Source organism: Lissotriton vulgaris, chromosome 6, assembly GCF_964263255.1.
Source record: "Lissotriton vulgaris chromosome 6, aLisVul1.2, whole genome shotgun sequence".
Lineage (NCBI taxonomy): Eukaryota > Metazoa > Chordata > Amphibia > Caudata > Salamandridae > Lissotriton > Lissotriton vulgaris.
Window position 1 is genome coordinate 1494841622 of NC_141694.1, and position 72089 is coordinate 1494913710.

The following is a 72089-nucleotide window of genomic DNA, read 5'->3' on the forward strand; positions in this document are numbered from 1 at the left end:
TATCTGAGGGCACTGCCAAGCCAGATGAAAGAACCCAGTCCCCGCACACCACAACGCTCACAGTTATCAGAGTCAAGCAAACCATAGCTGAAGAGGCGTAGAGAGGAGTAGTAAACTCTGTTTAAAAATTTGAAATGTGCCAATTTATGACAATCATTTATGGAGATCTTGCGAGTGACTTCACAACAATAGGACCATGCGCCATCCGAGTTCGGAATGCCTATGTCCTTCTGCCAGGCCTGTTCCACCTTACTGTGAGCGGAGGACTTATTCTTGGTATTCTTGGTGGAGGCACGAGGTTCTCCAGGCACTGTAGAACCTCGTGCCTCCAGATATTTCAACAACCTACTACTGAGAGGACGCACAATCATTTTTTTGTTAAACCTGATCCCTTGTATGGGACCCTTAATTGCTTTGGATCATTGACCACAGATCCTATGATAAATTGCTCTTGAGTGGTTAGAGTGTATGAGTATGTGTGTATTTGTGGATGTGAGTTTGTTCTAAGTGTATGAATGTGGGACCCTATTTACATGTTCTGTTTGCACTAATGAAATTATGTCAGGTTATTGTTTTGCTAAATCTGACAAAGTATTGGTAACCCGTTTAGCGCGGCGCAAAATCCGCCACGCTGCGGGCGTTCTATTGTGCGGGCGGGGCCGCGTTGGCCAACGGATGTGCGCAGCACTACCGAGGTAGTGCTTGCGATGGGCGTTGGCTGACGGCAGCAATGAAAGGGTTAATACCAAGAATAATAAAAAAATATATATATTTTGTCTTATATTAAAAAATCTTCTCTATTTTTTAGGGGGAATTTGTTCTTGTTAGCTTAGCGATGTTCTAACCTTTCAGTGACTTTTTCGAGCACTTCCTATATTATCTTTAGACAGGTTGGGTTCTTTTGAATTTTATTGGTTCTTGTTCCCCTGACTTGCCTATTATTCGCTTTCACGGGCCCCATTTGTTTTAGCGCGAACTTAGGACTCCAACTGGTTGTTCAAGCCTTTTAAGCGAAGGCACTATTGTTTAATTCCAGGAGCTACAGAATTCATGTGGAATGCTCAAGCAGAATATTTACAGATATTTACAGTTGAGGGATTTTCTTCAGCATCTGCCTAATACCAAGGCCATCCTTGTGCATAATCTGTTACTTGATATCTATTGGAACATGTCCAAGTGGGTCTAAATAAGGGCTCTTTAATCAAATCTCCTTGAGTCATAGGGAATGTGAACATCATTTTGATCATCTGACCAGTAAATAGTCCAGAAATCTGGGCTTGGCCGTCTCCTCCGAGGACATTATGGTTAGCAATCAGCTAGTTGAATCCATTCTTAAAGTTTCTTGTCTTAAAGACCAATCCTCTAAAGTCAAGTACAACCTGCATGGCCCGCTTGCTGCCAACATCAGAAGCCACGGACTCAACATTGTCTCCTATGCCAATGACACCCAGCTGATTCTCTCCCTCACAGATGAACCCACAGCCGTCTATAGCACCTTCCACAATGGGATGAAGGCAGTTGCCACCTGGATGAAGGACAACTGCCTCAAACTTATCTCAGACAAAGTCCTCATCCTGGGCTCCACCTAGGACAACTCCTGTTGGCCCACATTGCTCAGAACCTCCCACACCCACGGATCACACAAAAAGCCTTGGCATCATCCTGGATTCCTCGCTCTCAATGAACCGCCAAATCAATACCGTTTTGTCCTACTGCTTCCACACACTCTGCCTGCTTCGTAAGATCTTCAAGTAAATCCCCACTGAGTTCAGGAAAATGGCCACCCATGTGCTCGTCAGCAGCAGACTCGACTTAGGCAATGCACTGTTCGCCAGCACCACCCAGAACCTCCAAAAGAAACTGCAGCACATCCAGATCACCCCCGCCAGAGTCATCATGAACATCCCACGCTGCAGTACATCACTGGCCTCCTGAGAGACCTTTACTGGCTACCTATTAACAAAGGAATTACCTTCAAGCTCCTCACACAGATCTACAAGGCCCTCCACAACGCCGGACCTGCATACCTCAGCCAACACATCTCCTTCTACACTCTCACCAACTGACCCTGGCCACCATCCACGGATACACAAGATCACGGCTGGAGGAAGATCCTTCTCCTACCTCACTGCGAAGACCTGGAACTCCCTGCCTCTGCACCTCAAGCAATCACTTTCGCTGCCCAATTTAAGAAGGACCTGAAGACCTGGCTCTTCGACTGAACCGCAGATCCACCTCCTCCCCTCTCAGCACCTTGAGACCCTTATGGACGAGTAGTTGTGCTATAAGAAACCTGATTGATTGTATTATACACCACACAATCTATTCATAGGAGGCCTTAGACAGAATTCTAACTGCTTTTGTTGTCAAGGCCCAGAGGCTAATACAATGCATGTTTTTGCTACATATTTAAGTATGATACCCTTTTGGTTTGAAACCTTTGGTCAACTTAATAATCTAATACAGAAAATATTATTTTTGATTCTAAGACAATGTTTTTGGCTATTCACCTATGCTACCATCTCTTTTGATTGGGGTCTTTTTTTGTTGCTATTATGATTGCAAGACATGATATACCATGTGCATGGTTACAGAGTGAACCTCCTGACCATAAAGCATGTTGGCAGGAATTTCTCTTCTTATGTGGATACAAATATTCAAATGCTTTTCCGGAGCAGCCCCGGGTTAAGGGAGGGTGTTTGGAGCTTCTGTCCCCTCCCATCTCTGCGAAGGGACCATCACTCATTCAATTTCCTCCCACCCCCCTGGAAAAATCCTTGGAAATTATGAGAGCCCTCAAATCAGGCTCACCAACTGACCCGTGCCGAGCCAAAATATTGGCTTCCATAGCGGGGACTATTAAACCAGCGGTGATTCTGATCCTCAATGCTTCACTGCAGAACGAGCACGTTCCAGATAGATGGAAGAATACAAAAATTCTCCCCCTATTAAAAAATCCTTTATCTGATCTCGTGATAGCCTCAAACTACAGGCCTATATCTTTGCTCCCCTTTTTTTCCAAAGTATTGGATAATATGTGAACCACTTCACCACTGAAGACGTGGAAGCTAATCAGGTGGTGCACCAGAACCAGTCTGGCTTCAGAGCAAACTTTAGCACTGAAACAGCGCTACTGGAAGTCTCTGAGGTTATTAAAGGGACTTTAGACAAGGGAGGTAAGGCCATGTAGACATTATTGGACTTATCTATGGCCTTTGATACCGTGCCCCATTACCGGTTTCTGCTGAGAGTTCAGGAGTGCAGCCTTGGTGGCACGGTACTCAAGTGGCTTTCCTCCTTTCTGAATGATCGTCAGCAAACGATCTGGTCCCCGCCCTGTGCTTCCCCCGTTCCCCCATGAAGGTTGGGGGCCCTGCAGGACTCAATTTTGAGCCTGACACTCTTTAATCTTTACATGGTCCCCCTTGCGCATTTGTCAGAGGCCCATGGAGCAACAATAGTATCATACACGGACGATATACAGTTACTCTTTACCTGTGAGAAGGGCACTGATTTTAGAGGGGATGTGATTAACACCTGCCTATCAGAGGAGATAATTTTCTTTGGCCTCCCGCCCTGCGATGTATGGGGTGAAGCTGGAGGATACCTTATCTATGAGGGCCCAGATTCCAGCAGTAGCTGGGTCCTGTTTCCGCCTGCTAAAAATGCGAAAACAGTTTCTGCCCCTACTTTCAGTTGCACACAGGAAAACGGTGGTCCAGGCTTTGATACTATCAAGGCTGGACTATGTGAACGGTATGTACCTGGGACTACCAGAATATTTATTGACACTCCTCCAGGTGGTCCAGAACGCGGCGGCTAGGGCGATACTTATGCTAGGCCTTAGAAAGCGGGTGTCCTCCCACCTGAAATCCCTTCATTGGTTACCATTCCGCAAGAGGATCTGTTTGAAAGCGTTGGTTTTGGCCTTCAAAGCTCTCCATGGTATGGGTGCCTTTTACATCAGGAAAAGAGTCCAGTATTACATTCCGCACCAAACTTTGAGGTCTTCATCGCAGCAGCAGGCGCTCACCCCCAAGATTTCCCACACCCGTATTGGCGGACGCTTCTTTCAGGTGCAAGCCGCTCGGCTCTGGAACGGCCTGCCACTGGCACTGAGACAGGATCAGGATTTGCAGATTTTTAGGAAGCAACTGAAAACATGGTTATTCCAGCAATAGTCTATGAGCCAAGCCTATGGTCAGTTATACTGTAAGTGTCTTGAGGTCTTACAGCGCTGGGACACTCTATTTAAGTAGCTGTGCGCTCTATAAGTACCAAGTCTCATTTCATTTCATTCATAGCCCCAGATGATGTAAGTTAATGAAAATATGGGCACCAGTTAGGAAATGGATTCACACAGAGATAAAAAAAAGAGGCTGAGCTAGGCCCCACGTTTGCTTTTTTGTGCCTCTCTAGAGAGATTCGATCTACCTATCCTAACTTCCTACTCTAGAACCTGGCATTTCCAAGAATTGGATGAGGTAGGCTCACTCATGTGATTTGGCAAGCTTCATCATAGGCCACCTCATCCCACTCTGGTAAGCTGGTACTACCAGGGCGGACTCAACCTCAAGGGGGACTTTCTTGAGGCAGTTCTTATAAACTATTATGTCTGGATAAATAACTGGGATCCAGTAAATTAAGCTAAATATACCTCAGATTAAACCACACATAATCCTGTATTAGGTGGTACTCTGGCTATATATATAAATACTGAAAAGTATATTCAGTTCAATGCAAACCAATACCACCCACCCTCAGCTGGGTAATGTAATAGAGTAATATTTCCTCAGCACTTCCTGTTGTGTTTCCTGTCTTGTTTACTGGGATCAGATAATGGCAAAGTTTTTACTGCCCACTGGCTTCTTCAACAATGTAGAAGAGTCTCTCTTCCAGCTGGGCTTGGAGGGAACTCCTCCGTGGAAGCCCTCCCTTTTATGCTGTTTCGCTTACTAGCGCATTGCTGCCTGGTAGGAATTTGTACTCATCCCTCTCTGGCTATTATCGTTGAGAGTCACTTTTGGCCAGATACTGTAGCTCTCAGCCTCTTGTTATGAAGCTTAAAGAATCTTCCTGTCTCCATGGTTCTGGTGCCTTCTTCCTTTCCCCAATCAGGTGGAGTTTTACATTTGCGCATGCACGTTGGTTCTTTCCTAGTGTCTGGAGGCCTGCTCATGTGTGTTAGCTTTTTGTCTGTTCATGCAGGTTCAGGGAGCTGTCAGGCGTTGAGGACGCTGTTATCAAGCCCTAGTTTTGGCTGCAAGTTGCTCCCTTCGGGTTCTTTTTTTTCGGTGATCCTGTTCCTGCTGTGTGTGGATATCTCGGAAGATGAGCATGGGGCAACACTCCCATAAGAAGAGGCAACTTTCTCCTCCCCCTTGTTCGACCTCTAGCAGATGCTCTTCACCTTCTTCTCCCTACAAAAATAGTAAGTCTTCCCCCGAGGATGACATGATTGGAAAGCTAATTTTAGAAACCCTGGTTTCTCTGAAGAAAAAGAAAAAAATATGGCTGACAACACAGGTCATGAGATTATTCAGGTCTCTCTAACTCAGATTTATCGGATGTTTCCTCTTCTCCATCACAAGATCACAAAGTGAAATATATTTCTGAAGATATTTTGCCTGAATTATTGAGCCACATTAAAGATAATTTAAGGTTTCCAACTAAAGACACAAGGCTAAGACAGTTAAAAAAACTAGTTAGTGCTGGAGTTCCTGTTCATCAGAAACGTATGGGTGTCATTCTCAACGAGTTAAGAGATACAGACAAAATTAATATTCCAAGTTCTTATCTAAACTCTATCCACTGGAATGAATGGATAAGAAACTGCCAGACTGCATCCATGTGGATTCTTTTGTTGTAAGCCTTGTAGGCAAGTCTTCAATTGCAGAGGAGAACATTTTAAAAGAACTTGCAGGTAAGAAGGTGGATGCACCATTGAAAAGGTTTATGCAGGATCTCATCTGGCTCTTTGCTCTAATATGTATGGGGTTATACAGGCTAGTCCCTTCTGTCGGTTTCAAATAGCTTTTTAAAGCTATGCTGGATGGTTCTCAATGCCCAGATCTCATAGAGCATATGGAGAAACAATGGAGTTTCTCTCTGCGATCCCTTTTGATGTGGGATAGAAGAGAATAGAAGAGGAGGTGCTGAATCTTTTGAACTCCTCTCTAGCATCAGGAGAGGTTCCTACTGCCTTTAAGGAAGCAAGGTTGATCCCTTTGCTAAAAAAGCCTGGGGCAGATGTGAAATGCCTAAAAAACTTTAGGCCTATTTCCCAGATCCCTTTCCTGGCCAAGGTGTTGGAACAGCATGTTTTGGCCGCCCTCTCTGACCATCTAGAAGGGAACAGCCTGTTGGAACCAAACCAATCAGGGTTCCGTGCAAATCACAGCACGGAACTGGTCATGCTGTCCATCATAGATGAGCTCCGAAATAGGGCAGACAAGAGGATACCCGGCGCCCTGGTGCTGTTAGACCTCTCCGCGGCGTTTGACACCGTTTGTCACAAACAACTTCTGTCGCGGATGAGAGACTTCGGCATCCAGGGCACAGCCCACGCCTGGTTTGCTTCTTTTCTACAAGGGAGGACACAAAGAGTTCAGTTGGGAGAATTGCTCTCCACTGCAACACCAATTTCTTGTGGAGTGCCACAGGGGTCGGCCTTGTCGCCCCTGCTATTCAACATATACCTCCAACCATTGATTGCACTCCTGAATCAAATGGATTGTCAGGTATATAACTATGCTGATGACACCCAAATCATTATCCAAATGGATAATGCACCTGGGGCATCAGCAAATCTGCAAACCATCTTGAAGCATACAGCTAATTGGATGTCGCTGAACTACCTAAAAATTAATCCAGACAAGACGGAAGTTCTACCTGTTACCATCGCTGGCAATCCATGGCATGATGGATTCTGGCCGAGGGAACTTGGACCGCCCCCGGAGCCGGCAGTGGCTGTAAAAAGTCTTGGCATTTATGTGGATGACAAGCTTTCCATGCGGAAACAAGTTACCACGGTGGTAGGAACTTGTGTTGGCATGCTTCGTCAACTTAGGAAGATCGCGCCATTATTGTCCCATTCCACCCTGAGAAGGGCGGTTTCCGCTATGATCCTTGCAAGACTGGATTACGGCAACTCGCTCTATCTGGGCTTACCCCAAAAACTCCTAGACAAACTTCAGATGGTGATGAATGATGCCGCTAGGCTCATTCACAAGAAACCCAGGAGCACGCATGTGTCCCCACTTATGCGTGAGCTACATTGGCTCCCAATAAGGCAGAGGGTGCTCTTTAAAGGGTTATGCATTGCACATAAATCCTTTTACGGTAAGGCACCAAGATACATTAAGACCCGCCTGACCCCATATAAACCTGCCAGGGTGCTAAGATCTGCTGAGGCAACCCTTCTCATGCAACCTCGTTTCAGATTGGCGACAGTGGGCGGTCGTGCCATCTCTAACACCCTCCCAGAGGCCTGGAATAGTCTACCGGTGGACTTGCGCAAAGAATCTAATTTGCTGACCTTTCGGAAGAGGTTGAAGACTGTTCTTTTCCAGAAGGCCTGGGGAGGGATATAAATTCTTGGTAGTGTTTTCTTTTGGTTTCCTGCGGTGCCTACTGGACAAGCGCTTAGAGACCCCTGGGTTATATAGCGCTATACAAATCGAAATAAATAAATAAATAAATAAATGTGGTCTGATCTTCTGCACTAGCATGTGGAGCAGTAGCATGAAGGAATATTTTTCTAAAATATTGGAATACAGATTCCAGGGCAGAAGAAACAGGATCTCTCCAATCCAAATCAGCGTTTTCTGACTATGTCAGATTCCAAGAAACAAATGGATCCAAGTTTGAGGTTGGTGGCAGGATCCATTATTTCCTGGACAAATGGCAGACAATAACATCTGACAAGTGGATCATAAGAGCCTACTAGATAGAATTCTCCTCTCCCCGATGCACTCAGGGACCATTCATACTCTCGTACCAAGATCACAAGAAAACTTAAAGGCACTGAAGTAGGGAATACAATCACTGATTCAAAAGAAAGCCATTTTTCCTGTTCCGGAGGAGAAGGAAGGGGAAAGGACTTACTTGATTGTTTTTCTTGTACCAAAGCATAAAGGTGGCTTTTGGATTGTGATATATTTAAAGAACGTGAATAAATTAGTGAAGAAGATCTCTTTCAAAATTCAGACTCTCCAAAGGATAATTTATTTGATCTAGCCTAATTCCTTCATGGCCACATTGGATTTGATGGATGTTTACCTACATGTTCTAATGTTCAACCATCATCATAGGTTCCGGAAGATTTCTGCCCTGGGAGAACACTGGCAGTACTGAGTCCTTCCGTTCGGTCTACGGTCATCTCCAAAGGTTTTTACCAAGGTGGTAGCTTCATTGGTCAAACTTCTTCATCTTCAGGAGCTCCTAATCTCTCGATACTTGGACGATTGGTTGATCCATGCTCCCTCTGTTCAAGTATTGAGCCATAATTTATCAACAACCATTGCTGCACTAAATCAACATGGTTTTCTACATATTCTAATGAAGTGTCCACTAAAACCCTGACCTTGTGGTCATTGGAGCTAGCTTCAACGCTCAGCAGAGCAAAGTCTCCCTTTCTGTGGAGAGAATTGTTTGTCCTCAGAGCCTGCTGAAATCCTTACTAATGAGCAAGGAACCAACATTGTTCATAAGGATAGAATTCCAGGAGCATATGGCTGCGTCAATGCTCACTGTTCATAGGACAAAGTTATATTTGAGACTGCGGTTATGTCACATGCACAAGCATGGAGCCTTATCAACAAGCAGTACAAAAAGGGGTGGTGATGGACGGAGCATCTGAACCAATCAATACTCACACCCAGTCAACAGACCTGGGTTTAATCCACCACCGTTCTTTAGCCCACTCTGCCACCCCAGTTCAGACATGGCAATATGCAAATCAGTCTGACCCTGTGCCCCATGGGAACAGTCCAGCCCGAACTGCCAAGCCATGCCTTCCCTGGACCGGAAACAAGCTTCCGAGGACCGGTTTCTGGCATTACAGCCATCTTCAGCCAGGCTTGCTTGAATCCAGTGGCAAAGTGAGCAAGGGACTCACGTCTGAGCATACCCTGCCCACTTATGGCGAACAAAGCGATACAAAAGGGGGTGGTGATGGACCGAGCATCTGAACCAATCAAACACTCACACCCAGTCAACAGATCTGGGTTTAATCCATCACCGTTCAGACATTAGGATGGCATTACAATGGTGGTGGGACATGAACAACCTGTCCAAAGAAGTAATGATGGATCCATATCTAGATTCTACTCTATGAGGTTCCGTGACGATTGTAAGTGGTGTCTTCGACTCGCAAGAATATGGTCGAGTCTGGTATCTATGAACCGCAAATGACGAGTTTAGTAAGTGTGCGCAGTTTCGCTGTGCTAACCTAAACCGTTCGTTTGTTATGTGGGTTTTTCATCTGTACCCACGGGTTCCATCTTAGATACGGCATCCATTTTGTCTCTTGCCCTCAAGTAGCCAGCGAACGGACGCTGTCCGCTTCGCGACCCTGGGACTCCCAAGATATTTGCGGAAGACACATGTCCTTTGTAAGTGTCTTTATGATGAGGGGGATGATACTGTAAGGCAGATGGCCCCGCTCGAGGCTCGTCTTGTCGTGCCGGTTTATTGTCTCAGCCGTGCATCTCATTAGGCACGTCCCTTTGATGCCTGTATCTCGTGTTTCCCGATACCTCCCCTTTTACACCCTTTCCGATCTCCCCACTGTCTCCGTCTTCCTCTGCACCTGTTTTTGTTCCTATTTCGATCTGTTTTACTGCCGATTGGAATGCACTAATGTTGGGAAGATGGGTTTTTACAGTTGGGAGCCGCCAAATGTTTCCGCACTTATGTTCCGGACCTTATGTGTATCAAAGTGACCAAAGCGACCCCTCTGGGGGATAATTATGGGAACCGGGTTGTAAACTTTTGTGTACCATGTTGTCCTATGGGTAAATTCTGTATAAAAGGAGCGATCCACAGAACCAATTTGAAGCAGTCTCCCCAAGTTGCACGTGTTGTACTTGTCGTGACTTCTGTGTTCCCTGCAGTAAATAAACCTTGAATCTTTGACGCCGAAGGAAGTGTCCCGTGTCTCTGTCACTCGTACGCCGGAGCAGGTTACCCACGAAGGTTTCAGGTGTTGTGCCCTGGCACCGCTGGGTCTTAAAGAACCCAGTCCTTCAGTTGGCGCCCAACGTGGGGCTGCATCAGTGGTACCGGTCCAAGCCCGACGATCGTGAGGAACTTCGTGTGAAATCTCCGAGGGAAGGTGCACTCCGCTTCATCGATCCTGTTGTCGAAACAAGTGGCCCGAAGACTTTTCCCGCGAAGATTCCCGCCTCCTGACAGCTGCGACGGACTGCTGCCCTGACTGTAGACCTGTTTTGGCGCCTGGCGTAGACCTTGGTATAGCGAGACGATTGACGGGCCTTCCTGGTGACGCCATCGATCTTTGAGTTAAGTATTTGTGGGTCGCTCCCAGAGTCCTTAGTTGTTGACACTTTAGCGAGTGTTTTTGTTGTTGACGCTGTGTGAGTGTTTTTGTCGGTGACACTTTGCTAGCGTACTTTGTTGTATTATTTGACAACTGCAGACGCCAAAAACCGAGGGTATTAGCTCTTTGCTGGGACTTGGTAAATCCCGTAACCCTTGAAGTTTGTGAAACTCGGCTAGTGTGCAAGATGCCTGGTCGTAGTACTTTGTTCAGTTGTTTCAGACCTTGTGGTGTGGATTCCCGACTGGAGGACTCGTGTCCGATACCTCCGGTTGGAACTCCGACTTATGAACTGTACAGTAAACATGGGCTAGGCCCGATTACCTTTAATGATTATTGGATTCGCTACACAAAGAAGGACGGTGTCCTTAGTTGGCCACCTCATGGTAGCTTTGAGACCCCGATCTTAGATAACCTAGAGGCTAAATTGTTCGAGAAAAAGTCAAGGCCGGCCATGTTTGATGCCTTTCGGTTGTGGCGTAAAGAAGCCCGACAGAAAGAAATCAGACAGACTAAACGAAATCAGAGAGATAATGTTGCTACTATTGTAAAGAAAGCAGAGCAGTTCCAGCATGATAAGGAGGTTAAGGAAAAGGAAGTGTTTGACAGATTACAGCGTATGACTATAGATAAGTGCTATCCTGCTTTGCCTACGGAGTCGGAAAAGAAGGATGAGTCAGTTGAGGATCCTTTAATGTCCTATCTAATGAAGTCGCCACCTCCGTATGTACAGGGTACCACAGCTCCTGTGATTCCCCCTGTACCTGTTCCTGCACCTATTCTTCCTCTGCCTGTTCCTCAACCTGCACCCGTTCTTCCGACTGTTCCTGCTCCTTTGGCTGTTGCTATTCCTACTGCTCCTCCGCTTCCACATACTCCTGCTCACGCTACTGCTCCTGCTCTGTTAACCCCTGCTGTTGTTTATGTCTCTACTCCTTCACTTGTTAGTCCTGTGTCCTATACTTCTCCCTCTACTCGTAGTCGTAATTCTCCTCTTGCGGCTAGTTTCTTCCATTCGCTCGGACCTGTTCTTGGGTCCGCTGGTTCCGATGGTCCTCAGAGACGTAGCCAGCTTCCTGGTAACAGGGAACGTGCTTCGCTATATAATATGGCGATGAGTTGGATGATGCACCCCCTTAGAAATCCACCACGTGTCGTACTCGATACGTTTTGTCAATTTAATATACCAACCCAAAGATTCGTGTTCGAAGAGATGTGTAAGGTCCTTCGTGATCAGATATCGGCCGACGCACCTGACGAGGTGCTGACCGCTTTGTCTGATCTACAGCTTCAGTTTTCGGCTGGACTGATAGTGGATACCAATGTTCGACGTGCTGTTGAACGGTTGCTATCTTTTCGTCCCGCTCCTATACCTCAAGCCTTGTTTGTTGAGGATATCGAAAGGCAGCCAGATGAGTCTGGTCAGTTTCCTATGCGAGAAGTTCCACCAGTATGGATGCCTGGTAATGCTGGGGCAAACCCCCCGATTTTGCCTTTCTTCCAGAGAGTGTGGATACATCTCCCATGGAAACGCTCAGAAGTGTTACAGGTGAAGCAATCCTTGCCTGACCCTCGCAAAAATCCTGCAGGGTACTATAAAGAATTATCGCAGCTCGTAGACGCTACGATAATGAATCTTGCCGATATTGATATTCTGTTTGGCAATGTCGTACCGCAACCGGTATGGGCTAAGATTCGTCAGGAGAATCATCCAAATGAATTAGGTGGTGCTTGGGCTGCCATAGTAGCGGCGGATGCCCGACAGACTGGTGGTGCTAAACCCGACCAGCTGGTTGCTGATCTTCCTCAAAGAATAATAACGTTAATGAAAACTCTTATGCCAGCTATGAGGGTAAATTGGGACAAATTGTCAGCTTGCAAGCAGAAGAAGGATGAGAGTGTCTCCGACTTCTTTACGAGGTTCGAGGAGGCATTCATTGATCATAGTGGTCAGGATATGAGCACTGAGGGTGGTCAAAGGTTGTTCGTGGATAAATTTGTTTCGAACTTATTGCCCGATTTGGGCAATAAATTAAAGAATTCAGAAAGTGCGTGGGCCGTTTCTACTTCAGCTCAGATATTGGCTACGGCACAATATTATGAGAATAGAGAGAAAGAAGAAAACGACCGTGCTGATAAAAAGACGAAAGAGCTTAAAACTAAAGTGTTGCTTCAGCAAGCGTATCCTCCACGTTCGAATCAGAACGCTTCGCAACAAAATAGATCGCAGCCGCAATCGAACAGATCCCAATCTCGTAATGACTCCTCTTCCCAAAGATCCTCGTTAGGGTACAATCAATGTGCTTATTGTAGACAAGAGGGTCACATTAAATTCAATTGTCCTGTTCTAAATGAACGTAATAGTGGTAACTCATCTAGAGGAGGTCGTGGTGGTTCACAGCAGGCGCCACGTGGTAGAGGTCGTGGAGCTCAGAATGATCGTTCAGATAACTCATCAAATTCCGATAATTGTTTTGATCAACGTGGATCGTCGCAAGGACGATCTGCGCAGTACAATGTGGACGATTATTACGTCGATCAGGGGACTGACGACAGTAATTACTAGGACAGCCATAGACAAGGAGAGGGAGTGGTATCAGTTCCGGTTGATCAGAGAGGGCCTTACGTCGCAGTTGCTACATTGGGCGTCGTTGAGCCTTTTCTGTTGGACACTGGTGCAGCGAAAAGTTCCATTAAGCATTCGAAACTCCCTGGCGCACCTTTGTCTGGCTTAACAAATGTTTCCGTTGGATTTTCTGGCGCCCCCGTTAGCAATCCAGTTTCGTGCCCTTTGCCCCTTACAATTGGGCCTCGTGAGCTAGAAGCTCCGTTGATTTTGACTACGGGTTGTGGTGAAAATCTTTTGGGCCTGGATTTGCTTAAACGTTTGTATGCGACTTTGTATTGTTCCCCTGCGGGTGTAAAGCTTACGTTGGGAGAGAGGGTTGTCTCTCCTATGTACTTGTCTCTCGATAAGCTTCCACCGGAATTGAGTTCTCTTCCTGCATCTTTGTGGGCAACAGGTCCCAATGATGTGGGCCTACTTGATATCTCACCTTATGTCGTTCAGTTGAAATCTAATGTGCGATTGCCACGTATTCCCCAGTATCGTATCTCCCTTGATGGTGAACGAGCATTGTTAGCGATCATCTATGATTTGATCGAGAAAGATGTTATTGAGGAAACACGGGGAAACGTGTGCAATAGCCCTGTACTGCCCATTCTGAAACGTACAGATCCTTCGAAACCACCTGTTTATCGTTTCGTTATCGATTTACGGGAGGTGAATACAATTGTGATTCCTCAGTTCCCCGTTGTGCCTGACATCACGGCGCTACTGACTCTGATTCCAGCTTCTGCATCGTGGTTTTCGGTGATTGATTTGAAGAATGCGTTCTTCAGCATCCCGATTGCAGAAGAGAGCAGAGACCTTTTCGGTTTCTCTCTTGATGGACGCAGCTTCCGGTTTAAACGCGCTCCTCAGGGCTACTGTGAAAGTCCATCGATTTACAGCCAAGCCTTGAAGGGTCAACTGGATGCGTTTAGGTTGCCGGCTGGTGCGGCTTTAATCCAATACGTCGATGACCTATTGGTAGCTGCAGATACTCAGGACATTTGCAAAATTGCTACGGTGTCATTGCTGCAACATCTCTGCGAGTTAAATCACAAGGTGTCACCTTCTAAACTCCAATATTGTTGTCAAGAAGTAACCTATCTAGGTCACTTATTGTCAAAAGAGGGAAGGCGGTTGACCCCAGAGAGAATTGCAGCAATTGCGCGAATAGCTGTGCCAACAACCCAAAGAGATGTGCGTGCCTTTTTAGGTATCACGTCGTACTGCAGGCAATGGATTCCAAATTTTTCATTGCTAGCGAAACCATTGGTGGCTCTTACGTGCAAGGATGTTTCGACTCCTTTACCATGGACGGAAGAATGTCAGAAAAGTTTTTCTGAATTACGTGATTCCTTGTGTTCGGCTCCTGTGTTAGGTACTCCTGACTATAGCAAGCCGTTTACATTATATGTTCACGAGAGGGAAGGTTGTGCGTTGAGTGTTTTAACACAACCTTTTGGTGGTAAGCAACGTCCATGTGCATATTTTTCCTCGACCTTGGACCCAGTAGCTAGAGCATTGCCGAGTTGCTTGAGAGCAACAGCGGCAGCTGCGGTCTCTATCCGACAATCAGCAGGATTGGTCATGGATAATATGCTTACGGTGATGGTTCCGCATGCAGTTGACACTCTTTTGAATCGTACGAAAACTCAGCACTTGACGAGTGCGAGGTTGTCTGGGTACGAGTTGACGCTGTTGGCAAGCCACATCCAAATAAAACGTTGTAATGTTCTGAACACGGCAACTTTGTTACCCATTAGCTCAGAGTCAGATGAAATAATAGAACACGATTGCTATTTGAGGACAGAGGAGGAAACGAAAGGTCGAGTGGACCTTAAAAACACCCCATTGGAAGACCCAGATGGTACACTGTATGTGGATGGTTCATGTTTCAAGTTGCCGAATGGCGATGTGACTACTGCTTATGCTGTTGTAACGTTGAATACTGTTGTTGAGACGGCGAGGTTAAATCAGAATTCTGCTCAAGCTGCAGAGCTGATCGCTCTCACTAGAGCGTGTGTGTTAGCAAAAGGGAAACGTGTGAATGTGTTTACCGATAGCCAATATGCCTTTGGCGTTGCACATAGTTTTGGACGGTTGTGGAGAGAGAGAGGTTTTCTAACATCGCATGGTACGAAGATTCAGCATGGCCAGCTTGTGAATGATCTTTTGGATGCACTTACGTTGCCTAAGCAAGTGGCGATTGTTAAATGTAGTGCGCATCATAAGGTGACGGATGATGTTGGTCGTGGTAATGCGTTTGCGGATGAGACTGCTAAGGAGACTGCCCGGAACCTTAGCACTCGAATGTATGTGACGAGTTCGGTTAGGTGGCCTACAGAATCGAGTATGTGTGAAGACACTATCGAGAGTGTGAAAGCAATTCAGAACGAGGCCACCGAGACTGAAAAGGCGAAGTGGAAAGAAAGTACGGGAAAGTTGGATGCGAATGGTTGTTGGATTGACTTATCGGATCAGAAAAGATGGATGTTGCCTGATGCGTATGTGCTGGCTGTTGTGACAATGGCGCATGGGTTAGCACATATTAGCGCGAAAGGTATTTGCAAGTTGCTGTCTCCTGTGTGGAAGAATGATGGTATTACGAAATGTGCTGAACGCTTGGTTAAGAACTGTATGGTGTGTATGATGTACAATCCTGGCAAGGGAACCCCAACTCCTCCTGGCAGTTTTGCTCCCCCTTCATGCCCCTTTGAGGTGATCCAGTTGGACTTCATCCATATGGAGCGATGCAATAACCTGAAATACGTTTTAGTTGTGGTTTGCGCATTCTCCCGATGGATCGAGGCTTATCCTCTCAAAGACAATACTGCTTTGTCTACTGCGAAAATCCTACTGAAGGAATACTTTCCTCGGTACGGAATGCCTAGAGTCGTGTGGTCAGATAACGGAAGTGAGTTTGTGGGGAGTGTGATGAAGAGTGTATGCAAGGGCCTTGGAATTAATCAGAAATTCCATAGCGCCAACCATCCCCAGTCAGCTGGTTTGGTTGAAGGGTATAACGGCACCCTTAAACTAAAGCTAGCTAAGATTCAGGCTACGACTGGTCTCTCGTGGCCTGACGCTTTACCCTTAGCATTACTGTCAACTAGGGCGACTGTACACTCCCGAGTAGGGCTTAGCCCCTACGAAATAGTGTTCGGTCGTCCTGCGAATGTTTGGGGGGTTCCTAGGCCAGGTATTTTCTGTGATCTTGAGTATCCAATGTTGATCGATTATCTTCATGACTTGACTGCTAAACTGAGGTTAATTCACCAACAGGTTCACGAAGCATTGCCGACGCAGACGGAGGGTCCAGGTCACCAGCTCCAGCCCGGAGATTGGGTGGTGACGCGCAACTTCTCGCGCAAGAACAATTTGGATCCCAGGTTCGCTGGACCCTACCAGGTCCTCCTTGCCACGAGAACTGCAGTTCGTCTAGAGGGCCGGAAGAATTGGGTGCATGCCACCCATACTAAGAAAGTCCCTATCCCGTTGCCAGCAGACTCGTGGGTGAGGAGAGGCATTGCATCAACTGAAACCGAAGGATTGCCGGCTTTTGTACCTTTCAGCGACGCACAACCTGTCGGAGAATCCTCAGTGCAGCAGAAAGACACTGTTGAACATTTGTCAGCAAAAGACTCAAGACTAGAACATTCAGCTGATCAACAGGACGTTGTCCCTTCAACGGATCCTTTGTTTGACGAACAGACACGTCCTGGGAAAACCCGATACTTTTTGCGATCTAGCACCAGAGACTAATAAAAGATCCTGTTCGGTCCCTTGACAATTGCATTATCCCGTTTTCCACGATCAGTTCGAACATTTGTATCATTGTAATTATTTTGTATATATTCATTGAGTTTCGTTCCTTACACTTTTTGCTTCCACAGCTGAGAAACATTGTTTTCGCATATATACACTTGTGAAATAAAGGCCGTAGGGCCGCGCGCGTACTTCCTTCTGGTTAGTAGGTCTTGACGCTAGGTTAAAGACCGTCGGTTCCCGGGAACTCCTAGGGATTGACTGCTGCTACACAGAACGAAGTGCGTCAAGAAACGTTGCGGACGGTCATAGGGAATGGCATTCTCGAAGCTGATGAACTTGGAAGTAGCTCAGGCTCATAGATTCAAGCTGCAGCAACTCAGTCGTACAAAATGTTTTTTGTTCCAAATATTCGTGTTGTTTTTGACTGTTTCTGCATTATTGGCGGGTGGGGTGTATTACACGATGTCTTACTTCTTACCATCTGCTACACCTACTCCTACCCCTGATCCTAAACTTACCTCCACTGCATCTCCTCATTCTTTTCATATCTTACCTGAACACGAGCAGGCTAGACGTGCAGAATTCCGCAATAATTCCTTTATTCAGCTCCTCCATCAGCATCAGTTAGTGGTTAACACTACTAATTGTTGGGTGTGTGGGTTGATGCCACTTACTACGGATAAGGGAATTCCATATCTGGTGTTACCGTATAGTTCCCAAGGGTCTGCTCGAGCATTTCAAACAATGTTTCGAAGCGCACTGGGTTTCCACCCCATTCGAGAACCTCGTTCCCCCTACTCTGGTCCTACCTCGTATCAAAAACCTTTGTCTATAGCAGTAGAGGATTTAGATAGCGATATCTATGATCCCTCGCTTATTCCCGAAGAAGAGGTACAAGCCTAAAGGGTCCTAAGTAGAGGTGAATATAGTGTGTTCACTAGTGAAAAACAGCTTAAAAGCTCGCCTCCGATATGGGTCGTACCCCACATTGGTAATTTTTGTCTCATAGGTCGCGCCGAAGATCGAAAGCCCGACTTGGAGAGAGTGCTTGCACTGAAAATTACATTCTGCCGATGGTCTCGTCCCCTGTGTTCCTGGCCGCCAAGGGTACATACTTTATCTGTCATGATCGTGCATATGCATGGTTGCCCTCTGACTTCATGGGCTCATGCTTCATCGCAAACTTGTTGCCTCCGACGTTCACTGTAGATGCAGATTATCACAAGACTAGAGTTGTGAGAGGCGTAATTAGCGAAGAAGATACTGCCGGTCAAGAGGCAGGAGACTTTTTCAAGGGTTTCCTCCCGTTTTGGGGACCTATGGTAAATAGTAGGAACCTGAGACAGTTGACTCGAGTGGTAGAATCGACAGCTAATATTACTGCCAGTGCCCTTGGTAATATCACCACTGAACTTCAGGCGGATAGACTTATGACGTTACAAAACCGTATGGTTTTAGACGTGATCTTAGCAGATCGAGGTGGGGTATGTAAGGTGATCCATTCGAGCTGCTGTATTTTCATTCCTGATAATGCTCCGACTGTTTATCAAGCCATCTCGAAGTTGCATAAGATCTCCGAATCCATACACGTGGATGTAGGGGATTGGACGCTACTTGGATGGTTTTGGGGCCTGATGTCGACTTGGGGTTGGAAGATTCTGATGATCATCGGAGTCGTTGTGGTGTTCCTGTTCACGTGTTGCCTTTGTGTGCAGTGCGGTCCTGCCTTATGTGGCCTCTGTGCTACAACGTGTATGAGACAGCCACCTGTTACCAAGGGGACTCGGTTGGACAGAGCTATGCTACAGCAACATCTGGATGGTCTGATGAATATCGAGTATGATTCCGACTAGTGCTTGCCTACATGAGGGCAAAAGGAGCGTCTGAGGTTCCGTGACGATTGTAAGTGGTGTCTTCGACTCGCACGAATATGGTCGAGTCTGGTATCTATGAACCGCAAATGACGAGTTTAGTAAGTGTGCGCAGTTTCGCTGTGCTAACCTAAACCGTTCGTTTGTTATGTGGGTTTTTCATCTGTACCCACGGGTTCCATCTTAGATACGGCATCCATTTTGTCTCTTGCCCTCAAGTAGCCAGCGAACGGACGCTGTCCGCTTCGCGACCCTGGGACTCCCAAGATATTTGCGGAAGACACATGTCCTTTGTAAGTGTCTTTATGATGAGGGGGATGATACTGTAAGGCAGATGGCCCCGCTCGAGGCTCGTCTTGCCGTGCCGGTTTATTGTCTCAGCCGTGCATCTCATTAGGCACGTCCCTTTGATGCCTGTATCTCGTGTTTCCCGATACCTCCCCTTTTACACCCTTTCCGATCTCCCCACTGTCTCCGTCTTCCTCTGCACCTGTTTTTGTTCCTATTTCGATCTGTTTTACTGCCGATTGGAATGCACTAATGTTGGGAAGATGGGTTTTTACAGTTGGGAACCGCCAAATGTTTCCGCACTTATGTTCCGGACCTTATGTGTATCAAAGTGACCAAAGCGACCCCTCTGGGGGATAATTATGGGAACCGGGTTGTAAACTTTTGTGTACCATGTTGTCCTATGGGTAAATTCTGTATAAAAGGAGCGATCCACAGAACCAATTTGAAGCAGTCTCCCCAAGTTGCACGTGTTGTACTTGTCGTGACTTCTGTGTTCCCTGCAGTAAATAAACCTTGAATCTTTGACGCCGAAGGAAGTGTCCCGTGTCTCTGTCACTCGTACGCCGGAGCAGGTTACCCACGAAGGTTTCAGGTGTTGTGCCCTGGCACCGCTGGGTCTTAAAGAACCCAGTCCTTCATCTAGTTCTTACAAATAATTTTAAGCACCTTGGGTTGGGGTACTACGTTGGAGAAGCTATCAGTGCAAGCAAAGTGGTATTGGATGGAAGCCTTGAAATCCTTCAACTGGAGAGAACTGACAGTAGTTTTCAGAGCTCTTCAGCAGCTTAATCCCCAGTTGTGCCACTCCAATGTGTTTTTAAGGTCCGAAAATACGGGTATGGTATCCTAAACTGTCACCAAAGTAGTACTCATTCTCAGTCTTTGAACTTAGTGGCCTGCTCTCTTGCACAGTGAGCAGAGCCATCTACTCTCATTAACAACAGTTCATATCAAGGGTCTTGACCTCTCACAACCTAAGCTTGTTAAGTACAAACTTCAGAGATATCTGTAGGAGGTATGGGTCCCCCTACATGGATCTTGTTGGTTCCAGGACCATTGCTCTTCTCTCAAGGTTTTGCCCCAGGTGTCTGGGGCAAAGAACTTGGGGAGTGGATGCTCTAATCTGGAAGTGGCCTAGGATACTTCTGTTTCCCTTCCCTCCTTTCTCTTTGATACAAAAAACGTTGTGGGAGATTCACTAGGAGAGGGCCCACGTGGTGGTGGTTGCTCCATTTTGACCTAGAAGGGGCTTGGTTTCCTCTTCTGAAGGAGGTGACCCTTCAACCTCCTTGGATGTTTTCCTCTGACTTCCTCCACTCTGACATATTGCTGCCCTCTCTTTCCTCATAATCTCACCCTTTCAGTTTGGAGGTTAAAAGGATAAACTTTGAGGAGCAAGTTTGCCTCTTCCTACATTTGATGTGGTTCAGAAATCCAAATTACCTTCTACTCTTTTTGATTACTCTAAACATGGGAGACATTTTGATGCATGTATGTTGTTCTGCATGATAGCTCTCCTCCGGTTTCTGTTCTGTTCTGTAACCTTTATCTTTTAGTTTCTTTTACATGGCTTTGGAAAAACCTTTCTCTGTCTACAGTGGTATGCCCTGGGACACTCTTCGAGTAGCTGTGCCGTTATAAGTATCAATAACATAACACAACATATGCTACCAAGGCTTTTCATGACAGCAACAATTTAGTTAAAGGGGCCATTGGTGGGCACTGGACTGCACTGCACTGGTGGTAGGCACCTCGACACCTAGCCTACCATTTGCCGGTGGCCTCCAGTTCCTGCTTGTTCCAGACTGTCCACTGGGCTTTTCCTACCCAGGTTTTCCCACTCCTACCCAGGTTTTCCCACTCACAGTTCTGCCTGCTAACAGAAGCACTGCCCAACCCAGGGCCTACTTAATGCAGGCAGCAGTGCGACTAAAGACAAGTCCATCTGCGCCCGTCAGAGCCTGAACTGCACCCAGTGCTACTACCCCTGGCCCTCCACCCCGGAAGATACACTATGCCGAGCTCGACACCTTTGACCCCAAACGCCGCAACAAACACTGCCACTGCACTGACCCACACTCCACGGTAGCACCTTTCACCTGCACCCACTGGCACTTCCCCTCCCACAGCACACACACCAGCCCAACGACTATCCCCACCCGAACACACCACTGTAACAAAAACATCAACTCTCATGCTCCCTTCTCAACACACGGTCACTATTCAAGCATTACACTGAATTATGGGACCTCATCACCACCCGAGCACTCAACAACGTCTTTCTCACCGAGACCTGGCTCAATCCCACATCCATCCCAGACATTGTCACAGCGATCCCTGACGGATATAAAATCACTCACCAGTACCGCACCAACAAACCGGGAGGGGAGCCAGCCATCATTCACAAAGAGTCCATACAGTGCACTAACACCACCGACAACACCACCACCCCCATGAAACATCTCAACTTCAAGCTCCACACGGATGACAAGACAACCATCAGAGGTACCCTTGCATACTGACCCCAGGCATGGTCTCCAGCTTCTGCAACACCATTGCAGCCTTCATTACGCCCTAGCCTAAGGCTCCAAGGACTACATCTTCCTCTGCAACCTAAATTTACACATCGACAACCACAATAACAACAACACCACACACCTACTCACCAGTATGAGTAGCCTCAGAATGATCCAAATCATCCATGACCCTACACACACCACAGGACACACGCTGGACCCCATTTTCACCTCCAGCAGCCACATCAATTACATACACGCCACAAAAACACATGTACCGATCACTCCATCATCCATTACCGCATCTACAACCCCCCCACAACCACCCCCAAGATGACCAGCGCCCCCCACCAGAGGTGGAACAGAATCTCAGTGACCAGCCTGATGGACCCCCTGAACACCTCCAACCCCGCTACCGCAACCATCCTCGAACAGGGAGTGAAGAACTTCAACGTCTGGATCAAAAATTACGCTGACTGAAAGCTGATTCTGCTACATGTTATGGCTGGGGTGGGAGGGAACAGATACAAGCGCCACTTGCTTCTCTTGGGCTTAACATTGGCGAAACGTGACATTGCGCGTTCGTGGAAAGCGCCCCAGGCCCCCTCTCTGGCGGCATGGAAGCGGGGCATGGACTTTTGCATGGGGATGGAGCAGCCTGTGTTTGTGGCCAGGGGGTGCCCGCTCAAACATTATAGGGTGTGGAAACGGTGGGCAAATTACCGTGGTCTGGAGCTGGACCCACCTCCCGATGACACCACAGACCAGCCTCCAATGTAGCCGGACTACCTTGGCACCTATATCCCATTGTCAGTGGCAGTGCCACACTGTATACTGAAAGTGTATTACCCAGTAGAGCAGGCAGCAGCGGGCAAGGAGGGGAAGGGGGTTGCGGGTGGTGGGGGGATGGGGGGAGGGACCAGTTTATTGTATCCTTGATTTGTACTTCTTTTTCGTCTTTTATACTGTAATATGAGAAAATTACTGCATATATGTTCCAATTTCATGATGTTGGTGATTGACTCTGGGTGACAGAGCGTCACTGTATATATATGATTACTATGCACTCAATAAAAATCTGTTTTACAAAAAAAATTACGCTGACAGCATTGTCTCCATCAAGAGCAATATCCAGAGGAAATTCTCTAAAAAGGCTTGCTGGCACACCCAAGATCTCAGAATAGCGGTACAGGACCGCAAACAGCTGGAAAGGAGATGGCTTACCAGCACGGACACCTCTGACAGAGCAGCCTTCAAGACCTCCCTCAACTTCTACCACCGCCTGCTGAGGGCAACAAAGAAGACGGCCCTAACCGCACACATCGAAACCTGTGCCAAGAACACCACAGAAATTTTCAACATCGGTAAGGAATTCTCCAACCTGGCTGCCAGTAAAAACAACATAACACTCTCACAAGAGCTGTGCAACAAGCTTGCCGACTTCTTCAACAACAAGATTGCAAGCATATTCCGAAACTTTGACCCCAACCCACGCCTAGGGACTTCCTCAACAGATACTCCACCACCACAACCCACACAAACCAAAGACTGGCCACCTGAAACCTCCTGTCCACCCAGGAAACCATATCCACCATGAAACCCATCCACTCAGAAGCTCTCACTGACCCATGCCCACTCCACAACATTTCCCAATGCTTCGAAACATGCCAAAGTCAAACCACTACTCAAAAAACCCTCCACCGACGACAGCAAACTCAAAAGTTAATTGGCCAATCTCCTTGCTCCCATTCCCAGCGAAGGTACTGGAAGAGATCATCAACAAACAACTATGATACACCTGCAGCTGAACCTGCTACTCGACGCCTCCCAATCCGGCTTCCTCAGCAATCACAGCACCAAAACGTTCCTGATCACAGCCATTAACGACATCCAAACCTTCCTTGACTGAGAAGAAAGAGCAGCTCTGATCCTACCCAACCTCTTGACAGCCTTCGTCACCATATCCCACCTTACGCTGAATGAAAGACTCCACCACATCAGTAGCCAAGGGGACACACTCAGTTGGATCACCTTCTTCCTCACCAGAAGAACCCAGAGGATCCACCTCCCACCTTTAACTTCTGAACCTCTGCGGTGTCTCCCAGGGCTTATCCCTCAGGCCCAAGCTCTTCAATACATATATGACCCCCCTGGCCAATATCGTCAGGTCTCATGGTCTTAACATAATTTCCTACGGGGACGACACCCAACTCATCCTCTCACTCACGATGACCCCTTACCCACAGAACCAAATTCCAAAGATGCATTACAAGCGTTGCCTACTGGATATGGAACAGCTTCCTGCCGCTGAACACAGACAAGACTAAAGTACTGATCTTCAGAAACAGCAGCAACACATGGAACAACTCCTGGTGACCATAAGACCTAGAAGCCACACCTACTCCCTCTGACCACACCAGAAAGCTCGGAATCATCATTGACAACCAGCTCACCATGAAATCACAGTTCAACGCATCTCCTCTGCCTACTTCCCCACTGTGCACATGCTACATAAGATCTTCAAGTGGCTACCCGTACACATGAGACGCACTGTGACACAGGCCCTCATCACCAGCCAACTGGACTACGACAACACCCTCTATGTTGTAATTGCTACACATCTCCTACAGAGATTTTAGCCAATACAGAACACCATAGCCGGACTCATGCTCAGCCTTCCATGACAAGCCCATATCACACCCCATCTAAGGCAACTCCACTGGTTCCCCGTACAGAAGAGATGCCAATTCAAGCTGCTGCCCCACGCACACAAGGCTCTACCCAACCAAGAACTCTCCTCCATTACCCACTACCTAAACTTACAACAACCATCGAGAAGGAATATAGCATGTTACTACCCATGCTATAACATCGCGTTCCTTTACAATGCGGTTGTTACAACGACTGCTTTGTTAGAGCGCGATACCTTTACAACGCAAGTCATTAGATCGACTTGCTGTAGGGGGCGTGCTGGACTTAGGAATCGTATAATTTACTATTCAACTCCAGCCTGGGCAACAGTAGGGAAGGTGTTTTAATAGTGAATTATACTATTCCTTATGTTAGAGCGCCCACTACAGTCAATCAAATGACTTGCGTTGGAAAGACATTGCGTTCTAACAACGCGGTTGTTGTAACGACCGCGTTGTAAAGGAACTGTAATGTGAGGAGTGCGTTGAAAACGCTGTCTCCCATCCAGAAGACTACGTTTCGCCTCCATTTCTCTTGCAAATATTCCTCGCATCTACTGAAGCAGAAGTGAAGGACGATCCTTCTCTCACATCGCAGCAAAGACCTGGACCTTCCTCCCACACAACTCTGGACCATCACTTTACTTCTAGTATTCCAAAGAGCCCTCAAGACCTGGCTGTTTGAAATAGCCTCTGGGACCTGCAAGTGCCTGGATACCCTATGACTTTATATATCCTGATTGATTAATTGATTGGTGTCTAGGAAGTTTAAGAGATTATCGATTTCCAGGTGTGTTGCTCTTTTTTCAGTTCTTCCTTGGGATTTGTTTCTGGTACTAAAAGCCTTGCAATGGCCTCCCTTTGAAAATTTCTTTTAAAGTTCTATTTTTAGTTGCTATCACATCTTCTAAAAGGTTGGGGGAGCTGTCTGCTTTACTCTGCCATCCTCTTTTCTTAACATTCTTTGATAATGCGATGATGCTTAGACTTGATCTCGTATTTCTGTCTTAGATTAATTCTAGATTTCACCCCTCTCAAAAATGTATTCTCCCTGCTTTCTGTCCTGCACCGTCTTCTGAGGAAAATCAGATGCTAAACATTTTGCAGGTTAAGCGTGCTTTATCCATTTATCTAAACAGATACAGTGATTTTAGAAAGACCGACTCTTTGTTACTTTTGGCCTTCTTGGAGGAGTTAAGAAACTGTGAAAGTGCTGTCGACCACGCCCATGCGGGCAGGTAATTTATATTTGCATTGGCGCTGCTGTTCATCTGCAACGAACGCCACTGAAGAAGAGAGCGTAGGCTCTTGAAATGCGTTTGGCGTGTACTCCTGTTGAAGTGACTTTCTGTCCAGTTTGACTGCCGGAATACTGCCATTAAACAGTGTGAATATGGAATTTCCTGTGGCTTTCTTTAAAAGAGGATCCTGTTATTGATGGATATATATATATATATATATATATACATGTTTACATATTACCTACTGGCGGTCGCCAGTAGGTAGTTATAGTTAGGCCCTAGTTTCCATAGGAAATCCGCAACATTCTATTTGGAATAACTTTGGCGCCGGTCGATGAATATACGCGAAATTCTCCAAGAAAATGGCCTGCTCCGCTTCTTCCCTGAAGGTTTGGGGGTGATTTGTGAAGCGGGTCCTGAGAAAAAAGGGGTGTCCCAAAACGTGTTTTCCTCATGCAATTTTCCAAAGGGACCTTTAGCCAGGGCTACAGCCCGAACGGCTGAACAGAATTACTCCAAATTTGGCAAAAAGGTAGAGTTCGGTTCGCAGATTACCCTTGTTTTTAAATGGTGTAAATCCGTTCAGCAGTTCCTGAGAAAATCATAGATATATCTATAGATGAAGTACCGTACTCTGTACTGTACTCTGTACTGTACTCTGTACCTTCCCGAGCACGAGCTTCATGCTAATTGGCTGTCAACACTCCAAACCAGGAAGTGTTGGCAGCCATCTTGTGCCTTGGTAGAACCGAGGCACAAGAACGCAGTGAAACAAACATGCAAAACATGCAAAGGGGGCAGGGTAGAAACACCCTGACCCCCTAGGCCTGCTCAGGGGGTCCTACAAGGACCACACGGCCAAAAAAAAAATATATATTTTTTTTTAAATCGCAGGGTACGAAGTACAGTACTCTGTACGGTACTCTGTATTGTACTCTGTACCTTCCCGAGCGCATACTGGCGGTTCCTGGTGGGCTAGTTGGCCCCCAGGAACCACCAGTATGCAAGTGGAATTAGTTCCCTCTCTGCTAACGCGCCAGGGGGCTGCGTTGCAGAGAAGTGTAAAAAGGGGCATGGCCTCATTACACCTCTCTGCAATGCAGCCCCCTGGCGCATCCTGGAGGTTCCTGGTGGGCTAGTTGGCCCCCAGGGTCCCCCAGTATGCAAGGGGAATTAGTTCCCCCTCTGCAAACATGCCAGGGGGCTGCGTTGCAGAGTGGTGTAAAAAGGGCGTGGCCTCTTTACACCTCTCTGCAATGCAGCCCCCTGGCGCATACTGGAGGTTCCTGGTGAGCAAGTTGGCCCCCAGGGACACCGAGTATGCAAGGGGAATTAGTTCCCCCTCTGCAAACGCGCCAGGGGGCTGCGTTGCAGAGAGGTGTAAAAATGGGCGTGGCCTCATTACACCTCTCTGCAATGCAGCCCCCTGGTGCATACTGGAGGTTCCTGGTGGGCTAGTTGGCCCCCAGGGACCCCCAGTATGCAAGGGGATTTAGTTTCTCCTCCTATGAAAATGTGCCAGGGGTTACGTTGCAGAGAGGTATAAAAAGAGGCGTGGCCTCATTACACCCTTTCTGCAACGCAGCCCCCTGGCGCATACTGGAGGTTCCTGGTGGGCAAGTTGGCCCCCAGGGACCCCCAGTATGCAAGGGGATTTAGTTCCCCCTCTGCAAACGTGCCAGGGGGCTGCGTTGCAGAGAGGTGTAATGAGGCCATGCCCTTTTTTACACCTCTCTGCAACGCAGCCCCCTGGCACATTCTGGAGGTTCCTAGTGGGCAGGTTGTCCCCCAAGGACCCCCAGTATGCAAGGGGACTTAATCCCCCAATTTTGAATGTGCTGCGGGCGTGTTTGCACCGTGGTGAAGGTATGGGGCAGGGCTTGAGGTGATATGTGTGCAAACATGCCCTGTGGCGCGTTTTAAGTTGTAGAATTAATTCCTCTTCAATCCAGAGGTCCCCTAGGGGCCAACTAGTCCAACAGGTACCTCCAGTAAGCGCCACGGAGCTGCGTTGCTGAGTGTTGTAAAAAGGGGACGTGCCCTTTGAACACCTCTCTGCAACGCAGCTCCCTGGCGCATACTGGAGGTACCTGGTGGGCTAGTTGGCTAACAGAGGACCTCAGGATTGAAGAGGAATAATTCCCCAAACTAAAACGCACCACAGGGCGTGTTTGCAACATGTCACCTCAGGCCCCGCCATCTTCCTTCACTATTGAGCGAAATATTCCTCTAAAATCAGCCGAACTACGAATTCCGATTTACTCACCTGTCATCAGGAGAGACCTCAGTGCTGCATCTTTCAGCCCACTACTGATCCTGAAAAGTAATTCTAACCATCTTCATCATCATAAATTCTTTATTTTGGCTGTATTTGCCATAAAAGAGTACACAATAAAACATGATTTGAACGGAGATTATGAATAGAATTCATTTGAATGGACACATTAAATAACAAAATTCATGCAACGTAAAATACACGTATTGGCAGTAAAACAATCTTATGAGTATTTACAACTTAACAGTCATTTGCGGTTAAATGCTGTCGCTTGAACCACATTGCTAGCAGATACTTAGAAAGTGCAAATACAATGGGTCCAGAAGTATCAGATTTTGGAATTCTAAAAGCATTATTGCACTGCAAGAAACCCAAATTTTTACATAGCGGTACTAGCCAATGTCTCGTGGATTTGCTGTACGCTGGACAAAAAAAGAGGACATGTAGTTCATCCTCCACGTCACAGCTACATCCTGGGAGGACTCATTTGTGCAGGCTGACCATTTGCTTGTAAAAGCTCTTAAGAGTAAAGTACCATATCTCCATTGTAAAAAAAGTTTTCTGGCTAAAACTGGGTAAACAACATCCATAAAATTCTCAAAGGAGTAAAAAGCTTTTAGTGATAAAAAAGAATTAGTCAATGTGCCCGCATGGGAGTCGAGCAAGACACAGTTACGTTTTTTGTCCTTATAAATTCTAGTGAAGGATTTACGTGAAACCTCATGACAGCCCCTTTCCAGGTCGTGCCACAGGGCAGGTAATCCCAATCTCTCAAATTCATTTTTTATAAATGCCAACCAAGGAAATTTTACTGTGCTGTTATAGCTTAGTATTTGCTTAAGCTCTTGCCTATAATTCAAGAGATCTTGCGTTGTCCAGAGTCTATGCCAAAACCTAAAGGGTTTGAGTGCAAGCTCATCTTCTATGCTACTCAGCCCCAAGTCTAACCTAAGGGGGAGAAGCGGGGTGCTTTGCGGTAGTGTTAGTAGTTGTCTAATAAATTTACTTTCCGTTTTAGGGAATTCAGACCTACATAAGTTCCCCCATAACTCCCCCATATAAAACCGCAGCCCTCGCTTGAGTCTCTTTCAGGAGAGCTACCCGGAGTTGAGACAGCAATAGTATCATTGTCCTCCAGTATTCGTGAGCGGGGAGCTGGGGAAATATAGTCTTGTTCCTGGGAAGTGGGTGGGCTATGTATAATCACTGGGATAGCAATAGTATTAACTCGTCTATCAACCTCGGGTGTCCGAGCAGTTGCAAAATGCCCCATGGAGGATCACTTATCCATTGCTAGGTCTTGCGAAACCCGTCGCTCCATTAAAATTATCCCCTGATCAATAACAGAATTGTTAACTGCCCATTCGCAGTCTTACTCCTGCTTTCTCTTGCAGCCATACTAATAATATGAAGCTTCAGCCTTATCCTTAGGAGTATTACACAAATCCAAGCAGTAGCTGTGTGTTCTGATGCAAAGAAAAGAGGGATGGCCCGGTCCGGTCTCCTTCGGTCTCCTGCGCCCAGTGCGCGCCCACTCGCATTCCACGAGGCGGGAGGAGTAGTCAATTAAATACCGGCAGATAGAGGGCGGGATCCAGGCGGGAAGAGGACGCAGCTGTGTGAAAGCCAGACAGCTGGTCCTTGCAGTCCCGTGTCAGGCAGCACTCCCAAGTTCCAGAGTAGGTTAACTGCTACGAGCAGCACCCCTATATTATGACAACAGGCACCTCAGGCTAAGGTCGACGAGGGTATATGTGTCTGCAGAGTTGCTCCATACACCGGCTGGTGCCACATCCACTAGAACCGCAACGGTGCCAAGCCCACTTTAAGTTCAATGAGTGTCATGCAAAACACTTTAATCAACAACCAAACCGTTTAGAGAGGGTCCAAGGGATATTTAATTTAAAGACCCCTACCTGATTATTATCCCCAGCTACTTACATATGTATAACACAAAAAACAGGAGGGTCTACCAGCTTAGTTATGTGGCTGCACTGTCAATCTGAGTTAACAGAATCTCGGGGTGGATAAGTCACATCAAGACATCTTATTTTAAAACAAGGTGAACACTATATGTATAGGAAAGACCAACACGGTACAGATCATTCATACATGGTTGACAAATCCAAAACAATTAGCAAAGGGTTACCATCAAATTGACTCAATGATCAGTCCTATCATATGGTCAAACCCTGGTGCAAATCAGGCTAGTCCCCTGATCATTGGGACTTCAAGCGCCGCACCATTGGTTGCTGGTCAAGTATTTGGTCCACCCATAGAAACATAGAACAGTGCAAAAAAGGACAGTCAACAAATGTCTGTCTAATAACGGGCCCGTTATTAGACAGATATTTGTTGACTGTCCTTTTTTGCACTGTTCTATGTTTTTAATTAGGAGGTGTGGTTCGTCCGTAGAATAAAGTTAGAAATAGGAGGACACTCCATCCTATTTTAAAGTCACTATTTTTTCTGTTGCATGGTTTCTCACGTTACCATCAAAGATCAGCCATCATTGTTGGTCTGTTTGTATGGGTGGACCAAATCCTTGACCAGCAACCAATGGTGCGGCGCTTGAAGTCCCAATGATCAGGGGACTACCCTGATTTGCACCGGGGTTTGGCCATATGATAGGACTGATCATTGAGTCAATTTGATGGTAACCCTTTGCTAATTGTTTTGGATTTGTCAACCATGTATGAATGATCTGTACCGTGTTGGTCTTTCCTATACATATAGTGTTCACCTTGTTTTGAAATAAACTGTCTTGGTGTGACTTATCCACCCGAGATTCTGTTAACTCGGATTGACAGTGCAGCCACATAACTAAGCTGGTAGACCCCCCTGTTTTTTGTGAGTGTGGCTCACTGGTTAGAGGCGGCAGACCCAAGAGCAGAGGACGGCCCGGGACCAGGGTTCGATTCCCGGCGCGGCAGGTTTCTGGACCAGGGTCAGCGGACTCGATAATTCTCTCGCCTCGGTGCCCACTCTGATCAGCGATCACACTCGGCAACTCTGGGCATTAGCTTGCCTCATCTTCACTAACGGCCCCACCAGACCGCCGGGGATGCCTGGTCTCACCCTGGAGATACCCATTAAGGGACCATCTCTCAGGGAAGCCAGGAAGGGTTTCACAGCGGTCGAAGCGCCTTGGGACCCTCCAGGTAAGTAGTGCGCTATATAAATGCCTATACATTACATTACATTACATTATACATGCAAAACACTTTACCATCTTGACAGCTTTTATGTTATTCGCCGGATTTGATCAAGGTTTTTAACAGCAATTTTACCCTTAGAGCTGTAGGAGTACCTGCCGTGTTAACCACTTCTGTGGCTCCTATCGGTTGTACACCGCCGCGGCTCCTGCCGCATTACACCCTGCTACTGCACCTACCGTTTAGGTGCAGTCCCAGTCGCGGTGCAGAGGACTCAGTGGTGTTCCCCCCTGGCGAGGGGGAGGACTGGCTCCTGTCTGCGCCTCAACGGCCAATAAATCTGTGCTGTGGCTCAGCTGCTCCGGTTTCTTCCACGCTCTCTGCTGCTCCCAGCCCAGCCGCTCATAATCCTCTCAGCCCCGTTTCATTTCCTCTACTCTTTCCAATACGTGACCTTGTTGCCTTTGTTTGCGGCTCCGTCTCGACTCCCGGTTCGCGGGAGCACAGTTCTTAGCCCCCCGCCAAGTTACCGCTTGCCGGTTCACGGGAGCACAGCTTTCACAGTTCTCGGTCCCGCGGCTCAGCTGCTTGCAGCTGCTCTCCCGCTGCTCTCCTGCTCCCGCTCTCGCACTAGGTCACTCGCAAGACCTGGAATGCGGAACCACCATACTTAAAGTAACTTGAATTTCCTTCCATAGGCTAACATTGACTGGTTTCACTTGGAAATTCTCCTAAGTGTGGAGTTTTGGAACTTTAAAAAATTCCTCTAAAATCAGCCGAACTACGAATTCCGATTTACTCACCTGTTATCAGGAAAGACCTCAGTGTTGCATCTTTCAGCCCAATACTGATCCTGAAAAGTAATTCTAATCGTAGTTTCAGTAACTTGAATATCCTTCCATAGGCTAACATTGACTGGTTTCACTTGGAAATTCTTCTAAGTGTGGAGTTTTGGAACTTAAAAAAATACCTCAAAAATCAGCCGAACTACGAATTCCGATTTACTCACCTGCTATCTGGAGAGACCTCAGTGCTGCATCTTTCACCTCACTACTGTTCCTGAAAAGTAAATTTAACTGAACTTACCAGTAATGTGAATTTCTTTCCAAAGGATATCATTGCCTGCTATATAAAATATATTTCAATTAAAAATATATAAAATAAAAAAATATTACAATTTCAATATTTTTAAAAACATTTTTTTCAATTTATATTAAAAATATGCAATGTAATTAAAAACAATGTAGTAAATTAGTAAAAAAAATAACAATTAATACATTTAAAAATGATCATTTACAAAACCTTTGAAATTCACTGAAAAAACCATAGGTTTCAGCCACATATAGTTAGGAATTAGCATTTAAAAAACCTTAGAAATTCACTGAAAAAACCATAGGTTTCAGCCACGTTATAGTTGGGAATTAGCATTTAAAAAACCTTAGAAATTCACTGAAAAAACCATAGGTTTCACACGTTATAGTTAGCTGCACATTTCACTCATACAAAACCATTGAAATTCCCCAGTTATACTTAGTTCAGCTAACTATAACTCGCCTGCCCGCAATGCACTGCTGATGACGTCACATATTACATCACTCATGACATGGTCAGTGACATCACTCATGACATATATATATGCTACTTTAGGGGGAGGGGAAATGTAATAAAGTAAACTGAACTTTGTAACATCAGAGGTATCTGAAGAGGCAATCGCGGAAACGCGTAATGCCAGTGAATTCAAATAAATGGATTTGTGAAGACCTGCTGTGCCCCCTTATCTTTTTCGAAGGAGAGAGAAACGTTCGTATATATATATATATATATATATATATATATATATATATCCACGAAAACGCCGTCTCCAACTCTTCACAAGACAACAAGTCGAGGCCCAATTTGCATTTTAAGTGAATTTATTTAAGCAACAACACCCAACGCGTTTGCCAGCCTTCGCCGCTTGCTCACGAGTGACAGGTTGTGTTTAAACAATAAAGATATATACAAAAAGGAAACTTAGTCATGTGACTTAAGATAAACAGTGAAATCAGACTCTCAACATTTAACATTGCTTCATGTCAAATAATACACTGATACAATTATTCGCTTTCATTGCATCACAGTTACAGATATAACATGTGCATTCCAGTATTTAGATTTTCAGAAATAATTTAGCCATTTGTGAGAACAAACACGATATTTGCGCTGTGACTACTACTTGTCCCATAATGCATCTTATTGGGCAAGTAAAACATTCCCCACTCGTTTGAATTTTTTAAACTAAATGCCGATTTTCCGCACAATTGTCTGAATTGCTTAATTCAGTGAGGCGCCTCACGTCGCACAGTGTTATCGTGAGTTTAAATAAAAAACAACATCAGTTTATCTATTTAAGCAAACCTATAACGAAGTATAGGTAATCCAATTATTGTTGTCTAGCCCCTGTGGGCATTACTTGAAAATATGCTTAAGTCTTTTGCACATTTCATTAACATAGCTCTCAACAACCAATATTGAAGCATACTGCTTGAGCCCAAGTAGGCTAGTAACCTCCAATCGGTGTCTAATGCTTCTCACTTGAAACATCACAGTTCAGCTTTCATTCTACTTATTGCGCTCATGTTCACTCTACTCGTGGCTTTCAAACGTATTCACACACTCTGGGATGCAAAAGGGTCTTGAGTGATCTGGAAAATGAGAGAGTATACCCATTAAAATTCAGTGGTGACATTTTTACACATAATGTCATTATACTTCATCATTAAAACATTCATTTCCATGAATTCATTGTACTCAGCAAAATTCTTTGAAACTAGACCTACACTAGCACATTATTCTCCCAGATGAGATGCCAGCCCTTCATCAGCATTATGTCCTGATGGAAAGAGTGTTTGGAATTTGATTATGAACCTAGATTCTAATCTTCTCAGTTCTCTCACCCGGTCACCGCCTCTTTCTCTCTTAGGTATACAGTCTAATACCACAAACGATAATAGGTTCGTGTTTTGGTTGTGTTCATTATAGAAGTGGCGGGCAATTGGATACTGTTTGTCGTGGTGGTTGATGGCCCTCAGATGCTCAAGTACTCTTTTCTTTGCTTTGTGTATGGTACTCCCTATGTAACTCAAGTTACATGGGCATCTGAGGGCATACACTGCATATTCCGTCTCGCATGTCAGGTGTTTCAGAATTTTAAATGGACTGCTGCTGGCTGACAACTTCACTGATTTACAGTTGGTACTGTGTCTACAGGCTTTACATTTGCCACAGATATAAAATCCCTGTATAGGACTTGCTATTCTTGTTGATAATTTAGGTAAAGTTGCCGGGCTTACCATGTCTTTAATTGATCTCCCTTTCCTAAAGGTGATTTGAGGTGACTCACTTATTGCCTTTCCTATGTCTAGATCTGTTTGTAAAATACTCCAGTGTTTTTCAAGGCATTTCCTCATTCCATACGCTTTATTGCTATATGTGGTTACAAATCTAACTTTTTCGCTGACTTGTGCTTGCTCCTCAATTGTATCAATTTTTAGCAAATCCTCTCTTGTTCTCATTCTTACTTTGGTGAAGGCTGTTGATATGCATTGATCGCTATATCCCCTCTCTTTGAATCGTTTGGTCATAACTCTGCATTCATTTTCATACCCCTCCACTGTACTGCAGTTACGCTTTGCACGCAGTAGTTCTCCATACGGGATACTTTGGATTAAACTTTTGGGGTGGCAGCTCCAAGCATGTAACATGCTGTTTCCTGCAGTTACTTTGCGGTGCAGTGATGTCTTAATTTTACCGTTTTCTACTTTCATCATTACATCAAGAAATTCCATTTGGGTTGGATGTATTTGGTGTGTGAATTTTAGGTTCAGCTCATTTGTATTGAGACTCTCTACAAAGGTATCAGCTTCTTCTTTCGTACCTTCCCACACAGCAAACACATCATCAATAAATCTTGCCCATTTTTTTACATGTTTGCAGTATAGGTCTTGGGTTTGGACAACATGCTCCTCCCACCAACCTAGAAATAGGCACGCAAAACTTGTGGCAAAACAAATGCCCATCGACGTGCCCATTAGCTGTCTGTACACCTGGTTATCAAATAAAAAGTAGTTTTCAGTTAGACATCTAGAAATCATATCTATGAGTACCTCAGTGTGCATCAAATAAGAGATAGATCTCTCACCAAAATAGTGTCTGCAAGCTCTTAAACCCAATTCGTGAAGAACACTAGTATACAAACTAGTCACATCTAGACTTAGCATCAAATAATTGTCATTCCATTCAAGATTATTGATCATACGTAAAAAATCACCAGTATCCTTAATATAGGATGGTAGCGCTTTCACATACGGCTGCAAAAAATAATCAGCATACCTTGAAGTATTCTCCAGGCTAGACCCTCTGGACGACACTATAGGTCTTCCAGGTGGATTGTCCTTGTCCTTGTGGACTTTCGGTAATAGATATGGTACCGGCAATTTAGGAAACTTACAAAACAGGTAATCATACTCATTCTGTTCTAGCCAGCCCTTATCTCTCCATTCTTGTAGTTTTTCCTGATATTCTCGGTTCGATCTTTCAAAGCGTGATTTAGAGCTTATCTCATATTGACTAACATCACTAAGCTGCCTCAAGCCTTCTTTTACATATCTATCTCTCCCACACACCACCACATTACCTACCTTGTCAGATTTTTTAATCACTATTTTAGGGTCCTTTTGTAATGTCTGGATAGTGGAAATCTGTTGAGATGTTAAATTTCCTTTTGTGTTTGAGGGAGCGTCACATAATTTTTTTAAACCATTTTTTACTCCTCTTTCAAACACATCCAGTGCTTCATTCAGAATCTGTGGCAAAAATATAGATGTGGGTTTAAAATGACTTTTGCTGCTAAGGTCTGTAACAATATCGTCATTAAGCAAGTTCAAAATTGGATCTCTATTGAAATCGACTTGATTCCCAAGCTCATTCAACAAGTGTAATGTATTAATATCATTTATACACAGGTTACTGACCTCGTCTTCACATACAATGTCTTTCCCAGTGTTCACTTTCGTGGAAAACCATTTCTTTATCCTCAATTTCCTTGTGAAGTAAAAGAGATCAATTCTTGATTGTGTATAGTCATATTCATTTGTGGGTACAAATGTAAGTCCTCTTGCCAAATCGTCAATTTCATCATTTGTCAATGTCCGATCCGATAGATTCAAGACAGTCTTTTTCTTCATTTCTGTTTGCTCCATTCTTTGGTTCTTTTTTGCCACCGGGTGCGAGATCCTACCGGACTCCCCATTGTTCCTTTTGGCGTATCTTGCAGCCGTTCTACGCCTCTTCCTCCGCGTCCACGACCTCGTCCCCTTTGGTTGCTTGTTCCCAAATTCTCCTGTGTAGTTAGCCTTTCCTGGGCCATCATAGTAAATTCCATTAAAATTTTGTCTTTTACTGACAGGTTCTGGTTAGGGGCAGATTCACTCGTAGTAGCTCTAGGCTCTGGAGTTTTGTCCACACTGTTTGCTTCTTCCTCCGCACTAGAAGTTTTCGGTGCTGCTGCTGTTATATTTGCTCCTTGACCTCTTAAACAATCACATTTTTTGGCGAATGTTAGAATCTGCCCTTTTTCATAATCGACAAAGTCTCTCAAGAATTTCCGCTGTTTCTTTTCTTTTATATCTCTTTCGATTCGTTCCAGCTTGGCTTCGATTTTCGCCATCTCTCTGTCAAACTCTTCCGTTTCACAGAGTGTCTTTAATCTCGCTGTCACATCTTCGATAGCCTCAGTCAATTTTTCACAGTCACGGTTAGCATATTTTACCAGTAACTTCAGCATTACCATTGAGCAATGGTGATTGTTCTCAGCCCACTCCTCAATCAGGTCAGGGTCTGGGTCGCTGAACGTTGGGGTAATGAAGATCCGGAGTCCCCGAGGCACTCGTCCTGCCTCTATATACTTTTGCAGTGTAGTGGCTTCCCACCACTTATTTTGCTCCAATTTCAAATACTTCCATATAAGATCCCATTGAGCTTTTTTGGATGTGTTACTGCCCAACATGGGATCAACCGTGCTTCCATCATTTTGTGCTAGTGTGGTAGTTTCAAACATTTTATTTGCCGCTTCGCTACGTTTTTCATTCCTTGATGTCGCCATTGTATTGTAACGCACTTTGTGCATATTCACTTCTTTCTGCTGGCAGCCGGTTAATTTTTACTTTTTCCAGCTTGTCTCCATATGCCCATAAGTTGCTGTGCTTTTGTTCGTGCACGCTATGCGTGTAAATCTCACCGCTTCAGTATATTCATCCCTCACGTCGTTCCTTTTGTTCAGTAAGACGAACAGGGTGGGTTCACTGATTATTAGCTCACGAATCCTGCTCGGGCGGGCGCTGGCTTTTGTAATCCAAATACCACAGGTTTGACGAAAATTAGCCTGCGCCTCCTTTGATGGCGGGCCTCGATGGGGTTTCGTCTCACCCCAATCAATCCACGAAAACGCCGTCTCCAACTCTTCACAAGACAACAAGCAAATTGGGCCTCGACTTGTTGTCTTGTGAAGAGTTGGAGACGGCGTTTTCGTGGATTGATTGGGGTGAGACGAAACCCCGTCGAGGCCCGCCATCAAAGGAGGCGCAGGCTAATTTTCGTCAAACCTGTGGTATATATATATATATATATATACCACAGGTTTGACGAAAATAAAGAAATATATATATATATATATATATATATATATATATATATATATATATATATATATATATATATATATATATGCAGAGAACTCTTTCACTAACGAAAGAAAGAGAGGCCACACGGGGAAATGTCTTCGGAGGTCCTTTAATTAAAACAGCTTACAGGCACGATGCATTTCGGCTCCAACCGCCTTCCTCGGGTGCCGCTGTTGTTCCAGGATGTTGCCCCACCCATGTTTAAAACAGTCCTGCATCTCTCCTATTGGTGGGGGCACTCAGGGCTCTTGACCATGTGATTGTCCTGCCCGATGTGCCGATGTTAAAACTACATCTCCCAGAGTTCTTTGTGTCTGGGTGGAAGAAGCGCAGAGCTGGGTGAGTTGACAATAACCCCTGTTTACTGGTGCTGTGCAGGACAAACACGGGTGACTGTAGGGAAAAGTCCTGGTTGCCGTGAAACTTCAAAGCGCCTCCTCGAGTCCCCTGCCATTCCTCCTCGAAAAAATAGGTGTCACTGGGCTGCAGGTTCCAGTTACAGTGAACAGAACCCCTCGTGAAGTCACAAGCTGCGCCTGGCAGCAGCCCTCGTTCTTCCTACCCGTAGGAGGGTGTCTGGAGCAGTTCCAATAACTTGGAGAAAAAAGAAGCGCTGCACACGCAGATGCCAGTGATGCTCCAGCCAGCTTGCGGAATGGGGCCTCTTAACACGCTTCTGGCTAGCGTGAAACAGATGCAGAGAACTCTTTCACTAACGAAAGAAAGAGAGGCCACACGGGGAAATGTCTTCGGAGGTCCTTTAATTAAAACAGCTTACAGGCACGATGCATTTCGGCTCCAACCGCCTTCCTCGGGTGCCGCTGTTGTTCCAGGATGTTGCCCCACCCATGTTTAAAACAGTCCTGCATCTCTCCTATTGGTGGGGGCACTCAGGGCTCTTGACCATGTGATTGTCCTTCCCGATGTGCCGATGTTAAAACTACATCTCCCAGAGTTCTTTGTGTCTGGGTGGAAGAAGCGCAGAGCTGGGTGAGTTGACAATAACCCCTGTTTACTGGTGCTGTGCAGGACAAACACGGGTGACTGTAGGGAAAAGTCCTGGTTGCCGTGAAACTTCAAAGCGCCTCCTCGAGTCCCCTGCCATTCCTCCTCGAAAAAATAGGTGTCACTGGGCTGCAGGTTCCAGTTACAGTGAACAGAACCCCTCGTGAAGTCACAAGCTGCGCCTGGCAGCAGCCCTCGTTCTTCCTACCCGTAGGAGGGTGTCTGGAGCAGTTCCAATAACTTGGAGAAAAAAGAAGCGCTGCACACGCAGATGCCAGTGATGCCCCAGCCAGCTTGCGGAATGGGGCCTCTTAACACGCTTCTGGCTAGCGTGAAACAGATGCAGAGAACTCTTTCACTAACGAAAGAAAGAGAGGCCACACGGGGAAATGTCTTCGGAGGTCCTTTAATTAAAACAGCTTACAGGCACGATGCATTTCGGCTCCAACCGCCTTCCTCGGGTGCCGCTGTTGTTCCAGGATGTTGCCCCACCCATGTTTAAAACAGTCCTGCATCTCTCCTATTGGTGGGGGCACTCAGGGCTCTTGACCATGTGATTGTCCTTCCCGATGTGCCGATGTTAAAACTACATCTCCCAGAGTTCTTTGTGTCTGGGTGGAAGAAGCGCAGAGCTGGGTGAGTTGACAATAACCCCTGTTTACTGGTGCTGTGCAGGACAAACACGGGTGACTGTAGGGAAAAGTCCTGGTTGCCGTGAAACTTCAAAGCGCCTCCTCGAGTCCCCTGCCATTCCTCCTCGAAAAAATAGGTGTCACTGGGCTGCAGGTTCCAGTTACAGTGAACAGAACCCCTCGTGAAGTCACAAGCTGCGCCTGGCAGCAGCCCTCGTTCTTCCTACCCGTAGGAGGGTGTCTGGAGCAGTTCCAATAACTTGGAGAAAAAAGAAGCGCTGCACATGCAGATGCCAGTGATGCTCCAGCCAGCTTGCGGAATGGGGCCTCTTAACACGCTTCTGGCTAGCGTGAAACAGATGCAGAGAACTCTTTCACTAACGAAAGAAAGAGAGGCCACACGGGGAAATGTCTTCGGAGGTCCTTTAATTAAAACAGCTTACAGGCACGATGCATTTCGGCTCCAACCGCCTTCCTCGGGTGCCGCTGTTGTTCCAGGATGTTGCCCCACCCATGTTTAAAACAGTCCTGCATCTCTCCTATTGGTGGGGGCACTCAGGGCTCTTGACCATGTGATTGTCCTTCCCGATGTGCCGATGTTAAAACTACATCTCCCAGAGTTCTTTGTGTCTGGGTGGAAGAAGCGCAGAGCTGGGTGAGTTGACAATAACCCCTGTTTACTGGTGCTATATATATATATATATATATATATATATATATATATATATATATATATATATATATATATATATATATATATATATATATATATATATATATATATATATTCCTCCATCTATGTTCTTTCACCGGAACAACCAACCCGGGGGCGTGTTCAAACAAACACCGGGCCACTATTCTGGTCAATTTTTCTATTTTATTTCGGCATAAATGAATAACATTTCATAGTCCTTCTCAATCACAATCAAGACCGACGCGTTTTGTCTTCTACAGGCATACTCTACTGTGGAGCTATATCTAAGTCAGAGTTTCCATAGATTTTTGTTTTGATAATAACTTTGACAAATCTTCACAAAAGTTTCCCCAAAAAAGTGTATCCACTTCCTGGGAAGTTTTGAGGTGAACAGTCAAGCTGAGGCAGAGAGAAAAAGAGTGATCACAAAACACTTTTCCCCCATGCAATTTCCATTGAAAAAAAATGGCTGGACAAAATGACACCACATTTGGCAGAAAACTAGATATTTACCCAGAAAACATGCTTTTTGTTATTTAGTGTAAATTTGTTCAGCAGCTGTATTAGAGAAATTAAGGTTTAAAAAGATAGTTATTTTGTAGCTGTCGGACTCCCATGGGAGTCCTGCAGGACAAAAATGCTAAAACTGAGCTTTCTGATTGGTCAGTCACACAAGACTGAAAGCGGTCCAGAGAGACTGAGAGCTCTGATTGGCAGGTCACAACATGATGAAAATTTTTGCAGGTGCCACTATAGGTCCGCAAAAAAAGGTTACAAAACCCAAAAAAATGGGACAGTGTAGGGATATCCTGACTCCCTAACAACCCTTGTGGGAGGGGCCCTAGAGGAATCCTTCCAGGAGTCAAACCCCAAAAATTTTTTGGTTGTTGTGGTCCTGTAGGAACCCCACTTTGTGGTCCCGTGGGCGTCCCACAGGAATATTTTTTTTAAATGTGGATTGTAGGGTCTGTGGCCAGTTTGGTGCTTGCGGGGATGTTGGCCAACTTCAGGCAGGACCCTGCGGCCAACCCCACACCGTGCATGGCAGAAACCCCGCTATGTGTGGCAGGGAGTCAACTCATTGCCACGTACTGCCTAAGGCCATGTGTGATAGAGGGTTGCCCACATATGTATCATAAGAAGATGTTATCTTACAGAAAAAAATATAGAAATTCACTGAAAAGAACATAGTTTAAAGTGGCATTATATGTAAGTAAGACAGTTATATTTTAACTTACATTAAGGAAAAACCTTTGAAACTCACTGAAAAAACAAAGGTTAAGGTAGACTTATACATAGGCCTTCTAATAATTTAAAAAAGGAAAACCAAACAACACTTAATTCAGCAGCTATACGTAAATAACCTAAGTGTAACTTGGACCGAAAAGATGCACTGCATATGACATTACATATAAAATCACTGATGACATCTGAAATCCAAGGCGGTGCAAATTAAACTTAGCTCATTTTCTAATAACTAGTGGATTATAGGGTTTTGTTTTGTTTTAAAACTTTTTTTAAATTATTTGAAAGTCTACTTATAACTTGACATTAACCTTTGGATTTTTAAGAGAATTTCAAACGTTTTTTTATTGTAATTTAAATTCTTACTACCTTACATACATATAACTCCACTTAAAACTTTGTTTTTTTCAGTGATTATATATATATATAGTATGTATATACATATATGTGTATATATATATATATATACAAATATTAATGCTCCAAGCTTGGTGTTGTCGTGCGAGATGCACTCAAGCAGAGATGAAGAGCTCCAAGCCTCAGCTCCACTTAAAAGGTAAAAAGGCTCCAGCAGGCTGTTCCCTTTCACAGTCCTGCTACCATCTTAGCCTTACGCGTTTCAAATTACTTTCTTCATCAGAGGCTGATGGTGAAGGAAAGCAAAGTGTCTATATATATATATATCTATATCTATATATATATATATATATATATATATATATATATATATATATATATATATATATATATATATATTACCTACTGGCGGTCGCCAGTAGGTATATATAGTTAGGATTTTTTCCCTATGGCATTTCTGAAAATTCTATGTCTAATAACTTTGGCGTTTGTGGACGGAATCGGCTGAAATTTTCAGGAAAATGGCACATTTTGTTTCTGAGCAGCTCCTGGAAATTTGGGGGGGGGTTCGTCAAGGGGGGGCCGAGAAAAAAGGGGGGTCCCAAAACGCGTTTTTCCCATGTTAATTTCCATAGGGCGGTTGGACTCACTTTTAGCCCGAACGGCTGAATGGATTTCCACGAAACTTGGCAAAATTGTAGGGACTGTTAGCCCGATGTGCCTTTGCTAGGTCTCAATATATGTGCTTCAGTGGATTTTGAGAAATTAACGTTTAAATCAAGATATATATCTGTAACAGCGCTCCGGGCAGCGATCCGGTTAGCGAACTTTTCGCGTATCGGAACTTTGCGATGCGAAGCTGATTGGCCCTCCGGTGTCTGTCAACATTCTAAACAGTCCGGAGCGGCCGCCATCTTGTCTCTCGGTAGGATCGAGAGACAAGAGGAGGCCAAAACAAAGGGGGAAATGAAGGAAAGGGGGCAAGGTAGACCCCTTCTGACCCCCTAGGATTGATGAGGGGGATATTATAGAGCCACGCAGGGCCCCAAAAAAAAAAAAAAAAATCCAATTTTTTCGCCGTAGAGACGCGTCTTGGTAAGCGAACCGGGCAGCTAACCGGGCAGCTAACTAGGAAGCTAACTGGCAGTGTAACGGGAGTCTGAGGAGTAGCTGATTGGCTGTCAACATTGTAAACAGTCCGGAGCGGCCGCCATCTTGTCTCTCGGTAGGATCAAGAGACAAGAGGAGACCAAAACAAAGGGGGAAATGAAGGAAAGAGGGCAAGGTAGACCCCTTCTGACCCCATAGGATTGATGAGGGGGATATTATAAAACCACGCGAGGCCCAAAAAAAAAAAATCCTGAGGAGTAGCTGATTGGCTGTCAACATTGTAAACAGTCCAGAGCGGCCGCCATCTTGTCTCTCGGTAGGATCGAGAGACAAGAGGTGGAAAAAAAAAAGGTGTAAATGAATGAAAGGGGTAAGGCAGACCCCTCCTGAACCCCTAGGATTGATGAGGGGGCTATTAAAGTTCCCTGCGGGGCAAAAGAAAAAAAAAATTGCGATTTTTCGCGGTAAAGGTGCTTCCTGGTACGTTAACCGGGCAGCTAACCGGCAGCGTAACGGGAGTCCGACATATTGTGTTTTTTTAACGTTTGTGATATGTGCACGTGTGGATTTTGTCTAATTAAGGTTAAAAAAATATATATATATCTTTAAGCGTGTTCTGGCGCGCTTACGTTTTGGGTTTGGTTTGCGCTGCAGAGACGATACGTCACGGTTATGCGATGCATCATGAGGCGTCTCACGGGCTACGTGATACGTCACTTAATAAAGAATATATTTTACAGCTATAGATATTAGCTTTTAAAAAACCAATGAAATTCACAGAAAAAACCATAGGTTATAGACCATATATAGTTAGGAATTTGCATTTACAAAACCTTGAAAATTCACTGAAAAAACCATAGGTTATAGACATATATAGTTAGGGATTAGCATTTAAAAAACCTTATTTTATTTGCACAAAACCATTGAAATTCCATATATAGTTAGTTGCACTAACTATATATCGCGGACCCGCAATCCACTGCTAATGATGTCACATATTACATCATTCATGACATGGTCAGTGACATCACTGATGACATCACTGATGACATCTCAAATGACATCACTGATGACATCACTGATGACATCTCAAATGACATCACTGATGACATCACTGACATCTCATTTGACATTACTGATTACATCACTGATGATATCATTTATGTGATAATACATCTTCAGACTCTAATATAACCTTAGATACACTCAGTGTAAACAGGCACTCACAGACTGTCACACATCCATGGAGTTACTCACACACCTAGTCAGTCATGCAAAGAATCAATCACATCTCAATTTCCTCAACTATACAGTTATACACACCTTACTTATTCAAACATATAGTAACACATATTTACTCTCTTATACAATCCTTGATACAAGTTCACAATGATTCATACAGCCACTCACACATTCACTGGCTCTTATGTTCAGTTATTTATATATGTCAACTCTCACATGGAGTGTGTTTTACATATGTACTTACTTTGACATGTAGCACTGAGATATCCATTCACTCACCAATATACTCATGCACACAGTCAACTGTCCATACAGCTGTTTCTACATGCACTTTTGAACCCATACACCTAGGGAATCAACTGCTCACACATCTATGCACAGAGTTATACACCTTCCAGCCACCCACACACATACTCAGTCTCCCATACAAATACTTGGGCAACCATTCAATAACCCATATAGTTACTGATATAGCTACTGATTTAAACATGCAGCAGTTTACAGAACAACATAAATAATGATTGCCAAATTAAGACACTTTAATCACTAACCCATACACTCAGTGAGACACATTTAATCATTCTCTCATACAGTCAGTCATGCACCTACTAAATCCTTCATCCAGACACTTATACATCCACTCATTCTTCAATATGTAAGACATATTTTAACTTTACAGAAACATACAGTCACTGGGTGTTGTCATCAGTGATGTCATCAGTGATGGCATCAGTGATGTCATTTGAGATGTCATCAGTGATGTCATCAGTGATGTCACTGACCATGTCATGAATGATGTAATATGTGACATCATTAGCAGTGGATTGCGGGTCCGCGATATATAGTTAGTGCAACTAACTATATATGGAATTTCAATGGTTTTGTGCAAATAAAATAAGGTTTTTTAAATGCTAATCCCTAACTATATATGGTCTATAACCTATGGTTTTTTCAGTGAATATATATATATATATATATATATATATATATATATTGATTTAAATATATGAACACCACATCCGACCGATTCCTCACACAACGAACCGGACACCGACACACACACACACACACACACACACACATATATATATATATATATATATATATATATATATATATATATATATATATTTGTAATTCATATAGTCACCAACAGTTGAGTTCTGATGTCGCAATGGCTGCTGCCACATCTAGCAGCCAAGAGAAAGGCAGGTCAGGTCATGCAGCATAATTGAAGCAGATGTTCAAGGAGTACAATGGTTTCTTTTTTTGATTCTGCTCTGTTTTTCTAGGTGTTAAGTGAGAAGCATAAAGAAGATATTTATGTTAACATGTTTATTTTTTTACACTCCTTAGGTAATTATAGAAAACTTGGAATCCTTTTGCATGTTTTTACACCTTCTGAGCTAATGCACCTATTTCCAAAAACGTACTTGTATAAAACTGATTCTAATATCTTTTTTTGCTATAAATATCTATCAACCTTTTTGATGTGTCTAATTTTGCACTAGAAATTCAATTTTTATTCTCCATGTTTGCAAATGTGCTCTCTCTTTCATAAGAAAGAGCTACGCACTGAGGATGTATGTGGTTTGTGGGAAAGGTGATGGTGTGGCCATGTATTATAAGTAAGGCTCCCAGTTATTAATTTTTACTGATTTTTACAGATAAACACAGACACAAAACAATATGTTTCCTTTCTGTATTTATTTTTAGAAGCAGAAAAATACGGGAAACTGTGTTTCTTGTGGGTGACTCACCATGCTACCTTTCCTGATTTCCAGGACAACAGCTTAGCAGATAGACAGCATGGAAAGTAAAAAACAGTTTGCGGTTCTCCTAAATACAGGCATACATGGACATATATTTGTGTTATAATGCTGATATTTCCTTACGGTGTAGTGTTTCGCTATATTTGTATGTTTAATTTCCTAAAACGTGACATACAGAAAAGTATCAGTGCTCTTTTATCAGTAAATTAAATGTGGAAATATACCATTTTACAACTCCAATTATTCCAAAAACATAAAATAAATATGGATAAATACCAATAAAGGGACCAAAAAATAAATATGGATAAATACAGGCGGAAATCTTTAAAAAAAATACCATAACATTGTGAGCCCTAATTTTAAGGAATAAGTTACACTGTACTCTGGTTCACTCAGATCAGAATGGCTTCATCCTGTACCGTTTACATATTCCTCAACCTAAGACACTTATTTTGCGTCATTGTGGAAGCCCCACAATTGGGCATCCCATGCATAGCCATGTCTATCGACATTGAAAAAGCCTTCAATTCTCTACGGTGGACTTGCATGCTGAAGACAGAATAGGACTAGGACTGGAAATTATGCAATAGATTAGACTAATTTACTCTAGTCTGAGGACTAGTGCCTTCTCAGACACATTTGATATAGGCAGAGATACTAGACAGGGATGCCACTGTCTCCGATCATATTTGCCCTCACTATGCAGCCCCTAGCGGGCCTTTTCCAACAGAAAGGTCCGGAGTAGAATTACCGAGCAGCGACTCCTGACAAATCATATCAGTATATGTGGGCAACGTGCTAGTGTATCTGCATGAAGTGCAGAGGGATCTTCACTGGGTAATAGGGATGCTGAACTAGCTTGGCAAAGTCTCTGGAGTGAAAATGCTTGTTCCCTCTCAGAGGCCGAGCAAGAGGCCATGCCAAATATAGGTCTAGACTGTCAACTCAACAAATTTAGATACTTGGAAGTCAATGTATAGCATACTGACGAAGACCTCATACAGGGGAACCTGGGCCCACTACTGACAAGCACAAGACACTCTTTGGCCTTCAGGAAATCCCTACCTCTTTCATCAATCGGCAGGGTGGCATTTGCAAAGATGCTGGTGTAGCCCAGATTACTGTACCACTTTTCCGCACTCCTGGTAATACTATCCATGAACTTTTTCACAGACTTAAGAGTATTATCAGGGACAAACAACGTGCTCGTGGCTTTAGAGAAATGGAGAGAGATAGCAAAGGAAAAGGTCTTTCCTTATTTAAGAAACCCCTCTGATAAAAGCTCTTAAACACACAGTGTTCCATTAAAGAGACATTGACCATAACACCCTCACTCACCAACCTAGTTGGTGACATGCTTAATCATCGGGGTCCACCCAAGAAGCCGAATGCCACTTGGGTGTGCTTCAACGCCTGAACTACAGCGGAGCTGGTTTTTTTAGTAGTGTGAAAAATGGTGGAAGTGAGTGGATTAAAATTGTGTTTATTGTACTCTTTAAGGTTTTATTTGGAATAACAAGACAAGATTAAAACCAAGTGAGATACTTAAGATGGCTAGATTTACCAAAAAGTATCAGACTATACATAAACTATTCAATCCCTTGGGAAGAGGCAGAATGGGCACTACGCACTATGAACTTTACTACGCAACTGAGCAGCTCCAATGTCCCATGTGGTTCTTCTCGACTGCCCCTAACACAGAAAGGACGAACATAAGGAAAGAACTAATGGGATGTCTGATTATAGATTGGCTGATGAACCCTAGTAGAATCACAAAGTCCGTAGGTAAAGTGAAGAGGGTGACTAAACACTGCTGGAATAAATACATGTAGCAAAGAATAACACCTCACCATACTTTCAAAGACCTCTGCAATGGGCACTCCCAGAGTTTCACAGAATCGCTGACCACCACAACATCAGGCCATGGACAGACACGGGAGTGACTGTCATGGGTGATATGTACACACACAATACGCTACTGACTTTTCAGGAAGTCTGAGATCTATACAATTTTGGGGGTAATTCCTGATATACAATGCCCTGGTAAACATAATTAAGGTAGTATGGGGACAGGTCCGCAAAGAACCACCAATAAACGATTCGATACACTTACTCCTCAGCCACAAGCAAGACAAAACAGCGGCCACACTGATATATGAGGTCACACACGGCCAACTACCAGGCACTCAGGGTGAGGTTGGCCTTCTGCATCAGACAAGAACTGACGGACAGACAATTGTTGTCCTCTGTGGAACATGTTGAAGGTTTTCGAGGAATCTCCACCTCAGATATACCCAATTAAACCACTTACACCACACCTACTTAGTCCCCAAGCGGATCAACCACATGCTTCCTGGGACCATGCTTAATGCCCTCGATGTGTGTGCCCAGAAGTCGACTTCTTACACATGGTATGGACTTGTCCGGAATTAGCACAGTTCTGGCCCAAAATGGTAGCAGTGATGTCGAAAATAGCTAGGAAACCACTGATGGTAGACCCAGTCTCAAGTTTATTGGGAGAACTTCAATGGCAACGAAGTATCCTTCCGCTAAGCATGCGGCCTGCCTACTTCATTTATATGCGGGCGGACCCTAGGGTTAATCACAGCAGAGATTACTCCTTCTCCGCCATGATTAATCCCCTCCAACGGTCCTGTGGAGTATGGGTCATCGGTGGCGGACCTGTCATTCCGCCAACCTAATTTAGAAGAGCGAAATGACAGGTCGGTTTCAACTGCCTATCACCACCAGGAAAACTCTTGAGTAAGAGGCAGTTGAAACTACTAATTGTTCCTCTCGCCATGGGAGAGGGTAGTGGGGTAAAACAAGGAACCTGTTTGCTACAGGGCTCCATCCCGCTGACGGAGCCCTGTAGCAAACAGGAAAATGCATTGAAAGGATCCTCTGTGACAGCGGTTCCTGCCAATGCTTTATAATTATAAATGATCACCAGCTTGATGGTCATTAATACATTTGGCGGGTGGAGTAACTGTGCCTGGCGGACATAAAGTCCATCGCCGGGCCAACACAGAAATCTATGTCTGCCAAAAATGAAATTAGGCCCTAAGTCGTTTTTCAAAGCTGTTTCCACAGCTAAACAACACTTGAGGGCACAAATAGCAGAATTTGTGAGTGTCAATTGAACTTCTTGATTCAAAACACTTGAATATGTACTTGTAAAGGGACTTACTTCACTATTGTGTAATTTTTCATTTTGAAATCCTCTTATTGGAACAGGTTCTGTACTTCCAGGGACACTTGCAAAATGTGGTGAAGTCACATACAATTTACAGGTAGTTTGACACTCTCAGGATTTTGGATATTTAGTGCTGTCAAGATGAAAAGGGAAGGGAGCAAAGTGGGCGTGTGGGGCAAGAGTTTCTCTAATGGGAATATTTCCCCAGTGGAGGAAAAAATGTATCATGTACAAATGGATTTATGCGTTATATTGAAACATGCACCTGGGACGTTTTCAATGCATAACTGTTACCACATAGTCCTACTCTTAGAAATCAATCAGTTTTGCAGCTTTCCATGTTTTCTGCTGGAATGTTTGTGAATTCCAGGAAAGTGAGAGGTTTGCTCCAAGCATAGCCCAAATGAAGCAAAGTCTCAGCTTGGTTTGTGAATTAGGCCTACAGTTTTAGAAAGTTGGGGTGTGCTTTTAAAGTTTCCTTGTAAGTGTGCGTTTAAGTCATACAGCTGCCTATGCACCAAGAGAGGGTTGATTTATGGTAAACCAAATTGCTGATTAGTGCTGAATGAGTGCACATAAACCTCTGTAAATACACACCCACCGTTCAGCAGTGTGTGTAGATGCCACTTCTGTCCAGGCCAGAAATAGATTCTGTGGAGGTTGTGATACTTTTTACTGGACAAACCAAGATGGTGCATGCAGTAGCTACAGTGCAAACCTGAGAACGACCAGCTATTCCTGTCACTCCTCAATCTCCCACTTAACCCCGTACTCCCTGCCTGTGAAACTCCAACCATGGCGACACTTTCATCTCTGGACGCTGTACTCTGCTCACTCGTGAATCATGGTATTCAATCAGAGTGAGCTTGTGAGTTACAACTGGGAGTCCAAAATTGCTAAATTATTATTGGTGAAATTCCACAAAACTAATTTTGAGCAAAAGTTGTGAAAGCTGAACATTTCCTGCTCGAGCCAGTGTAATTTTGCCCCCATGAAACTTGTAGAATTTTTTTCTATTTCACATAACACAAAATTCACGAATTTCGAAAGTTGCTCAGAACGAGAAAGAATAATATGATGCTTGAGCTGGTCCCTGTTACTTACGGTTTCTTTCCGCATCGCAGCACACTCTACAAATTTAATGTAATTTTAGCCACTACTTACAGAACGCCTTAATTAATCCAGCCAACACATAACTTTGGGTCCAAAGAATATTGTGTGCATTTTATTTAACCATTTAGTGGTTTTCAAAATGCAGAAGAGTTTTTCAAAATCCTCACATCTTGGCTATTGCTTCATATGTCCCATCATTCTTTCCCACACTCTCGGCAACAGCATTGGTGAATTAACCCTTTGTATGCTGATGACGGAACCGCTCCGTCATCAGCTGCGGTGGCGCTGTGCTGATGACGGAGCGGTTCCGTCATGGCCCTGCCGCCGCGCCTGCGCGGCGCGGATTCCGCGCCTGCACTGGGCGTTCTATTGAGCGGGCGGGGCCATGATGGGACCGCTCCGTCATGAGCACAGCCCAACCGCGGCTGATGACGGAGCGGTTCCGTCATCAGCATGCGGCCGCCGCGCAGCAGCCCCGCCCCTTAACACTGCGGCGGAATAGCCGCCGCAGTGAAGGGGTTAATGAGAAAATCTAAGGCAGCATTGTTACCCTATGGCAGCCTTGATAACCTATGCCTGATCTGCATGGCCTTGGTTGGCTTTGTAAAGAAATGTAGCGCAAGTCAGCTGATTACATGCGTTATGTCCATTTCAACTTGGGAGGCGTGTCACAGGTGGAGCATGGGCGTTCCCATGCATTCTCCCAAGGATTTTGGTGCATTCCCAGATTTACAGAGATTTGGAGAAAGAATGTGTTCTGCTCACCAAAGACAACCTAAAACTTCTCGGTCCAACTACTGTCCTGAAGGAGGCTTATTGACACCCTTCAATACAATAGAAAACACTGGAGACTGGGGACTAGAAGTGCGCTATGGCACACACATGCTCCTCAGCTCTTTCCAGCCAGATTTCATCCACAGGCTTGTTGTCTTTTGTATTGGACGACCTACTAGAGAATGTAGATTAGATGGTGGTTATGTGGCACTTCTCGTATGATAGCAAACCATAAGATATATGTAGATACCCAGATTCAGTTGCTCTAGTCTCAGAATTAGATATTTTTCTGTTTTATCTCTACTAAAGTGCCCTCCCATCAGATGTAGATGAGCAAGGAATAATATAGTCTCTCTAAAAGGTTGAGGAACTAGAAATTGCAAAGGTTGCAAAACCCCTTTTCTGTACAGAACCCCCTTTTTTTCTAGGATGCTCCATTGCTCCTAAGACCCCTTCCGGGGAGAATCCTCCCTTTGTTCAGCAAGAAAATACTGATCTCCTTGTCAAACCTGCCTCCTCAACCCATTGCTCCATTATAGTCCTCTTTCATCCCCATATGAAGTATTTCCAGCTGGATTAGCCATCTGATTCACCCCTAGAATATTCCTTGTTAATAATGGGCCTAGATATTGTCTCAACCATTCATTGGGCCAGCTGCAGCCTATGCAATCCTTCCAAAGTTTGCAAAAAATAATTCTTGGTATTCCCGGGAATGTGTTTTTGCAGGAAGACAGATAGGATCTGCTGTAGCTCTCTGGTGATAGAGTACATCTGCCATGTGGTAGTCTGGCAAGACTAATCTGGCCGATTATTGGTGAATGAGTGTTTACTAAAGGATATAATTAGGGCTCCCGGTTTTATGGAATATATTTTTGTGACATTTCCGTCTGTATTTATCCATATTTATTGTGGGTGTTGTGAATAAAAGAAAGCTTAAACTGGTATATTTACACATTTATTTAACCAAAAAATATGCAGCCATGCTTGAATGCCTGCCAGGGTTCAGTGATATGAACACCCACAGAAGATAAATCAATGCACTTATGTGAAAATATTCACATTTCAGTATCAGCCTTGTGCATATCTACTGCTGTTTAAGCCTCTTTACCAAAATTATTTTCTTTTTTAAACTCCTTACCTATCAATCCACGCAGTTATTGGCCTGGCAATCATGACAAAGTGTATTTAGAATCACTCAAAAAGCAATCAATTACTGTTTTATCCACATTAAAAAAAAAATACAGACAAGAAAATAAAAGGTTTTCTGTCTGTATTTATCTGTAAAAATCAGTAAAAATGGAAAACAGGAAGCCGTAGATATAATGTACTTTTATTAAGGCAGACAGGATCCGCACCATGAATGTGATGGAATAACCCATCTGTCAAACTCTAAATCTGGCCATAAGTCTGCTTTCTTTTTTTTCCAGATCTTCTCCTTGTTCCAGCTCTTTCCTAGTATCTTTGGCTCCCCTCATAACCAGCTCATTACCCTCACCCAGTTAAGTACTAGTGTAATGAATGAAAAGCAAAAAAAAGTCATTACTTTATTCTTCTGACTTTTTTATATTTTTAAGAAATGTGGTTCTTTAAACATGTAAGGGTCTTCTTTATCTTGTTTCTCTTTTCTATCTTGTTCTCTAATTATTACACCCATCTCGCCCCTCTAGCTTTATTTTTCTATACCATACCTTTTACAAGAGTCTCATAAATTCATTAAACTTTCTTTTTCTGTCTATCTTTTCTTAATGTTTCCTCTGATAAAGTTCTCCTTTTAAATTTCCCTCAGGCTAAGAACCTTTACAAACCTTTTCAAGGGCCTATTTCTCAGTAAGGTCAGGATTAAAAATAGTCCCAAATCACTTGTTCTGGTTTCTGATTTCTTGAAAATATAAATATCAGAAAATAAATATAAACGTATAATTCGTTTACACTCCACACACCTGAATACGTCAGGGTCCTATCCTGTGCCATGCAAGATGTTTAACTCACTGTTGTGTGGCTAAAGATGATTGTACTACTGAATATTGAAATAAAGAATATTTCGTTACAAGATGAAGTATATCGTGGACAGAATATTGAAAGGTTAGAACATATAGGGAAGCATAGAGTTACTATTTCTAAATCCTACATACCGTGAAGATATATGTACCACGTTGGTACATATATGTGAAGTTCGGTATGGAACATATGGACTTAGTTACTTGTTAATATACTTTTTCGATATTTTGTCCTCGATATTTAGTACCCTTGGTATTTGAATTCAAAATTTTGCATGCATATCTTGGAGACCAACAATTTTCGGACTTTTCTACATCAGGTCCGGTGGGATCCACCATGTCTAACGTTGCCGCTGTGTTTGCCAGAAGATGTATTTCTCTGCTCACATGGAGAAAGCTCCTTTCCTGCTTTAAGATGTCCCTGTAACTTTGCAGGGCATCTTTTCAAGCTAGGTGCAGGGATACTTCGTTGCTACAGGTCCACAGGTTTCCTGCTCCTTGGGTCTTGGCATGCCTAGCCACATGGTAGCCTAGACTTTCTCTTTCTCTCGCTCTCTCTCTCCCTCCTCCTAAGGAGCAACTGTTAATCTTTTCTCTCAGTTTTTATAGTCTTTCTTTTCCCCTCTCTTTTTCTCTAGTCTTTTTTGTCTCTGTACTATGACTGACTTCAGCCTTCCTTCCCTTTCATCTGCTGTGAAAGAAAATCAGTGTCTTCATGCCTACATGAAGTCTGTAACATGTTAACTAAAGCAGAACTTTGCAAAAGTAGGCACTCTGTGAGGCAGCACTTCACCTCTTCGAGTAAATGAGCATGTATTGATATTCAACTGGTTTTATACATTTTCACCCCATGGACCCCTAATGTTTGGTTCCCTCTTTTTCTCTCAGGGGTGGCGTTGGGGGAGTGTATCGGGCTGCAGAAAAGGATAAATGTTTCTAGTATTTGTAAGTATTTGCTCCTCCCTTCACAGACCCCTCTACCTATTACCCCGATGATAATTGATTGATAGTTGAGTAACCAAATAGAGTACAATAAGGAATCTCTACTTTTAATGACCAATTGGCTTACCAGAGGGTTGTAATGTCTTTAGTACAGAGGTGGTGTATATATTGTTTTTGTTGGATGTTAGGTTATATTTGCCAGTGTAAATATTGACAACCTATGTATTTTTGTGTTTTTCCACTGTGTTTCTGCAAGTGTTCAGTGTAAAAAATTATACATTTTATATGGTCATCATTGCAAAGTGGCAACAATGTACGCTCTGTTAACCCCTTCGCCGTGGGGCTAATTCCCCCGCGGCGCTGGGGGGAGGAGGGCACGTGCGCAGCACCACGGTGCTTGTGACGAGCTCGGCTCGTCACGCTGCACAGTGGTGCTGTGCTCATGATGAGCTCGTCATGACCACGCCCGTTTCCGTGGAACTCTCAGCACAGCAGGGGAATTAGCCCTGCGTGTGAGCCCCGCGGTGGTCATGACGAGTTCAGCTCATCGTGAGCACAGCACCACCGTGCCTCATGACGAGCTGAGCTCGTCATGAGCACACAAGGTGTTAATTGCTCTAACTCCCCTGAGGTAGGGTCCAAACTAGGGTCCAAACTATACAAAACTGCTGATAAATAACTAATAAACCATTATTATATATATCTACTGATATATCTACTGCCCATAAGGCCAAACTCAAAGTCTACAAAGTTACCACAAAGTATGCAAAGTGGCCTTAGCTTCAAAGCATTTGATGTCACACAAAATCACCATGAAGGGATATAATATTATTATGTTGTTATTTCATAACATATCCCCTTTCCTTAGGGAAACTATAAACAAAAAACATGCATAGAACAGTGACATGCTTATAACCCAAAAGGAATAAACTAGAAGATAAAGTTACATTGCCAAATGATTAAAAACATTAAGATCACGGAAAAGAATTAGCAGAACATTCTAGAAGCTAACGATAACTCCTAAAATGATCAGCACTTCCTGAATCAGTTAAATATATTTAGATCTACCCCATCCTTAGGGAACATAAATATACAAGCAAACTGAGACCAAATGGGACGAGACATAACACACAACACACCCTGTGCCTCTGATCCATCAAGAATCTCAGGCAAATATACTTCACGCAGTAATCAAACACGCACACCTGCAACACAACACACAAGTAGACCCACTCAGCACTGAGGTACACACAACCCCACAACTCTGTACTAGGATACTCACCACCCTACAACACTGTACTAGGGTACTCACTACTCTATAACTCTGTACTACAGGACTGACAACCTTACAACTCTTGTACTAGGGTACTCCTCATCCTACAACTCTGTACTATGGTACTCACAACCCTATAACTCTGCTTTAGAGTACTTACCAGCCTTTAACTCTGTACTAGGGGAAACTGTGCTAATGCTGATATTTTAGCAATGGTTTTAAATAACTGTGCTATTTAAATAAACTAACTACTAGGGTACTAACAACCCTACAACCCTACACTAGGGTACTCATCACCCTACACTAGGGTACTCATCACCCTACACCTCTGTACCAGGGTACTCACCGCCCTACAACTCTGTACTAGGGTACTCACCACAATACAACTCTGTATTAGGGTACTAACAACCCTACAACTCAGCAATATGCAGTCTCAGCAAACAGCACATCAGTAAATTCAAACCTGCATTTGGCATAAACTTAGGCAGGACAAACAGAATAGCATACACACCATACATCACCATATAGTAAGCAATGAACATGCACGCCAAAGAATTAGACAACCACACACCAACATGAACAGAAAAGTGCTTATGGCATGAAATAAACATTGCAGCATAATGACCACAGAAATTAAAATAAACATAACAAAACACCATCAGCAAACTAGAAATGGCAAGTATAGGCAGTCACCCAAAATATACATTTTCAAGTTCCTCTGGTGAGCAATCCCTCACCCGACATTCCTTTACAATCGACGGCAACAGAAGAGACACAATGACATGACCATAACTTTCCACTGTAGAGCATACCATTCTCAACTTCCACAAGCTTGAATTGTATGAATAGAAACAAAACAAAACTGGTCTTACCACCATTCCAAAGTAGCAAGGTGTGTGTGCTTGCTATTCAATTTAACTTTACTGTACAATGAAGGGCAAACAATCACTTCTTTGCTCCAGCTTTCTCAGACTGCCTCTACCTTGCAACAGAGCGCATGCGTCAGTTCACACAGGACGCAGGAAATTTCGGCTCATGGACGCACGCTGCAGCCAAAGGACATGAGCACCACTGCAAGAAATTGTGCAACAATCTGTTAAGTGGACACGTGCCCTTCAGCGTTCCACAGAAGCCCAAGGAACAAATGTACCTGAGCAGGGGGTCCCGCGGCCCATTCAAGTGCTGCACAACAGTGATGGCACCACCATGCGGCCAGTACAAATGTCGCACAACGGTACCAGCAATGGACTTCTGAGTACCAACTGAGTAAAGCAGCCGCACAATATGGCTCACCAGCTAAACATTGCTGATCTCAAAATAAATTTCCAAAGTCCCAAGTACCTGGGCAGTTTCACTTGAACAATCCACACAATCTTTAACTCTTGATGCTGCCATCCAGGCACTGACAGTATCCTTGAAAACACAATGTTACTGGGGATCCTCAAAATGTTGCAGATGGCCTTCCTTTGATGGAAAATAGATTGTGTAACAAACAGGTGCACACAGTTAAGGAAGCTTGTTGGTATCAGTACATTAAATTCTTTGATTTCAAGAAGGTCAAACGCCCCTGGCCACAGGCTGTCCTGGTGATGAGGGACACTGGCGGGACTGACCAGGGCGTAGTTTTACCTTCAAGCTTGAAGTTCCTTAGTTCCAGTTTCTTCAGTAGGTTCCTTACATATCATAGTCCATAACATGAAGGTTCTTGTTCAAATCGTCGCCAAAATGTTGTCATACAAAGTCCATTAGCCGAGGTTTATATATTCCATAGATGGTTTATTTAAGCTTATTTACAAATTAAGTTCCAAGTAAGTAGGTAAGTAAGAAGATGATAGTAGATAACCCCACCAGGAGCCGCCTCCCCGTTGCTCAGCCTGCACATTACAACTGACACTCAGCATATCACCAGGCACTTAGGCATCCTATTATATCACCAAGCATTCAGCATTCCATTCATCACCAAGCACTCCAGCACTCATCCTGAATGAGCAGTTGGGAAGATGTAGTCAAGGAAAAGGAATGGCAACAGTTAAGTCACAATAAGAGCTAAGGATTTTTTAAGATTCAGGGGCAGGTAGAGGTAAAAGTGGTAAGCGATTTTTAAGGTTCAAGGTTGGGTAGAGGTAAAGGGAGGTAAAGGTTTTTCAGGTTTCAGGGGTAGGTAGGCATAAAGTGGGTAAGGGTGTTTTAGAGTTTAGGGGTGGATAGAGAGAAAGGGATGTAAGGTTTATTTTAGGTTTAGTGATGAATAGCAATAAAGGGTTAGGGGGTTTTGAAGCTAGGTGCAGGTAGAGGAAAAGTTAAGTAAAGGGTGTTTTAGGGCCTGGGAAGTTAGAGGTAAGGGGATATGGTTTATTTTTACGGTTAAAGGGGCAGGTAAAGGTAAAGAGAGGTATGGGATTTTTTGGGGCTATGAGATGGTGAGAAGCAAGTGGAGGTAATGATTTTCATGGTTCAGGTAGGAGAGATAAAGGGGGCAAGCAGTGTTCTGGGCTCAGGGGCTGGTAGAGCTAAAGGGAAGCAAGTGGTTTATAGGGTTAAACAAAATACATATATATACATATATTTGTATATATATATATATATATATATATATATATATATATATATATATATATATACACAACTCCCTGCAGCAAGAAGAGAGCAGAGGCCCGAGGGGGAGTTCAGGAAGCATCCTTATTAAAGCAATTCTCTTTAGGATGGCGAATGCATTTCGGCACGGGTTGTGCCTTCTTCAGCGCCTATGAGGGGATGTGAATTAGAGTCAAGGTCTTGAAGTGTCCAGCCGCCCATCGATAGGGTGACATCCAACTCCACCACCGCCGCTGATGATGCAGCTCACCTGACGACTGGAGGCCTGCCATGTGGACTACAGGACCCAGCATGCCGTGGTGAGTGCTGCGGGAACAATTGGATGTAGGTGCGGCCTCGTGGATTTCCTGCTTCCACTCACAGTAGTGTCCCAATGTTTGCCAGCAACAAAGGTGTCTCCTTGCGCCCCCTGGACCGCATCAACCTCCAAGGAAAAGGGATTACAATGGCGGGGACAAGTTCGTAAATCCAGCTTCGCCCAACGTGCAGCGCCGTGGCTGCAACACTGCTGTCTCTTCGTCCCGAAACTTGGAGGTGGACCTGGGTAAGTATCAGTAACGCGAAGTGCAAAAGTCCGCCATAGCAGCAGCCAGCAGTACCCAGGCCAGCTTGGAGATGCGGGGACCCCTGTAGCGCGATACTGGCATGCGCGCGTGACATGAAAGAACAACTCCCTGCAGCAAGAAGAGAGCAGAGGCCCGAGGGGGAGTTTAGGAAGCATCTTTATTAAAGCAATTCTCTTTAGGATGGCGAATGCATTTCGGCACGGGTTGTGCCTTCTTCAGCGCCTAGAGAAATATGTATATATATATAACCTACTGGCGGTCGCCAGTAGGTAGCTATAGTTAGAACCTAGTTTCCATAGGAAAAGCATTTTTTGATTGCTAATAACTTTGGCTTTGTTTGACGAATGTTCGCGTAATTCTCCAAAGAAAAGGTCTATCCAGGTCAGCTTCTATCCTGAAAGTTTAGGGGTGATTTGTAAAGCGGAGGCTGAGAAAAATGAAGGTCCCAAAAAGTGTTTTCTCCATGGCTTCTTTTGTAATAAGTGGGGGGGCATCGCGGGCCCTCCTAAGCCCTGGGGACCGCCACCCCCGGGACTTTAGTTAAATATGCAGGGGGGCCTTGCAGGACCCCCGAAGACCCAGGGCCACCACCTCCCAGGGCTTTGAAAATAGAGGGAGGGGGGTGTGAGAAGTTGGCCCGATATGCAGTGCTCACTATTCTAGTGATCACTATGCATCGGTCCAAACGACCCTTATGGTGATTGGTTGTAAGTCAACCTTAGACCAGCTATCCTAGTAGCGTGGATACGAGCAGTCTTCGGGCTAAACTCTAGAGGGCGTGTTAAGCCAGCTGTTATACCATCACATACCCCTTGAACACCAAGTGAAAGGACACCACACGAGTGTTATGAAAATAAACAGTGTATTTATTAGAATCACAACAGCCCTGTACTCTTTATGAGGACAGGGTACTAAGCACACAACGAAACTCTTAGGAAAATACTTCAAGTGCACAATCAATACAAGTGCCCGAGGGCACGGAAAGTTTAGTGGTCTCGGGCGGACCCGATAAGGCAAGTCGGAAGCGAGGGACTCGGGACCCTTAACTAAGGAGGCTATGCGGGCACCGAAATGCCGAAGTTACCTAGCCCCAAGGGCTGCGGCTGCACAAGTCTTTACAGACGTCGGGAGTCTTTGCTGACGAGCCGGGAGCCGGAAGGAAGGAGTTGCTGGCTGGCGACCAGTGGAAATTAGTTCGTATAGATCCAAGCCTGGATCAGAGATGGATGACACCTGAAAGCAGAGGGGACCAAGTTCGTACTACTAGCCAGTAGTCAGAGGGTACCAGGAGGGCACCGGATGATCGTCACCTCGACTAGGTGAGTGGGCGACGCTAGGCTCTGCAGTCTCACGGACCCGACTGCTCTTCTTCTTGGGAGGTGTCTGGTCCGTTGTTCCAGGATCCAGCACCTGTTCAGTGGGGCATCGTCTGACCTGTGACCTAGTCACAGCAAGCACATGTGCTGGCAAGCCTAACATCTCCATGTGAGTCCGGTGCTCCACTTCTGACCATTGCGATGACTCCAAATCATTGCCCAACAAACAATCCACTGGGAGGTCTGAACTAACAACAACCTTTTTCTGGCCATTTACTCCTCCCCAGGAGAAAGCAACAATCGCCATACTATGACTGGTAGTGACGTTGCTGGCATTGGTCACCAGGAAATCTGTACCTGGCATGATCTGTCCAGGGTCCACAAAGTTAGGCGTCACCATGGTGACACTGGCACAAGTGTCCCTATAGGCCTGAGCCATTCTTCCATTGATCAAAGGCGTCTGTCGGTATTTGCCCAAAGTATTGGGACTGACATCAGGGGATATATCCACATCCCCTGTACAGACAAGGACAGCCTGAGTGAGTGTGCCAACTAAGTTGTCACACCCCTCAGAACCCAAGGTTAACCCAACTAGTCCCTTGGGAGGCGCTCTACTACTGCTGGCTGTACTAGGGGGCACAGGTGCCTTAGGGGCTGCAGTAGCAGGAGTCTGCCCTCCTTTCTTGGTGCACTCACTAAACCAGTGAGTTTTACTTTTACAGTATTGGCACCACCTTTTCGATTGGCCTTCTTGATTCTTCTTTTTCTGGGAAGCCTGACCCCCCCCCCTCTTTGGGTTGTTGGGGACCTGTCGAAGACTTCTGGTCATTTTGTTCCCCTTTCGAATCTTTACCCTTCTGGTCTGCTTTCTTCTGACCACCCTGGTTCTGGCCCTGGTTTTGCTTAACCCTTGTTCTGACCCATCTGTCTGCCTTCTTTCCCAATTCTTGGGGAGAGGTCAGATCCGAGTCGACAAGGTGCTGATGCAACAACTGGTTCTGGCAACTGTTCAAAATCTGTTCTCGCATGATCAAATTATACAATCCTGTGTAATCAGTAACCTTACTGCCCAGCAACCAGCCCTCCAAAGCCTTAGTGGCACAATCAACGAAATCAGACCAGTCCTGAGACTGAGTTTTCTGGGTATCCCTGAACAGCAACCTGTACTGCTCAGTGGTTAGGCCGAACCCATCAATCAGTGTGTTCTTTAGGACCTGGTAATTGTTAGCATCCTCGACTCTAGTAGTGAGGAGCTTATCTCTACCTTTACCTTCAAAGGAGAGCCACAAGATAGCTGCCCACTGACTCTGGGGGACGCACTGTACAGTGCAGGCCCGCTCCAAAGCAGTAATCCATTTGTGGATGTCGTCCCCTTGCTTAAAGGGGGGCACTATCTTACTCAGGTGCCTAGTGTCTAAACTCCTGTTTTCCCGTGGGGGAATGCTGCCACCAGTGGGATTTGTCCCACTCAATTCTTGCTCTCTAGCGAAGGCGAGTCTTTCTTTGGCTAGGGCAAGTTCTTCCCTTTCGATCCGCAGATTGACTTCCCGCTCCTTAGCTTCGTACACTCTCCTCTGAGGGGATGTCATCCCTCTTCGAGCAGAGCCTCGAGAGCCATTGGTTCGAACGGATCTGTTAGAGCCTCTCAACAGAGACCTAACTCGTCCATTCCCAAGGTTAAGCTGGCCTGAGAGGGGCCCCAGGGGTCTCCTAGTACCATCCTCGTGCCGGCTTAAGTTGTCCCTAGTTAGCTGGCTAACCACTACTGGACCTTTGTCTGCCTCGTCCTAAGATGTCTCTGGCTCCTCATCCTCCTCTTCACCTTCTGCGGAGAGATAGATAAGGTCAGGGTCACCTGCGGTTCCCTCGAGGGGGGGCATATTCCCTTCTGCATGAGAAGGGTCGGTGTTACCCGCCCTCCTAGCATCATAAGTCTCCAAGAGACCAATCAGAAACGGAGTGGTAGGGTTTTCACCCTGTTTTAACTTCCGAGATGTACAGAGTTGTCGCATCTCTTGGAAGCTAAGTGCAGCATATCTGGAGGTGACCTGTGGAAGGTCGACTGACACAAGGGGAGACTCAGAGTTTCCTCCTTTGTCTGACATGCTGCTTCTGTGTGGTGTAAGTGATGCACCTACCTACACTATATGTTTACCTACTGATCCCTTGCTAAGAGTTGTAGCCAAGGTGTGCTAAGCCTTGAGGAGCTACAACAGCTGGTTCAGTAGAACTCAGAGTATTCTAAGCTAAGTTATATGTACCTGGAGTACTTATGCGATCTTTCACAAGATATTCTTAGGATACGCGTGGTAAAACAACAGCAAGCTCAAATCCCACCCGCTGCTCACCAATGTGAGAAGTTGGCCCGATATGCAGTGCTCACTATTCTAGTGATCACTATGCATCGGTCCAAACGACCCTTATGGTGATTGGTTGTAAGTCAACCTTAGACCAGCTATCCTAGTAGCGTGGATACGAGCAGTCTTCGGGCTAAACTCTAGAGGGCGTGTTAAGCCAGCTGTTATACCATCACATACCCCTTGAACACCAAGTGAAAGGACACCACACAAGTGTTATGAAAATAAACAGTGTATTTATTAGAATCACAACAGCCCTGTACTCTTTATGAGGACAGGGTACTAAGCACACAACGAAACTCTTAGGAAAATACTTCAAGTGCACAATCAATACAAGTGCCCGAGGGCACGGAAAGTTTAGTGGTCTCGGGCGGACCCGATAAGGCAAGTCGGAAGCGAGGGACTCGGGACCCTTAACTAAGGAGGCTATGCGGGCACCGAAATGCCGAAGTTACCTAGCCCCAAGGGCTGCGGCTGCACAAGTCTTTACAGACGTCGGGAGTCTTCGCTGAGGAGCCGGGAGCCGGAAGGAAGGAGTTGCTGGCCGGCGACCAGTGGAAATTAGTTTGTATAGATCCAAGCCTGGATCAGAGATGGATGACACCTGAAAGCAGAGGGGACCAAGTTCGTACTACTAGCCAGTAGTCAGAGGGTACCAGGAGGGCACCGGATGATCGTCACCTCGACTAGGTGAGTTGCCGACGCTAGGCTCTGCAGTCTCACGGACCAGGAGGCGTTGTCGGCGACCGGGATGGAGGTGCGAGCTGTCCCACGAAGGTTGATGCTGTCGGCGTCGCTGGGCCCAGGATTGGGGCAACAAGCCTTGGCAAATTTCAGGGCCATGTGGTGGGCCTAAAATGGCGTCTTGAGTGGACCGGGAGGGTCCGGGGGGGCTCCTCTCGCAGAAGGGAGCAAAGGCCAGTCTGGAGCAACCAGACCAGCAGCGTTGGTTGTCGGGTGTCGTCAAGAAGGTCACCAGCCAGCGGCTAGTGACAAGACAACGTGCTGAACAGCAAAGAGCAGAAGGGCCCCACGCAGATCGTGGAGATGCTGGGAGGCTGCACTTCGGTGCTGGAGCTGCTCAGGGTCGGGGCTTCTCGGACCCCAGAGCACTCACCAGAGGATCCCTCAGTGGTCGTGCTGGTTTAAGAAAGCGTGCAGGTTTTGATGATGGCCGGTCCCTCGAGGTCTCGTCGCGCCCACGGATCTCAGCTGAGCTGACGATGTGGGTAGAGGTCAGAGGTGCCAGGGAAGCCGGTTCTCGTCGAGCTGGGAAGTCGGATTCCTGAGGAAGGACTTGCAGCAAACCGCAGAGTTCTTAGATGGTGCCTGCGGGTGCAGGGTGACTACTCCTTAGCCACAAGGGAGAAATCTTGAGAAGAGTCGAGAGTTCCTTTCTAAGAAAGTATTCTTGATTCAAAGATGATCTAATTTGGAAGGGTCCCCGCTCCTGCCTTTATCCTAAAGAAAGGGGTGGGTACATGACTAGGTCCTGCCCTAGGGGTGGGACCAGGAAGGGGGGTAGTTACACCCCTCTCCCCTGCCGGACTTTCCCCAGGTCAGGGGCTGCGCGCCCCTGGAACTGGTTCTAACCGGCAGATGCGTAGTGAGCACCGGGTGCCACTCCGCAGTCCCCTTCTTGTAAAGCCCTGCCTACCCAGGATACACAAAACCCTGTCTGGGATGGTGCGAACTCCGCCCCGGACAGGAAACCCTTTGTCCAAGCTCTCCTCACTGGAAGGACTCCCAGCAGCAGGAGGTCAGACTCGTGTCTGTGGTGGCAGCATCCATTTTGTGGAGCTGAGGCTTCAGTTAACTTTAACCGGGGTTCACAGTTACGTACATGTTGTTTCCCTCTAGAAGGGCGGAATGCTAACCCCGCCACCAGCATTGGTGAGGGGTCAGTATCCCGATTCGTATGACACCTTACTCGGTATGTCTTGATAACGCGATACCGAAGTTACTAATATGGTACGCATTATCATGGAACAGCCATTGGGTCTTGGTTCCGCAAGCTGCAACCGGGCTCGGCTCGTGCCAGAGCCCAATTCACACGATTCCATGCACTCTGCCTTCAGGATTGTCAAGGCCTGCCATAGGAGTGACTGATAGGAACTCGGGTGTCCATTTTAGGGTTAGATATAGGGATACTATACCTACAGCAACGGGCGAGTACGCCACGTTGCCCCAGCTGTCGCGCAGCCAGTTGTGTCAGATTTAGATGGCCACCCAGGGGTGGCATAATACATGCTTCAGCCCCTGGTAGGCCCTGGGTACACCGATGCCCTGAGTTACAGTGTCTGACAAGGTGGCCCAGTTCCAATTGGGTAATTCACCTAAGGTACACACATCAATTTAGCGAGAGAACAGCTAGGCTGTGGGTCTGATTGGCAGGCCCACAGCCCGAGAAAGTCGTAAACCAGTGAAACGAAAGCAAAAAATCTGGGTGATCATAGGATTGCAGACCCTACTCTCCTACAGGGGGCCACCCCGGCACCCCTCCTGGAGCCCTTGAAGGCCCTGGGGACTGCAACCCCCCAGGGCCGGCTCATGTAGCGTCCCTAGCAACCCACCCCCGGTACATTGCTGTTTGCTATGGCAGGGCGGGAGTCATGCTCCTGCCCTGTCATAGCAAACCCTGCTTTGCTTCATTGAAGCGAGAGCAGGAAAACTTGCTCTCCCTTCAATGAAGCAAAGCAGGATTGCTTTGGACAAGGGGAGCTGCATGTTAGCAGCTCCCCTTGCCCAAAAATCAATGCCGGTTCCCGCAGGAGGCGGGGAGCCGGCAGGACCGTGTGGGCTTTGGGGCTGCCCCCATGGTCCCCAACGAAGAGGCCAGGCCCAGGGGGATGGGGTCCCCGGGGCCAGAAGTGGACAAGGGAAGGGGGACCATGTGGCCCCCTGCCTAACGATTAATAAAAACATTCAAGAATTGGGAATGCCCCGGGGTGGGTATGTCCTCGGGCGAATATAAATTAATGGAAGTGGACCATTTTTTATTTTTAAGTTGGAGTGGTGATCCTAACGTGGCGCTCAGCACGGCCCCCTAGTGTAAACGCACTGGGTACAGAGCTCTCAACGCGACCCCCTTGTGTGAACGTGCTGGGTGCGCAGCTCTCAGCGCAGCCCCCTAGTGTGAATGAACACGCTGGGTGAGCGACTCTCAGCTTGGCACCCGAGTACTTCACAGGTCTTTAAAAGACCATTTACCTGTAAATGAATGTACCTGTACTTGTTGTGTTTTCACCCCTTCTTAGAGCTCCTGCATCTCCACTCTCCCTATGACTGGAAGAATTAGCCCCCCCCACGAAATTTTTATCAGCCTCCCCTGAAATGTGGCTCTAGTTGCGCCCCTGACTGGCGTAAGCTGGCTCTTCCCACTCCATTTACGCTTATAGGATTCCATAGATTCTATCCGCTGTATGTCAATGATCCAGCTGTGGGGCTGGGAATATCTTGCAGACAAGATTCTGGCCCTTTTATTACCAGTGCTCCACGGACCCAGCAGGTCGCTTTAGGGAATCCAGTGGAAGGTACTCAGGGGATCGAACAGTCAGAATTCCTTGATCCTGAGATTAACGACCTGGGAGGGTATCCACTGAATGAGAATGCAGTATACCACAATGAGAATTCCAAGGTCCTGGACTCAGTTTTCCAGGTATCCGTGCGGTATTGCCGCTAGCCAGTGGCCCTGATTTTAGTGGGCAGGAACCCAGAGTACTAGAGGAAATGCTGTGGGGATCCTGGGGCAAAATGGCGGGTGCCTCAGGAACCGGCACGGTGCCTACTCACGCTCCGTGTGTAGTGTCGGCTTTCCCGAGGCTTGGTTTGCAATCCTGATGTTCCGCCAGGGTTGCCACTGGTTGGCAGCCAATTAGAGCCAAGCTCGTGTTCGGGGGTTAGGCTCCACCAACATATGTACTTATCCAATCACTCCGCCAATCCCCAAGCACTTACAAATTCACCATACACTCTCCTTGCAGTATTCTAATCATCCAGGCTCTACCCATGTACTCATAGAATGACCCAGACAAGGTTACATAACCGAGGTCTTCCCCACTGCCAGAGGTAACATGGTTGCATGCGCAGTAAACAGCACAATGTAATTTGGTAGGGCCAAGGCCATCATGCATACATAATGAACAAACGGACACTGTTAGATAGATAGATAGAACTGGCTACGGGCATGTGCGCTTGGCCCCTTGTTATTACCAGGGTCACATGTCCAGTGACGTCTGTGCTGGATGCATGTGGGGTGAGTGTAAGCAAGCCCTCAGGGAATGGTTGGCACTGACAACAACTACAACAGTGATCATCAGATCACACACAGAGATTCAATCATAAAGGGTGCATGATTTGTGGTGCACTAAGGTAGGGGCACCAGATCTTAAATCACAGGCAAAAGATTGTATCGTAAAGGGTCCATGACTTGTGGTGCACTGAGGTAGGGGCACCAGAGATGAGCATGTTCATGTGAAGAAATTGTTAATGTCCCTTTGGGATATTCCTGCTGCCGGATGTGACATTGTTGCATCTGGTGTCTACAGCACGAAAGTCAATCATAAAGGGTCCATGAGTTGTGATGCACAGAGTTAGTGGCACCTGAAGAGCTCAGTGTGTGCGCAGCCAGTGATAATGGCGTGTCCTTGCAGGACAGGATTGGATTGGATATGTGTGAGACCTGCTGACCGCAGTGTCGGCCGGAGGCAGCAGTCAGCAAGGGCCCACAACCACATGGTGTTGACTTATGGTGCACTGAGTTAGTGGCAACAGTGGTGCTCAGCGTGTGCGCAGCCAGGGATGATACGTGGTTCGGGCAGGCTGCACTGGGAGCAATGCCTAATAAATTCTGCCTCAATAAGGCCATGTGGCAGTGACTTGTGGTGCACTGAGTTAGTAGCATCAGAAGCATTCAGCGTGTGCAGAGCCAGCGATGATGCGGGGTGCGGGCGGGTTGCACTGGGAGCAATGCCTGCTGCCTACCGGAATGTGGGATCTGCAATCGCGATTCGATCTGAATTGTGAGCCCTGCTGTCCGCAGTGTAGATGAAAGGCAGTAGTCAGCACAGAAATCGAGGAATGCTTTTTGTCACTTCCTCTTGACAAAATCCGAGGACGTAGAGTACAATTCAGTCTGCAATTAATAAACCAAGACCGAATTCAAATTGTGAGCCCTGCTGACCGCAGTGTAGGCGTATGGAACAGAAGAGGAAATATGTATGGAATACATTGTCGAAATATGTACGTTTGAGGGACATTATAATTAGTTGCCTACTGGACTCTAAAATTAATCAATCAAGACTGAATTTGAATTGTGAGCCCTGCTGACTGCATTGTAAGTCGGAGGCAGCGGTCAGCAAGGACCCACAGACACGTGGCGTTGAATTGAGCTGCGCAGAGTTAGTGGTACCTGAAGCACTCAGCGTGTGCAGAGCCAGCGATGATGCATGGTCCGGGCGGGCCGCACTGGTCGCAATGCATGTTGCCTACTGGACTGCGTCATCTGGAATCGCGACTATATCTGAATTGCCAGCCCTGCTGACCACAGTATAGGCCTGAGGCAGCGTTCAGCAATGGCCAACAGCCACGTGGCCTTAACTTGAGGTGCACAGAGTTAGTGGCACCTGAAGCACTCAGCGTGTGTGCAGCCAGCGATGATGCGTGGTCCGGGCGGGCAGCACTGGGAGCAATGTCTTTTGCCCCATTCTCAAGTTGATGCACACGCCACATTGCCCACAGGCTGACGGTACCAACACAGCGGACAATCAACATCCTTCCGCAGACAAAGCTGCTGGCTGTGCTGTATCTGTTGGCCTCTGGTTCCTTCCAGCTAACAACTGCGAGAGTCGGAGGAGTCTCACAGCCAGCCCTATTAAACTTCCTCACACATCTTGGATGCATGTCCACAAAAGCAACATAGGGCTCCTGTATCCACACCACCCGCGTGTCCCAATTTGTAGTATTCCTCCAGAACGAACCCCAGCCATTGCTTGACTCCTCTGTGCTCCAGATCCAAGATTGCAGTCACTGAAAAAATGGGGGTGTGCCAGGTCATGTAGTCTAGTAGTCAACAGTAGTGGAAAAACAGTACTTTATTAGAAAAACATAAATTAACAACAAATAAACATCAAATAACGAGTGACATTCCCATTGGGGAACATCAACATGTGGATCAAAATAACTGTTGATCGTCCTGGAAATCCCAAAACTCCGTATTACGAAACCTGTTGGATAACTGAAGACAATAGACAAGCGTTAGTATGGTCACAAACGTAATATGGTACAATGTATTGCACTTGGACAAACCGGAATGCTTACAGGTATGATCAATCCTGTACAAAATGACCCTAACAGAAGTTTGTGTGATCGTAGGAAAGAAAAGGAATGTTAAAACCACACAAACTTCTGTTACGGTCTCATTATGAATGATTTATCAAACCTGTAAGCATAACAGTTTGTTTCAGCTTGATACACCTGCATGTTCACTTCACCCACACTGCGCAGGAACAGCTGGAGACCAAGCAAGGGAACCATGCCATAGCAGGCTTCCTTCACGTGTTGGGGGCAATTGACTTCAGGCATGTATGAATGAATGAATACGCATTTATATAGCGCATGGCAACCCAAGGGCATCCCAGGTTATCAATGACACCTAATCATTCTTCACTAGCAGTTTCCTGAACCGAAGATAGTTAGGTTCAAGACGAATAGAGTCTGGGAGCTGGTTCCAAAACTTTGTGGCATGAAGTGAAAAACGCCGACCACTCATACGTGCCCGTTTGATCCTAAGAACTGTCAGAAGTTTTTTGTGGTTAGATCTGAGAGTCCGGGAGATCTGATATAATTGCAGCATAGGCTGGATCAGAGTGGGTCAGTTGTCGGTAATGGACTTGTGAACAGTGCACATGGCCTTAAACCAGATCCTTTGCTGCACTGGCAACCAGTGCAACTGGCAAAGTGCTGACTTAGCAGAATTCCGCTTTGGTACATTCATTAGAAGTCGGGCGGCGCAATTCTGAACAATCTGCAGGATTTTTATCATTCCAAGAGGTGCGCCCAGGTAGACCGCGTTAGCGTAATCCAACCACGATAGAATAAGGCCTTGAACCAACAGACGTCTAGATTCAAAAGGAAGGAGAGGCCTAATCTTCCTTATCGATCTAATCAGGCCGTAACAAGTGGTAGCAACTTTACGTGATTGTACTGAGAAGCTGTGATTAGGGTCCAACCATACGCCTAGGCTCTTAATTTGTTTCTTAGGTGAGGGAGGAGGGCCAAGGCAGCTAGGCCAACAGGCGTTTAAATTCATGGGAGCCATTAAGTTTAAGGAAAGACAAATCCATCCACTCAGATACTTTGCTCAGACAGGATGTAAGATTCTTGTCGCAAGTGTCATGTCGGCTGAGGGACACCACCAGCTGAGTGTCATCCGCGTAGGTGACCAACTGAACCCCCCAGGGAAGCACTACGTCCACCAGGGACCTCATGTAGCTTTTAAAAATGGTAGGGCTTAATGAGGATCCCTGGGGTACGCCATACTGCAAAGGAATCTGTTCCGAAAGAACATCCTGTTCAAACACTGCGAAGGATCTGTCGGAGAGAAATGACTGCAACCAGTTAAGGGCAGTCCCTGCTACACCCACCTCCCTCAGTCTTTGAATCATGATAGAATGATTTACCGTGTCGAAGGCTGCTCTGAAATCTAACAAAATAATAGCAGCGCAGCCTCCGGTATCCACGATTTTCCTGGCTTCTTCGACTATAGCAAGAAGGGCAGTCTCCGTACCCTGTTTGCTTCTAGAGCCCATCTGGATGGGGTGCAGGCCTTTGTTATCCTCCACAAACGCTGCTAATATAGAATTAACATGTTTTTCAGCAAGTTTACTAATGCCTGGCAGTAAGGAGATAGGGTGATAATTCGCCCAGTCCTCAGGGTCTAAATTAGGTTTTTTCAGTAGGGCTTTAACTCTTGCTTGTTTCCATAAAGGCTGGACCAGTCCGGTTGCAAGGGAGGAATTAATGACATCCCGAATAACTGGGGAAACAGTCTCCGAGACTAACTCAAGAATGGGAGGAGGCACTGCATCGGCTGGAGATCCCGACTTAAGCTTCCCAAGGAGTAACTGCAAGTTGGCTAGCGCGAGCGGAGCGAATTCCTCCAGCCTAACTTGTTGAACGGGTGGGGGAATTTGTACTTCAGGTTCAATTTGGAGAAACAGCGAATAGATGTTCGAAACCTTAGTGGCGCAAAAACTTGCCATTTCATTACAGCGTGTTTGAGCATTCACCGGTTCAGCCAAAGGACCGGGGGGAGTAATCAAGGATTTAAAAATTTTAAACATTTCCCTGGGAGAATTGAAGGCAGAGACACTCTTCTCCTGATAATAGCTGCTTTGTACAGATTTTATTTTACTTGTATAGAGCCTAAGAGTAGTTCTATAATTGCACTTACTGGCCTCTGAAAAATCCTTCCTCCATTTCCGTTCGGACTGCTTACAGGATTGTTTAAGTAGTCTAGGTTCAAGGGAATACCACGCTTTTTTATTAACGCCAACTCTATGGCAAAATTCTTTCTTGGGAAGGGGGAGGTCTAAAGAAGACTCCAGCCAGCCATTAAAATACTCAATCGCCCTAATAGGATTGGAGCAGAATGCAGGGGTAGAATTGTTAAGATTGATTGCCCATTTTTCAGCTGAGAGTTTAGTAGAATGTACTACGTGTGCCCCCTGCCGACACTGCACACAATCACTGCAACAGAAACCACATGCATTCCAACAATGTGCAGGCTAAACTGGACCACTGGGGCCTGTACACTAATGTTATCGTAAATTTCTCAGGCAGTGTGCATGATTCCTACATCTTTCGCTTAACATCCCAGCGCTGGTCCCCAGACCAGTCCACCGCCCAGCGATGACTGCCCGACCCTGCGCACCCAGACCTCAATGCTCACCTGCCACCACTGGCGTGTCTCCAAGAGGCCCCACCACCTGCCGGAGCAACCTCCTCAGCCATCGCTGGATTCCACGGCACAAGCCCCCAGCGTATCCTTCTGCACCAGGCCGAGGAGTCATGTCTGTACAGCCAGCTGCCTTTGGCGTACACACTGTCCAGCCGAGCTCACAATTTAAATTGGATCTTGATTGCCAGGATGGTGTATCGAGACATAGGCATCATCGCAGGCTGCACACCGGCTCAGCTCTGGTGGCACTAACTCAGTGCAGCTCAAGTCATCGCCACGTGGCGGGCGGCCCGTGTCGGCCAAAATGCCTCGGCTGCCACCCACTCTGTGCACCTCAAGTCATCGCCACGTGAAGGAGGCCAGTGTCAGGCAAAGTGCTTCGGCTTGCACCAACTCTGTGCACCTCAAGTCATCGCCACGTGGTGGGAGGCCTGTGTCGGCCAAAGTGCCTCGGCTGCCACCAACATAATAACAACAGGGATACACCCAGATAGAGAGTGGAAATGGCATCGAGCACGTGAGCCCAGCCCTTTTTATTGGCAGGGTCACATGTCCTGTGACGCCTGTGCTGCATGGGTGTGGTGTGGGTTTAAACCAGCCGTGAGGGAGTGGCTGTGGCATGCTTACAACTAGACCTGTGATCAGCATATCACAACAGGGAAGACCTGGGACATGTAGCATTGTAGTTCCCTCCCTGTAAGCGTAAGCAGAGCGGGCTGGCTGAAACGTGCATCCTTCATGACTTTACCAATATGGCAGTTTGAATCCGCACACCCACTGAGATAGGTACATGATGGGTGCGCAACTCCACTTTTTTCTCCCCCCAAATAATATATATTAATATACATTTTTAAGAAAACAGAAGACATTATATTATTTTAATAACTAACAAAACAATTTCAAAAACTATTTTTAGGATATTAAAGTTACAAAATATCACAAAAAGAATTCAAAATTACAAAAAAAAAGCATAGGTTTAATGAACATTATAATTCAAAATTAACATTTAAAAAACCTTAGTAATTCACTGAAAAAACCATAGGTTTCAGGGACATTTTTCTCGTACAAAACCATAGATATTCCCCAGTTATAGTTAGTTCAGCTAACTATAACTCGCACCCCCGCAATGCACACCTGATGACGTCACATATTACATCATTCATGACATGGTCATTGACATCACTGATGACATCACTGATGACATCTCAAAGGACATCATTGATGACATCATCCACGTGACATTCTG